At 39.4% G+C, this 59,095-nt stretch overlaps 4 protein-coding genes across 7 annotated transcripts; all 4 read left to right on the forward strand.

The window, feature by feature from the left end:
- The first annotated feature begins 1,895 nt into the window (after positions 1-1,895).
- LOC306995828 (chemerin-like receptor 1) lies at positions 1,896-8,025 on the forward strand. Of its 3 annotated transcripts, none has more exons than XM_079607756.1 (3): positions 1,896-2,132; positions 2,589-2,656; positions 6,193-8,019. In XM_079607756.1, the coding sequence occupies exon 3, from the start codon at positions 6,203-6,205 to the stop codon at positions 7,199-7,201; it is 999 nt and encodes a 332-aa protein (XP_079463882.1). In that variant the 5' UTR covers positions 1,896-2,132; positions 2,589-2,656; positions 6,193-6,202; the 3' UTR covers positions 7,202-8,019. The 3 variants fall into 3 exon arrangements, with proteins under 3 accessions (XP_079463882.1, XP_079463883.1, XP_079463884.1); XM_079607757.1 differs by having other exon boundaries at positions 1,950-2,132; positions 2,445-2,656; positions 6,193-8,025; XM_079607758.1 differs by lacking the exons at positions 1,896-2,132; positions 2,589-2,656 and adding an exon at positions 2,786-3,705 and having other exon boundaries at positions 3,789-8,019.
- Positions 8,026-19,397: 11,372 nt separating this feature from the next.
- LOC306995823 (chemerin-like receptor 1) lies at positions 19,398-23,768 on the forward strand. The gene is made up of 2 exons (XM_079607750.1): positions 19,398-19,537; positions 20,515-23,768. Exon 2 carries the CDS (start codon positions 20,534-20,536, stop codon positions 21,587-21,589), a length of 1,056 nt encoding a protein of 351 aa, XP_079463876.1. The 5' UTR covers positions 19,398-19,537; positions 20,515-20,533; the 3' UTR covers positions 21,590-23,768.
- A 292-nt stretch (positions 23,769-24,060) lies between these two features.
- LOC306995826 (chemerin-like receptor 1) lies at positions 24,061-48,840 on the forward strand. Of its 2 annotated transcripts, XM_079607754.1 has the most exons (3): positions 24,061-24,129; positions 44,529-44,647; positions 47,511-48,840. In XM_079607754.1, the coding sequence occupies exon 3, from the start codon at positions 47,545-47,547 to the stop codon at positions 48,574-48,576; it is 1,032 nt and encodes a 343-aa protein (XP_079463880.1). In that variant the 5' UTR covers positions 24,061-24,129; positions 44,529-44,647; positions 47,511-47,544; the 3' UTR covers positions 48,577-48,840. The 2 variants fall into 2 exon arrangements, with proteins under 2 accessions (XP_079463880.1, XP_079463879.1); XM_079607753.1 differs by lacking the exon at positions 24,061-24,129 and having other exon boundaries at positions 44,498-44,647.
- On the forward strand, positions 40,445-44,291 carry LOC306995822 (chemerin-like receptor 1). Its single transcript, XM_079607749.1, has 2 exons — positions 40,445-40,573; positions 41,557-44,291. Exon 2 carries the CDS (start codon positions 41,576-41,578, stop codon positions 42,632-42,634), a length of 1,059 nt encoding a protein of 352 aa, XP_079463875.1. The 5' UTR covers positions 40,445-40,573; positions 41,557-41,575; the 3' UTR covers positions 42,635-44,291.
- Positions 48,841-59,095: the final 10,255 nt, after the last annotated feature.

Raw genomic sequence — 59,095 nt, forward strand, 5'->3', positions numbered from 1 at the left:
AAAAGAGGTTTACTGACTTAGCCAGCAGCCATATCACTCTGTAGTCCAAGATATAAAGTATAAAGTCCAAATATTAAGCAAAATCAAGAAATTTCATTTTGCATATCAAGCTATATAATATTCGATGATTGTTCGAAAATCGTACCTCTCCCCCCACATGCTCACCGGATGGCGTTCACTCAAATCCCTCTCCGACATAAAATGTATCTTTACTGTAGGCTAATAGGCCTAGTTGTTGCCTTGTCATTAAAGAAAACGATTAATTAAATAAATAATTTTTTTATTTCATCTATGTTGATTGTATGAAAAGTGAAAAGCATGAGTAAGATAAGATGCGCAATCAGGAGACAAATGGAGTGGGCAGACATGATTTTGACCACTTCATTAAGTTTGTTTTTGTAGAAAGCCTTTCTTTAAAGTGAATTTTGTTTTGTATTAATTGTATCTTAATTGTATCTTAATTTTAATCAATGTTTCATCAACCAATTGCCTGGATTTAATAAAGTCAATAAGAAGTAAATATAGCAGGCAATATAATCAGGACTTCTCAGGAGCTCCGCGCCGGCTCGTGAACTGGAGCTCGTCTCATAAATGAACCCAAACTTTTAGCGTAAAAGTATTTTTCTTCTAGTTTTTCAATAGGTAGAGTTCATAGTATAACTTTATGTAGGCCTACACATTTAGGAACAGAAATTGGGTTCTGCCAATAAAAGTAACGTAAAAAGTTACTTTCCAAAGGGGGTAACTAAGTAAAGTAACGGATTACTTTTTTAAGAAGTAACGATTAACGAGCAAACACTACTTTTTAAAAGTAACTTCCCCAACACTGCCCTGTGGCCTGTGTGGGTCCTAACGCCCCAGTATAGTGATGGGGACACTATACTGTCAAAGAGCACCGTCCTTCGGATGAGACGTTAAACCAAGGTCCTGACTCTCTGTGGTCATTAAAAATTGCAGGATGTCCTTCGAAAAAGAGTAGGGGTGTAACCCCGGCATCCTGGCCAAATTTGCCCCTTTGGCCTCTGTCCATCATGACCTCCTAATCATCCCCATTGGCTTCATCACTGTCTCCTCTCCACCAGTAAGCTGGTGTGTGGTGGGCGTTCTGACGCAATATGGCTGCCGTCGCATCATACAGGTGGATGCTAAACACATTGGTGGTGGTTGAGGAGATTCCCCCCTTCCATGTAAAGTGGTTTGAGTACCCAGAAAAGCGTTATATAAATGTAACAAATTATTATTAATGCACCCTCTTCTAATATAGGCTTTATTAGGAGCAAAGTTTCGCAATACCTATCAAATCATTACACTACGTCAAGACTGTTCAGCGTATGCTGCATTAAGAATGTTAGTTTGTGAATATTGTCATGATGCTTATTTTTAGTTAAAATTGTAGTCTTATTTTATCTCGTTCCCTGTCATTGACGGAATTTTACGGCTTTGCATGATTTCATTTTTATACGTAGGAGGCGCTATTACGCAACTTATGAAAGAGGACAGAATATCCAGATTAAAACACAGGCAAAAAAAAGAAAGAAAGAAGGAGAAACAAGCGATAAAAGCATTGCTTATGCACGTTGTAGTCTCTTTTTTTTCTTTTTTTTACGCAATTTTTGTAAAAAATAAATAAAATAATTGATGAACCTTTTTTATGAACCTTACACACATGCAAGTGTTGATAAAAAAAATGCATGAAGCTAGAATAAAACAGGTTTTGCTTAATTTAAGAGGCTATGTTCTTTCTTTTTATGGGCCTATATTGCATGTTCTGATATTCATATAACAAAATATTCTGGGGGCCATTTTGTGAAAATGAACAAAAATGTAGGTGGTGGCTGGCAACCTTTTTAAAAACAATGGCAGAGAAAGAGTTAACTATTTATGAACCCAATGAAGCCATTTCCCACGCATAGGACCTCCAGTATAGAATAGTTTCAGTTTTGTTAGTTACAAAACAAACGCTTAATCATTAACTGCACACAAGTTAACTCAGTGTTATGTTGGTACATCCTGCATGCAGTTGGCATGAAACCTCAACTATTTAGATTTTCTAACTCTTCTGCTTGTCCCTTAGGCTAAACAGTCAGCTCAGTTCCCACATGATCTGGAAGGCGACAGAGTAAAACATAAAGGTAGGTTGCTTTTAATTCATTATCTTTGAGCTAAACTTTTAAGACTTCAGTGTCTAAAGTGCTCTTGAAAATGTAATCCGAGTGAAGCTACTAGAAAGGTTTATCAAAATATTTTTTTCAAGATTAAATCTGGTGGTGCTGTTGCTGTTAACAACATGTGGCAACTTGTTATGAGATTTCAAGTCTCTCTTTTAAACTTAACCACAAAAACCACAACTTTTAGCATAAATGGCATGACATTTTAAATATGGTTACATTAAGAAGAATTCAATTTTTTTCCATATGCGGTTATGTAACAACATAATCCAACAGGGACTGAGTTGTTTGGATTTTTGGACTCAGTCCAAAAACCAAAGAAATCCTGCAGCTCAAATTGCAGCTGACGAAAACAAGCGTGTGCTGCAACCGTCAAAAAGAAACTTAAAGATTCAGTGCACTGTTACTACTCATTTTCAGAGGTCTCTCAGATGGACACAGTCTTCTGATTTTCTTCATTCTGCACTGTTGCTGCCAAACAGCCAAAGGTAAGAATATTTTGCAGAAAGTATGCAGAAAGCAAAGCATTCAAACCAAATAAATAATAATAAAAAAATATAAATAAATATATATAAATAACATGCAGATGTAATTTGATTTCAAAACTGGTGTGCAATAATGCACAATAAGATTTTTATTTTTTTAACATGCATGGAGTGTTGTTTTGCAGATATTGCTGTTTTTGGACTTAACTGGGCAATGATTTTTCTGTTTGTTATGGAAATGCTTTGTAAATGTTTTAATTCATAATATTACATTTTGCTTTTTTTGTGTGTGTGTGTGATATTTGAATTACTACGGTAAGGTTTTACAGTTTTTCTGTTGACTTACTAAGAAGTATCTAATGTTTTTTCCCTGATTATAATATAAGGCATTTAAATGCATTCATCACTGATCAAAGTATAAAGATTTCAGTGCCGTTGACTATAGACATAAGACATTTCTATAATATAAGATGAGGTTTTATCCTTGAAGAAAACATGAGAGCATTCCATGCTTTCATTTACGTGTGCGTCATTTGGACAGAGAAACATGTTTTACTCCTCCTTAAAGGAACAGTTCACTCAAAAACAAAACTTATGTCTGTTCATATTCATCACTTATGTAAAGCTTTTTTTGTCTGAACAATTCTTTTAAGAACACAAAAAAACATGAACAGAACCCGTCCCTTCCAGACAGGGCTGGCCCAAGCCTTTATGTGGCCCTAAGCAGAATTTTATTTGGGGGCCCCTCGGAGTGTGTAGTGTGTAGCCAAGATCGCATGCGATGTAAAGCCAAAGCTCAGGATTTATGTGCTCACACTATGGTCCGAACGTCGAGCTGTGACGTGACTGCGCGCACTACGTGTGAAATATGCGCTACAAACCCCCGTACCGGGTTGCGGCGATCGACTATGACTGTATTCAGATATTGTTACAACAAGCTCTTAATATCAAGACGATTTGGCATTTCCAATTTATGTATTACATTATTATTATAGTATTAGGTCTATTATTACTAGTATTTTATTGTTAGGCTATTATTAGAGTAGGCCTACGTTTATTATTAAATTATAGGCTAATTAATTTGCTGAACACAATCATTTCATAGCGCATCACCCCATAATCGACGAGCTGCGAGGATAATAAAAGATTATATAGAAGCTTACTCCTCATTAAAAATGATTTAAAAACATTTAGGTCGATTATAGGCTACAAGGAATTAGGCCTATAATGAAAATGATTAACAGTCTAGCCTATAATATGTCCGAACACTGCAATAAAATGTCATCAATGAAAATGAAGAGCAGCTTTATTTCAAAACCAACTAGTTTAACACGAAATAGCTAGGGGTGAAGTCAGGAAAATTGGGACACTTTTTTGGTAAACTGTGTATTAAATACAAATTCATATATTCCGCCTACACTATTAATGTTTTAAACAAATGCTCAAAGTCTCTTGTATCTCCAACTACGTTTTTTTTTAAGGAATATGGGTGGGTTTTTAAGATATAGGCCTATACAGAGATTCAATAATGATCAGAACCCATTTTTATTCTACAGACGTTTTTATGTAAATTGAGACAGTGCAATTGACTGTTCGCAAAAGCCACGCCCCTTAGTTATTGTTACTACGCCCGTCAAACAAGTGAGAACCAGAATTGAGAAGTCCGTGCTTTTTCTCTTTTTTTCTCTCTTGTTTGCTGACTGATGAGGGGCAGCAGTGCCGTAGTGAAACGGTGTTTGTACATGTAGCCTATTTTTTAAGTATAGTTGCAAGCAATCATAAAATACAGCAAGTTTTAAGCTCGTGCAGACCTCACTGCCATAGGCGCATCGTTTCACTATCTTGCTGAAATCGGAATGTTTGACGGAGGTCCTTCTCCTTAGTTACAGTTGCTGAGCTAGGATTGGACGAGAACCGTTCGAGGGCGGGGTTTTGCGAACTGTCAATTGGTAAAGTGGGACACACATTTTCAAAAGCTATATTTTGCACATCTCTGCAAAAGAAGCTTCAACATGTTTGCTAGCTTCTTCTCAGACGACTCTTTTTTTTCAAGGGTGTATTTTGGAACACATCATGCCCTGGCAAAATAAAAATGAAACGTAGGTTCCTGGCCTGCCTCCAGTCTTACCCTGTACTCATTGGTTGCCTCTTTTATTCTTTGTTTACTCCACTGATACTTCTCTTGTTTGGCTGACATTTTTTTTCTTCTGCATAGCTTTGTGACATTTTATTTAAAACAAAACTTTTTACATTAAGCAATTTATTATATTTTATTGTATAGGATGTCCCACTTTAGCTGAATGCTACTGTCCCATTTTATCTAACATGTTAAGCTAAAAAAAAAAAAATCCCAAATAATGGAACGAAGAATTTTGCACATCATTGCGTAATCATACGAACAGATGTAATACAAATGTATATTGTATATTAAAATACTGTTTGTATTAGAATTTTAACCTTAACAATTTTATAGACTTAAACTATGTAGCTACAGGCACTTAACATGTGCTTTCTCAGATATTCCAGCACTTGAGTAGTAACCACGCTCGCATCGTTTATATTTGACCAATCAAATGTTGATATTCAAATTATGTACTGTTGTGACAACATTTCAAGACCACCCACCATTATCACAATTTACTTAGAGCACCTCACCAAAAAGCTTATTTTTCCCATTTAGCTGATGTCCCAATTTTGCTGACTTCACCCTACTTCTCTTTTTGATTTAGCCCTATCTCTAGTTGTCTTTGCAGGAATATGTGCCGAAATCTAGTCAGTTTTTACTTTTACTTGTTGGAGACTTCTTCACCGGCATAACTCTCACGCAAAGTTTGCATTGCTTGTGTTGTGTGATATCCACTGACTCGTCTTTATGGTTTAAAACGAAAAGAGTCCAATAGGCTATAGCGACGTAACATTTTTCATAATTGCCAAATGATGGATAATGGTTCACATTTCCTGTGATAATAAAATTAAGTAAATACTAAATAAATGAGTAGGCTAAATAAAGTAAAAGTGAAACAAGTAAATTAATGATAAAGTAAATAAAAGAGGCGCCGGTACACGCTGGCGGCTTGGAAGACGTGGGTAATATGGATTACTCCATTGGATTAAATCCGGATAAATGGATTATTCCATTTTATCCGATTATTCCATTTTGCAACACGAACTGGAGGTAAGCAACAGTTTGCTAAATAGCAGCTAGGCTGACAGCTACAGAACTTAAAGATCTCCCTCTTTTTCGTTTTCTTTCTTGCTGCATTAAAGATGAAATGTTTAACTTCTGTCTTCGCGGATTCGCAGTGAGGAAATCGTAAACTTCGCAGCTCTGAGGGGTGATCAAAATTTCTGACATGCCAGAAATTCATCCGACTGTCCGATTGCCAGTGTTGGTCCGAATTCTGACTCCCTGCCAAATTATCCAAATTCTAAGGCTCAAAATCTTATTCAAATGCTCAAATGTTAGTTCGCTTATGCCTTGTGCTCTGCTTCTAGGGCAGCGTATTCACAGTGAAATAATCCATTTCATTTTGTTTCAGGATTTACAAGATGTCGACAGTAACTACGGTTAATGTAACCAACAGTCCCTGGACCAACATGGACTATGATTATATCATTCAAGAACTTAAAAAAGTTGAAATGAATACAAGCAGTAATCAGTACAAAAATCATATCTGGATGACCTACTTCATTACATATTTTATTGTTCTCATCCTTGCTGTGCCCCTCAACTTCACCGTCATTGTCATCATCTGCCGGAAATACAAGAGTTTTCAGGAGGTTGCCATTTGGATTATGGCGTTGGCTGTAACACATTTAGTCTCCTGTACATCTGTTGTGTTTCAGCTCCTGTATGTTTACAATGAATTTAAATGGAATTACGGAAATGCAAGCTGCAAGCTGTCATCATATGTGACCTACGGCAGTATGTTCTTCACGGCAACCATGCTGAGTCTCTGGAGCATTAAATCTACTTTAAAGAACATGTGCACAAAAAAGATCAAGAATTGTAACATCATTCTGATTTCATTCTCCTGGACTATTGCAGCAGTCTTGGCATGTCCTTCGCTGCTTTCCAGAGAGATCCAATATCTTCAGTGCATTGATGACTATGACTTGGACAAATCCAGAACAACTCAAGACGGCACTGCAAGGCTGAAGGCTGTCGTTGTCATGCGATTTCTCCTCGGGCTAGTGGTGCCAGCTTTGGTAATGTTTCTCAGCTGCTGTGTGACATCTCATAAATTATGTAAATTATGTAGGAAGCAGGCACAAATCATCTGTGCTATAAAGATTGCCTACTTTGTGTGCTGGGCCCCTCAAATCATCTTAACTATGCTTCAGGCCACTGTAAGCGGCAGCCTGGGTGAAAATATGCCGAAATATGGACTTCCAGTTGCTACCGTACTGGCCACAACCCACCTCTTTACTAGCCCACTCATCTATTTGTTACTGGGACGCAGTATTAAAATGAAGTGGATGGAGCATGACCCGGATCACACTGAGAATCGCATTGATAGGGTGCCCTTAGGCAACTTTAATCATTAGAAAATCAAACTCTGAAATGGCAAAACCAAGATTCTCTATGGCCCCCTGTATTGTCCAATTTCATTCTTTGTTATGAACAACATCATGTTGTTAAACAGTATCATACAGTATGTATACACTTTCTCATTCTCTTATTGGTCTCATTCATTCAATAAGAATTGCTACACTATTAACCTAATATATATTTCCTATTGTATATATGAATCAAGTTTATATGGCAACTTTTTTGCCATTGTTTTTCTTATATTCTTTTTTATATTGGTGCTGTATTATAATATTGTTGCTGTGTTTTCATAATACTTTAATGTATCTTATATATACACAGTGTAAATGTAACCATGTATAAACCTGTTTATGGTGTAACGAATATAATACAAATGAATATATGATTATATGTTTGTTTGTTTGTTTGTTTATTTGTTTTTTCAAATTAGAAAGAGAGAATAGACGGTGATCCAAAGTAATAATGAGAACATGTCTGTGTGCATTGGGCCTTATTTAACATGCAGACTGATTTTATGTAAGAGTAGATTTAAATATGATTTACAGAGGATGTCATTCTGCACGCATTGCATGAATGAGGTCCATGATGCAAGATGCTGACAGAGCATGCAGTTGCTCTAAACATGCATGGGAAAAGTGTTTCAAAGCATTCAATAGATGGTGACAATTCATCTGTCAATCATCAGAGCAGCTCAGAGTGCTAGCTTCTTTCAAATATATATTTATCACATGTCTATATGTAACATTTACATTATAGCTGACATTAAATACAATTGCATATGCTGAATAATTGCAAATAAGTAAAGTAATTGCAAAAAGTGAGTTTTGACTGTTGACACCTGCACCATGTACTGTTTGTGTTTCTGCGGTGAGCACAAAATTTCCTGTCAAGGCTGAACTTTTTCACTGCTATTATTAGCTTGTGCATTGGCATTGTGCAAAGTGTAGAAGACAACTCTAGAGTAGTACTTGAGACAACTCAAGACTAAAGGTCATTGCACACTGAGTCCGAAATTTTCGTATGCGTTTTTTCGTATTCGTGATTTGGTGGCTCTGAATTGTCAAAGCACCATTCAAACACCATTCAAACTGAACCCGTTTCGATTTTTTTTATGACGGACGAAAGTTCCGGAGGCAGTGTGCAAGCGTGATTGACATAACGTGAGGTTGTATTTATTTTTTAACGTGCGAAAATTTCGGATGCGAATTTCGGACTCGGTGTGCAATGGCCTTTGTATTTTAAAGAGTTAGTTCACCTAAAATTGAGAATTATCCCAGAATGTACTCACCCTCAAGCCATTTACATGACTTTCTTCTATCAGCCAAACACAATCAGAGTTTTATTTTTTTTAATATCCTGGCTCTTCCAAGCTTTATAATGGGAGTGAATTTTACCATAGATTTTGAAGCCCTAAAAAGTGCATCCATCCATCATAAAAGTTATCCATTCGGTTCCAGGGGGTTATTAAAGGCCGTTTGAAGCAAAGCGATGCGATTTTGTAAAAATATCCATATTTATAATTTTACAAATATTGAATTCCGGTAAAGTCCGTACGCAAGTCTGGTTCCGGCGGAAGAGTGACCTCTGATCACGACGTATGATGTAGAATGTAAGAGCAGCGTAAGCTTAGGTGAGACTGTGAGTGTAGACACTTCTCACGGTTCAAACAAATAGGGCTGGGCAACAAACTCAGCTCTTCAAACTGATCCGACTTATGGTTTTCCTAAAAATGAAGATTAAAGATCATAAAAAGCCCATAGACTTACATTGAGGTGGTCAAAACTTTAATACAATAACTCTAATTTAGTATTTTAGCCACATCCACTACATATCTATCACTGGCAAAGCCTAGAAACTTGCTTAGAACATGTTAGCAATATGCTAATTCATGCTAGCAAAATATTAAATCATGCTAGCAACATGCTAATTAATGCTAGCAGCGTGATAAAATGCTAGTAACATGCTAAATCTTGTTAACAACATGTTAAAACATGCTAATAGGGTAATGTATCCTGGGAGATACAACTGATATAAAAACAATTATTTGGATTTGTTTTATTTAAGTAGATGACTTCAAGTGACATGAAATATTTTTTTTGCTGATAATTTTTCACTCTTGCCTATTTTAGGGTTAAATGAAGAATCAATACAACATCTATCCCATTTATGTCTTGTTTGACATGCTCAGATATACGTCACAATAGGGAAAAAGGAGCGGTCGCTATTTTCATTTCATGTTTATTTATAGAGCAACCTGAGGAGGATGGGATCTTGGTTCTTGGTTCTTCCTGCTTCTGATTTTTTAAGTGGGATTGCATTTGGCTGGTTTACAGAAAGCATTAAAACACAATTTCTCTGCTTTGGAATGGTATATAAAATAAACTTGTGAATTAACTGTCCAGTAATCGGACAGCATAAAGAGTACGCGTATTTGACGGCTTGTCCGAGGAGATGGCGTCAAGCTCTGTATTTTGGCCCGAACCCAGAGGACTTCCCTAGTCTCTCTAGCTGGGATAGGAAACTATAGCCAAGAGTGAGGAGTCGGGGTGGCGGAAGGGATGCAGAAAGCTGTAGAGGAACATATGTGAGTAAGCTATATATATATCTATATAGGCCTCCTCTTGTGCTGATTGGATAGATCACTAGAACGTGTTCTTCCTGTACTTTGTTCATAAAATATAATTTAAATTATAACATAAATGTTTCAAGATTACAGACACAATATTCTATGAAGTAGCTGTTCAACATGTGGTCACTCACGTGTGAAGAGAAATCCTGTGTGAAGAGAAATCCATCAGATCAGAGATGGTAAACTCGAGATCCACTTTCCTGCTGAGTTTAGTGCCAACCATAAACAAAAACATCTTACATGTACTTAAAATATTCCTTACATGAAGCAGACAGGAACAGCAGTGTTTCCAGTCGCACTTTTTGGCGTTCATCACTTTCTTAACCCCAAAACAAACATACAACATGACCTGTGTATTCTGATTCATGAACAAATTACTCTTAAAGGGTCATGAAATGCTAAACTATAATTTCTATTTTAGCTATTTTAGCATAAATTAATTTCATTAGAGAAAAGATAAAACTGTTTAATTTTGTTTTCGGTTAGTAAGAGTTTCTGTGCGGCATAAATTGTCTTCAATATACCCTGAGTCTCATCAATTCTTCCACATCGTGAGTGTAACCGGACTTTAGAGCGCCCAAAGAAGTTCCAAAAGTTATGAAAGATTCCACAGCACATAGACCAGGGGTGCAAAACTCAGTTCCTGGAGGGGCACAGCCCTTTATTTTAGCTGCAATAGTTAAACGCACGCGATCAAGCTAATCAAGTCCTTTCATATTATTGGAAAAATACAGGTATGTGTGCTGGAGCAGGGTTGGAACTAAACTCTGCAAATGCAAGGTGCAAATAGTTTCTGACTGGTCTGTATAAGATTATTTGTGGTAAGGAGTCAGGAACCAGTGAGCGTTTCACAAACTTTACTGAATAAACATAAAAAGGAAAGTAAAAGTGGCAGCTCCACGGATAACTGCCGTACATACATAAAGAAAACAACATAATGTCCAGACTTGGTCCTCACTTGTCCTTCACTGTCACACGAGACCGGTGAAGCGCACAGGTGGCGCTCATCATCAATCACGCCACCGGCCTCGTGCCATTCTTTCATGGCTGTTTCTATGGTAAGTAAAACAAATTATGGTAACACTTTACAATAAGGGTGCACTAATAAGCATTAATTCATGCTTAACTAATGCACAGATAATACTGAATTAATGTATTACTAATAATTATCTAAGCTATTCATTAATGATTGCCTCATTAGCAACTAATGAAGAGTCTGTCTGGTTAATATATTAGTTCATATATGAATTGTTATTCATTAAATATGTAATTGTGGATTAATTCCATAATCACTTATTTTATTAACTAATTGTGTTCATTAATTTGTTAATTACCACAATGAGCCTAATATGCATTAATACATTATTAATTACAGCATTAGTAGAGTGTCAATTACAACAATTACTACATGATGAGTTAATAATGATGTGCCTCAACAAGTAAAGTCACAACATAATGGTTGTTAGCTAATGATTAATTAATCATTAATGACCATCACTAGAGTTTATAAAAGCTGTTTATTAAACACTGGTTTCCAAAAACATTGTAGTAATTCACACACTACTAATGCTGTAATTAATAATGTATTAATGCACATTAGTTTACCTGTATTATCTGGAAGTTGAAATATAAGGCTTTGGCTCATTGTGGTAATTAACACTATTAGTTAATAAAATAAGGTAGTATGGAATTAATACACACTTACATATTTAATTAATAACAATTAATATATGAACTAATATATTAACCAGACAGACTCTTCATTAGTTGCTAATGAGGCAATCATTAATGAATAGATAATCATTAGTAATACATTAATTTAGAATTATCTGTGCATTAGTTAAGCATGAATTAATGCTTATTAGTGCACCCTTATTGTAAAGTGTTACCAAAATTGTATATATATATATATATATATATATATATTTCCTTTTGAGTGATTTATAATCAAAGTATTAATTAATAATCAATATTTTTCTACATATAAAAATTATCTGAATGACTTGTCTGTGCCTCTCACTGAGAGAAAGAACATGTTATCAGGATGTTTTGGGGAAGTTTCCAGCTTGACCAATTTCAACCTTGACGAGGCTGGATCCTGTGTTAGTATTCTTTGTTTTGAGAAAAGTGGTATTGGAAGTGGACAACTGGCACTGTGGAGATTGACTGACTTGTTTTTCCAGACAAGCTGGCATCTAGAAACACAGTTCTGTGACCTGGAAGGCCTAAAACCAGGGTTCGGGTGTCAGCCTGATAATCAATCTGGATATTGTTACAACCAATTGTTTTGTATTCTCTTGTTTTCTTTTCTCTCTTTTGTTTTTGGAAGTGTTTGTGTCCAGGTACGGTGCTGATTGGCTCCTGCAGGCTAATGACTGGCTCATCGGGATTGGTGCATTCGATGGGGCTCGTCCTATTAAATGTATGCCACATTTAGTTACAGGGTATGAAATTGTATATTTGTGTGCTCACTGCTTTTGCAGAATTTTTTCTTCTTGTGTTTGTCTGGTGGTTTTCATCAAGTGAGAAAGAAAGTAGAGGGTTTACTATGACGTTACAATTTTAACTTGATAAATTTACGACTACGCCTAATAAATTTGCGCCTACAGAAGAACAACTTGGGAATTATCGGAAAGATGATTTATGGTTAATTGCAGATTTTTTTTATATTGACGTGCCTCGAAAAGAGCTAAAGATGGATATTAAGGAGGCCTTGCCCAAGGAGTTGGTAAAACAAAGGATCTTACCTGGTGAACCTGAGGTAACGAGTGTTGCTACAAATCCAGTGTTTTCTGACAATTTAGAAGCTTTAGAAACGGAGCTGAAGTCTGAGGAAGACATACGCATAGATCCCGATAGTACCTCTTCACCAAAAGGAAAAATGCTTGCAATCCGACTAAAGGAGTTAGGTGTGGTGTTAGGCTGACAGCAGTACCAGAGTCAACTTTTGCATGTCCGAGCACTTGAGCTTGAGACAAATAGAGACATCCGGCTGAATGAGCTGGAAATTGAGCAAAAGACTGGGCAGACGCTGAATCCCTCTTCTCCTGGATTGCAGGGTAATGCTACTCCTGTGCCGGCTCTTACCTCATCGCCTCTTCCCGCTGCATCGCATATTTAACCGGTGAGTCAAACTGAATTCGATATTTCCAGAGAAATTTCGTTAGTTCCCGCATTTAGAGTAAGTGAAGTTGATACTTATTTCACTGTTTTTTAATGTATCGCTGCTGCTTTGCAATGGCTGAAGAATATTTGGCCTTTACGTTTACAGTGTAAACTCGTGGGTAAAGCGCAGGAAGTATGTTCGACATTGACTTTAGAACAAAGTCTAGACTACGATGTAGTGAAATCCGCTGTGTTACGAGCTTATGAGCTTGTTGCAGAAGCCTATCGGCAAAAATTTAGAAAGCATGTGAAAACCTTCAGCCAAACTTTTGTTGAATTTGTCCGAGAAAAGACTATTCTGTTTGAGAGGTGGTGTGCAGCAAGTAAAATCAGCACATTTGAGCAACTTAATGAGTTAATCCAAGTAGAGGAGTTTAAGAATTGTGTTTTTTTAAAAAGATAGTAGTTAATTTGAATGAGCAAAAGGTGACATCACTCACCGAAGCTGCCATCTTTGCTGATGAATTTGTGCTTACCCACAAAGTTGTATTTTCCCCTTTAAGTTTTTCTCATTGTATCGCGGAACGTAGTCACGACCCTAAAACTGTGATTGTCCAGTATGATGAGCAGGGTGCTGATTCTCATGAGTGCTTTTACTGTCGTGAGAAGGGTCATCTGATTGCAGTATGTCCTGTATTACAACGTAAGAATCAGAGGAAAGCACAGAATACACATAAAAGTGTTGCATTTGTGCGTACTCACTCTTCAGAGTCTATGCTTTCGATTGATCCCACTTTTGAACCATTTGTGTGTGATGGTACAGTCTCCTTTTCTGAATTAGACACCGAGCATAAACATGTACGCATTTTGAGAGATACGGGCGCGGCCCAATGGTTTATCTTGGTAGATGTACTTCCTTTTTCAACAAAGTCCAGCTGTGGCTCAGATGTCCTAGTTCAAGGAATTGAACTTGTGGTAGTCAGGGTTCCCCTTCACACGGTATATTTACGTTCCTCTCTTGTGACTGGGTTAGCTAAAATAGCCGTACAGTCTCAGCTGCCACTGAAAGGCATTTTTCTAATCCTTAGGACTGATTTATTCGGAAGCAAGGTGTCTTGTCTTCCTGAAGTAGTTGATATACTGTACCATGTATGTCAGAAACTAATCCTGTATGGACTAAACCAAACGTATTTCAGTCCTGTGTGCCCAGGCCAAGCGAGCCCAGGCTCGTAAGTTTGAAGAAGAACTTGATCTCTCGGTCTCATTCATGTGCTCAGATCTGCCAGATGTGAAAACTGGTTTAGACATGAAGATACAAAATTTGAGCTTTGGACCAGATATTGACTTTCCTTTTGACAGGAAGCACCTAATCAAAGCACAATAATCTGATGGTACCTTGACTTCTTGTTTTACTGCTGTGGTGGATAAAACAGTGTTACATGATCATGTATTTGATTATTTTCTAGATGACGGAGTACTTATGGGTAGGAGTCCTGAAGCAAAACGTGACTGGAACTCTGTTTTCCAGGTAGTTGTGCCGAATTCTTACAGATAGTATGTTCTATGTGTTGCTCATGATAATGAATTGTCTGGACATTTAGGTATCAAGAAAACTTATGTTACGGTCCCCCTCTCTGCAGTCTAGGGGATTTAAAGGGGAATGTAACAATAATAAAGAAATAAAGAAATAAACGTGAGAAATCTCCTTTTCTTCTATCCCAGCTCTGTCTTTCTCCCAGTTATGTTCAAAAGATTTACACAACACCTTTGATTTACACCTTGCCACAAAAGGAAACTGAAAGAGTTTACTTAAATAGTTATTTTCTTTATTAAAGATTTAACCAATATATTTATAAAACAATCTGAAGATCAGATAGGTAAAGAAATTAGTTTAGTAACCAAATCGTCAGGAGAGGGCCAGGCCAAAATAACAAACAAAACAGGGGCTTCCTGAAGTTTAAACCCAGTTAAATTCCCTAACAAAAAGAAATCAAAATTAAAGACAGTTATCTTACCTCTCTTCCTGACTAACGAAAACTATAAACAGGAGAAAAAGTTAAGGAGTGGATACTCCAAACAAATTGGCACCCAACTCCTTACACGGTTTAAACTCACACAGTTTAAATTGTGGTTGTACTCAGACAACATAATTTACAGATAAAGTTTAGTTCACAGCAGATAACACCAACAACATCTGGAATAGCTGAAGAGGGATTCCTCCTTTACACTGCTTCTTTACTGCTTTATACACGCTGCCAAACTCCTGCTAATTAACATCAGCTGTGGATGGTTTGGAGTGCTGCATGAGAGAGAGAGAGAGAGAGAGAGAGAGAGAGAGAGAGAGAGAGAGAGAGAGAGAGAGAGAGAGAGAGAGAGAGAGAGAGAGAGAGAGAGAGAGAGAGAGAGAGAGAGAGAGAGAGAGAGAGAGAGAGACAGAAGGAGGGGAGAAGGATTACGTCATGGGACGTAATATGACACTTATAACAATCTGTTAAAACACTTCTTCTGGCCTGGCATGAAAGCTAGTGTAACTCAATATTGTCGATCATGCCATGCTTGTCAGGTTGCTGGAAAGCCCAACCAGGTTGTTGCTCCAGCTCCAATGAAGCATGTTCCAGTAATGAGTGAACCTTTCAAGAAGCTGGTAATAGATTGTGTTGGACCCTTGCCGAGAACTGAGAAAGTCAGGCCACTCCTATTTGTTAACCTTAATGTGTTCTGCTACCAGGTTTCCTGAGGTGATTCTGCTATGCACCTTGAAAACTCCTGCAATTGTGAAGGCCATCGTCAAATTCTGCACAACGTTTGGTTTGCCAAACATAATTCAGTCAGATCAGGGATCCAATTTTATGTCCCGTGTGTTCCGTAAGGTACAAGGTGCTGATTGGCTCCTGCAGGCTAATGACTGGCTCATCGGGATTGGTGCTTTCGATTCCAGGCACACCTTAAAAAGTCCTGATGTCACTTCCTTTGAGGGGCACATTGTGTTGTTGTGACGAGAGAGCTGTTGGTTTTGGTGGCTGTGTAAGCGTGATTAGATGAATTTTGACTTAAGAGCGATCATTGTTTGTTCTCTAAAAGAATTACAGATTGTAAGTAGGAAACTGTTTGGTATTTCGACCATATTAACTGTTACTGACACTAATTTGGACTACCCTTTCAAAACTGTTTGCTTGAGCTTAATAACATTTTGTATATCATTGTGAAGTTTGAGGGTTTGGGAAAGTAGAGTTTGACGCCATTATTGTTTATTGTAAACCCTTTGATCTCTGTTTTTGGTTAGAGAGTTAGGTTAATACATTGTACTTTTATTTTATTTTTCTTTGGTTAGGTTTTAGGAAAGAGGTCAAAGGAAGAAAGTTTTGTTTGTTGTTTTGGCAGGGTCAACTCCTGAAGAAAACTTCCCTATTTATTTTGATGTTACTTTTTGTTTGATTTCAATAAACACACAAGAGATTCCCCGGTTCCACTCTCTCATGTCATGTTGTGTCCTTTACCCCTAGACGGGGCGTAACAATATGTGAGGAAATGTACTATGTTTATCTATTTCTTAGCCAATCAGAATCATTCAACCTGAAGTAAAGACGAGACCTTGGTGCTTAGACCTTGGTAAAGGGTTAGACCTTCCTGAAGGGTTTAGGAAGTCCTTGTAAGTCTTAAAGCTGGCTTCTGTTGATGAAACTGCAAACAATTCTTCAGTAACGGTTTCTACAATTTATTATAATTCTGTCAGGTCTTCATTCATCATATCTGGTTCTTGTAAATTCCCCAACAAAGTCATTTCATACTTGTAATGTATGTATGTCTGTATGATATTGCATCTGCATGTAATGGACTGACTTATGGTGCTTTTGGCTGCTAAGGTATGTATAATTTACATTTGAGTATTTGGTGTTTTTCTGAAATTTATAAATTGAGTTTTTATAAATTTGAAGGTACGTATCTGAGGTTGTGGTCAGTGAAATGGGTCTTAAGATCTGCTTTGCATATTCAGAGCAAGAGATTGCATGAACTGAATACATAAAAAAAAAAAAAAAACTGACCAATGAATATTGAATAGTATGGTTTTGCAGTCATTTATGGAAGGATTTCTATAAAAATGGTAATAAATATGCTCTGGTTAAGCTCAGAAACATGTAGGCATGTAAATGAACAGGATGCCAAACAGGTTGAAGCCTAACTGTCACGGTTCATGAATTCACTGCTTTTTCCTTGTCTCGTGTGATTGTTGTGTGTATCATTAGTGTGGGCGTGTCCTCTGATCACCACTGATCATTAGCGCCAGCTGATGCTTATCCACTCACCTATATATTCTCTGTGACTGGTGTCTCTTGTTGTCAGAGCGTTGTGGTGTTACCGGTGTTGTTCCTGTCCTGTTTTGGCTGTGTCCTGTGATCTTCGTTCTTTCATTCAAACGGCGGATTGTTCGTCGTGTCTTCGTCTCCGCTGATGTTGGTCACTCATCTGGATTCGGACTCTCGATTCATCCACCCGCCACCAGCCCGGTTGCCCGTTGAAGTCCCTGCGTCACTCTCCGTGTGATATACTTGAATAACATGAGGAGACGTCCGTAACCTTGTGAACCTTTACTGAACAAGGCAACATAGAACATGCATCTCGTTCGGCAAACACCAGTCAAACCTCTGGTCAAAAACACATATCTCCCGGAACAGCCACGCCCTCCCCAGGCTCTTAGCCTCTTAAAGGAACCTCACTATTGCAATAGTCAGTCAATACATTACACCCCTTTTCCCCAAAAGGGCCTGCAAAGTCAATATGCAGCTGGGACCATCTTTTTGTTATCCACTCCCTAGGGTGCACTTTCGCCTTAGGAGGTGCATCACGTGACATCTGACAGGTTTCACATGCTTTGACTGTCTCCTCAATGTCTCGGTCCATGCCCGCCCGGCCACCACACGTAACTCCTTGCGAGTCCCTTCATGCGTACAATGCCCGGGTGCGTGTCATGCAACATAGCCAGTATTTCTCTCCTCGCCAAGCAAGGAACGACCACACGGCTTCCCCATAGCAAACAGTTCTTATGTGCAGAGAGTTCATGGCGGTGCAAAAGGAAGGGACGTAAAGCAAAAGGAAATGGGCGGGCCTTAAAGAAACGTGGGGTAACTGTGGAATCAATGTCAATAGAGATCAGGGGGGTCCGGCAAACCCCAATGTCCTGAAAAACCTCGGAGTATTCAGTCAGTATTTTCTCTATGGACTGCAGCTGTGCCCTGTGTACTCCTTCCACTGATATTCCCAGGGCATCAAACCAGTCCCGTCCCAACAGACTAGTGCCCTGGCCCTGGATGACGAACAAGGGCAGTGTGTTTTGTGTTCCTTTGTACCTTACCTCCACAAATATTTTTCCTTTCACTTCCAAGGTTGCTTGTGACCACTGCTTAAGTATTCCATTGTTTGCATGTATTTCAGGAGGTTTGGAGGGCCACAATAAGTGATAAATATGCTCACTAATCAAGGAACAGGCCGCTCCTGAATCCACTTCCATTGTGTGTGCTTGTTCAGTAGAACAGTGGCCAGATATGGCCTCTGCCCCCCTCTTTCTGATTTAGTAGTGGTGCTGTAAACAGAGTAATCATTATTTTCTTTGCGAGTTATAATGTTTGTGTAACATTCTTCTGAGCTGGCTGTTAAACACACACAAGCAATGTGTCCTCTTTTTTTTACAGTAATGGCATACAGCAGTGGAAAACCTACAGGCTCGTGGGGTGTGCTGACCACCACATCTGAAGCATGGCTTGTCACGTTTAGGATTTTCATTTGAAGCTGCTGTCTTACTGTATGTACTGATGCATGCGCATGGGCTGCATAATAAACATCGTCCTCCAGCCGTGATTCATTTTGATGCTGATGTTATGATAGTTGTACATGGTGAAATTAATAAGATTAATCAATCAACCTATACACAAAGCATCACAGAATTCATTAAAAATCCATATTTACTGATACTTACTATGTGCTGTTGTTTTCTCACCAAAATGATGGCACTTCCTGGAAGATGAGTGAGTTTAGTCAAATTTAAGGGGATAGTTAAGTTTTTATAAAAATGTTAAGCGTTACATATTGAATACAAGAAAACCCTATAAATAATTGCCTATTAGACAATACTATAAAAATAAAATTAAAACACCTGGGATTTTTCTATGTAAATTACTTTAAATGATCCTTTAATTATTTTATTGAGATAAAATAAAACTTCTATTATGACAATAGAGCCATGAGGCAATTTAAATTATTATTAATGTCTTTACGGGCTGTAACCTTCTCTTACTCAGGCTGATCTCATCACTGAATTGCGTCATTTCACTGTAGATGGCCAAAGCTTTTTTTATTTTTATTATTTTTATTGTTTCTCCAAAACTAGAAGAACAAAATCAAGAAGTGAAAGTAGGGGATCTTGTTGATGAGGAAAACAAAAACAGTTTGAGAAGTGTTTTGTGGAAGTACAGCATGTGCAGTCATGCACAAAATTGCTCAAGAGAAGGATAGGACTTTATAAATGCAAAAGCGACACAGTTGTCAGATGTCAAGTGGGTGCTGGTGAGGTAATGCTGGAGACACTGTTTCTCGGCTGAAACAGGTGAGAGACTGTTGGTTATTTATAAGACTTTTGAAAATTTACTCCAAACCACATTGAAGTGTTTACCTTTGAACGTTTCTGTGCACAGAGGTACTTCACTGTAAAAAAATTCTAACCTCCCCAACTAAAATATTTCTAGTGACTGGTTACATCTAAAGTTTTCAGTTGGCCCAAGTGAAATTCTGCACATTTTATTTTATTAATTTAATGAATTTCACTTGGGCCAATTGAAAAATTTAGATGTGACCAGTCACTAGAAGAGTCTAGAATGTTTTACAGTGTTGTAATTATTATAATATTTATATATTATATAATATTGAATCTATTTTGATTTACAAATGACAAGATTTTCTGAATTTTATTTATTCAGTTAAAATTTTCTCTCAAATCATTTGTTTCTAATCTAACTTATATTTATTTTTTACAAGTTGACAAAATTACTTTTGAAATGAATAATGTAATATGATTTACTAAGGTTTGCGGTAGTCAATTTGTGAAAATTGCCAGTCTCATGCTAATTTACCCTGTTTAGTAAATCTGGTCCTATATATTTTGTATTTAGTTTTGCACTGTACAAAAAAAGAAATCGTAATTTTCTGCCATGATCCGTTAAGTTAATGGATATTTCATTTAATCAAATTCAGAAAGAGCTTTATTGCCAAGTATGTTTGCCCACACAAGGACTTTGTTTTGGTGACAGAAGAAGCTTCCAGTAAACAGAGACAACAACATATAGATATAAAATGAAAAATAAAGATATGTCTATGTGCTTTATTCAAATTGAATAGAATTAACAGGGAATGTAATAAGAAAAATTAAATATTTGAAATTAAATTAAATTTAATTACATTGAACTTTTAGGTTGAAATGACATTGCTGATCAATATTAATATGGGAACAGTGACTGTGATATTACTGATCTTAATACTTAAATAACAATTTACCTAACAAAATATCTTTTTGTTGTCTGCTTTCAGGGAATCAACGTAAATTACAATGGATTCAACAGATTTTCAATTTAACTATGATTCAATTGATTATGAAAATTACACAGATTATAACTACAGTATAACTTATGATGGAGTTCCTTCCCACACGACAGTCCACACCAAATGTTTCACTCAAGTTCTTTGCCTGTTGTTGCTGGTGATCAATGTGATCATCTGTTTGCTGGGCCTTGGAGGAAATGCGGTGGTTATCTGGATTGCAGGGTTTGGCATGAAGAAGTCGGTCAATACTACCTGGTACTTGAGCCTGGCTCTATCTGACTTCATATTCTGTGCCTGTTTGCCTTTTAACATCGCCTACAGTGTCACCGCGGACTGGATCTTTGGCCTCTTCATGTGCAAGTTCACGTCCTTTGTCATGTTCCTTAACATGTTCAGCAGCATCTTCCTCCTCGTCATCATCAGCATGGATCGCTGCATCGCCGTCATGTTTCCTGTTTGGGCACAGAATCATCGCACTATCGGAAAAGCCTCTGTGTTAATTGTACTCGCATGGATCATCTCTGCAGCTTTAAGTATCCCATCTATTGTATTCCGTGATGTCCAGAATCACCTAGGCACAAACCGATGCATGAACAACTACACGTCCAGCCAGTATAGTCACAAAATCATTGCAACAAGCCGCTTTGTTTTTGGATTTGTGATGCCTTTCATCCTCATTATCTTTTGTTATACTGTCATCATCCTGAGACTGAGAGCCACCCAGATGGCAAAGTCCAACAAACCGTTTAAAATTATGACGGCTCTCATTCTGACCTTCTTCCTGTGCTGGCTGCCGTACCACACATTTGTGCTAATCGAACAAAACGAAACCTTCAACACTGAGGTGATTACTCTCGGACTGACCATTGGCACAACTGTTGCTGCTGCTAACAGCTTCTTAAACCCTGTTTTGTACGTCTTCATGGGCAATGACTTCAGGAAGAAGTTCCGGAGCTCCATCTTATCAAAGATCGAGAATGCTATTGGAGAAGATGGCCGAACGATCAGTCGCTACCTCTCTCGCTCTAGCTCGGTGGATGCCAGGGCATCTACTCATATCTGAAGGATAAACTGGAAGTACTTCATTTTGCATTAGAGCTGTCGATTTAATGCAGGGGTGTCAAACTTAATTCCTGGAGGGCCACTGTCCTGCAGAGTTTAGTTCCAGCCATAATTAAATGCACCAACTAATCAAGGTCTTTAGGATTACTAGAAACTTTTAGTCAGGTGTTTTGGAGCTTGACATTTGATTAATGCATTTATTTAGTATGATTAATTGTAAAAAAAAAAAAAAAAAAAACCTATAAGGGCCAGATTTTCTAACAGCTCGTGCCAGCCATTAACTACAGTACTTTAGCGATGAAAAGGCATGGACACAGTTATTTTTGCTGCTGACCTTATTGCATATGCATTTGTAAGAATTTCTCCTTCAGACGCAAAATTTATGGAAGGAGAGTTTTTAAATGAATAATGCAATATGATTTACTAAGGTTTGCGGTAGTCAATTTGTGAAAATTGCCAGTCTCATGCTAATTTACCCTGTTTAGTAAATCTGTTCCTATATATTTTGTATTTAGTTTTGCACTGTACAAAAAAAGAAATCGTAATTTTCTGCCATGACACTATCCGTTAAGTTTATGGATATTTCATTTAATCAAATTCAGAAAGAGCTTTATTGCCAAGTATGTTTGCCCACACAAGGACTTTGTTTTGGTGACAGAAGAAGCTTCCAGTAAACAGAGACAACAACATATAGATATAAAATGAAAAATAAAGATATGTCTATGTGCTTTATTCAAATTGAATAGAATTAACAGGAAATGTAATAAGAAGAATTAAATACTTGAAATAAGAAATAGATATAAGTGATATTGCACATATTATCATTGCACAGTGGGGAGAACATGTAACTGTCCATGAGGTAGAAGAAACTTTTCTTCCCTGGGGGAAAACACTTTTCTCTTGCCTGGTTTTTCTGGTGCTCTGTAGCGCTGGCCAGAAGGCAAATGTTCAAAGAGAATGTGGCTTGGGTGTGAGAGATCCAGGGTGATTTTCTGACCCTTTTCCTCACTCTGCATGTATACAGTTCACTTTAGGTCCTGAGAGATGATTTAACCCTAACAACAAAACATAATGCAATGCATAATTTTGAATTCAGCTAAAACATCTGTGAAGAATCAACATGGGAAATGTAACAGTATTTTATTTAACAACGGCTTTGACACTTCATCTTAAAATGTGCTGCAACAACAAAAAATATCTGGCCAAAGTCATTTGTATAGACGGAATGTAATAACCATTCCTGTGCGAACTAAGCATAAGGACAGACCAACATAATTTTAGGCCAGTGTTATGGAAATTTTACTTTTTAATGAGTTCTTTTACTTTTAGATGGGTACAACTTTTATTAACATTGAAGATGTATTGTTTACTCATAAGAATTTAAAGGAAAATAATCATATAAGCAAAAAGCACATTATTAAAGATATAAAACCAAGCTTTTAGAAAAGTATAAAGTTAGGACAAACTTTCAGGAACGAAATGTTCTCTGTGTCATGTGAAGGCTGACAATATGTGTGTGCGCAGTTTCGATCAGCAGTTGAGATCTGTAGCTAAAAGCAGGAAACTTTTTGCTGACATGACATTGTTCTGTCTGGATAGAATTTGTTTTAGACATGAGATCATGAGCTAAGACGTCTCCCTTTAAGGTAACAAAGTTTTTTTTACACAGGATGTGTTAGGGTATATAACATTGGCGAAAGGGACTAGCCTTCGCCTTCTCATGTCAGATGCTCTCTGCGTGAGAATGCCATGGGCCTTCTCATATCAGACGCTGTCTGTGTGAGAACGTCTTATTTCATGCATGAAATAAAATACTTTGTTTAATCTTTTGAGAATCGACTTTGTCTCCTTCATCCAGGTTTTAATATTGATAATTTCCACAACAGCCAGTCATATGCCTATTGTACATTACATGGAAATAAACAATATACTGACCTCTGACACCACTTTATATTTACATGTTTGCCACAATAATGTAATGTCTTTGAAATTAGCTTCATTTGAGTTCATTTGATTTACAGTCCTAATTTTCAGTGAATTATAGTAAGTAAATCAAACCATCACATGCACAATACAAATGGATTCCTGATGTAAGCAAGTATTCTTTAATCTTCATAACCACTTGTATAATGACTTAACTGAACTTTTCTGTTGTGACTAATAAAGACCCTTGTTTGACTGCAATTAATGTGCTGCATGTGAGCTTCACAACATACCCCACTTCAGCATCCTCCCACAATGTTAAAGACGGCTGAGTTTGTCTCGTGTTGGCCTGTTCACTGAAATGATGCTACATTCTCGAGGTTTAACCTCAAGCCAGCCTATCGCTAACTATCAGATAAACAGTGACGTTTTGAATAGGGTACTGGTGTGGCCGTCAATAGTCTCAGTTCTCAGAAAATTTGGCATCTTACAGAGGAACTTGATGTTAAGATATTTGGCCAGTAGGTCTGTCTGCACTTGTCGGATGAGAAAACAACCCAGCAGCAGAAGTACATATCTGAAGTATTGCAAACTGCATTGTGAGGCTTTCTTTGTGAGGTAAGTTATTTTTTGTCATATGAGCCAGTGCATCAAACAGAAGTAAGATACACTTCACTATCTGTATTTGGTCATGCAATGAACACTTGTTTTCTGTACTATTTTAAAGAAAGAGAGCCGTAAAGGAATTAAGATGCATGTGACTAATTCTATGCTGCAACAGAACTTACTTAAAAAATTCAGGATCGCAGCATCTTTACAGGTTGTAGATATCAGATATGATACAAAAAAAGAAACATTACATCCTTCTCACTTAAAGATACGATATTGAATCTGCAAGTAATGGACTGACTAATGGTGCTTTTGGCTGCTAAGGTATGTCAAATAATTTACACTTTAGTTTTTATAAATTTAAAGGCATGTATCTGAGGTTGTGGTTAGAGAAATGGCTCCAAATATCTGCTTTGCATATTCAGAGCAAGAGATTGCATGAACTGAATACATTTAAAAAAGAAAAAATTGAACAATTAATAGTTGTCACAGATAGTTCCCCCACCCTCATTATGAGAGGTTTTGATGAAGTGGCTTAAAAAAAGGCTGATTCAATTTTTTTGTGGATGGAGCTTAACTGCCATCAGTTTAAAGAATATCTTTTGCCTTTTAACCATGATAGGAAAGAATGAAAAAAAAAAAAAAAAAAAAAAAAACCGATGACCCGGGACCTGTCGTCAAAATCCCAAAAGTATGAACCCCCCCCCCCCCCCCCCCCCCCCCCCAAAAAAAAACTATGACCCGGGACTTGACCTCTGGTCGTCAAAATCCCAAAAGTGTTAAATATCAGTGCTTAGACCACTAGGCTATAGGGGACAAGTGAAAACAAAAGATTGTTGAGTATTTGAACCTCACTGCTAAGAAAAATGAGAGGGGGGGGGGACAGAATCCGACGGCGAAAAAACAGCTGTCGGAATCCGTTCCCCCACCCTCAATATGAGAGGTTTTGATGAAGTGGCTTAAAAAAAGGCTGATTCAATTTTTTTGTGGATGGAGCTTAACTGCCATCAGTTTAAAGAATATATTTTGCCTTTTAACCATGATAGGAAAGAATGAAAAAAAAAAAAATGGAAAAAAAAAAAGATGACCCGGGACCTGTCGTCAAAATCCCAAAAGTATGAAAACCCCCCCCCCAAAAAAACGATGACCCGGGACTTGAACTCTGCATGGTCGTCAAAATCCCAAAAGTGTTAAATGTCAGTGCTTAGACCACTAGGCTATAGGGGACAAGTGCAAAACAAAAGTTTGTTGAGTATTTGAACCTCACTGCTAAGAAAAATGAGAGGGGGGGGGAGCAGAATCCGACGGCAAAAAAACAGCTGTCGGAATCCGTTCCCCCACCCTCATTATGAGAGGTTTTGATGAAGTGGCTTAAAAAAAGGCTGATTCAATTTTTTTGTGGATGGAGCTTAACTGCCATCAGTTTAAAGAATATCTTTTGCCTTTTAACCATGATAGGAAAGTATGAAAAAAAAAAAACGAAAAAAAAAAAAAACGATGACCCGGGACCTGTCGTCAAAATCCCAAAAGTATGAAAAAACAAACAAAAAAAACGATGACCCGGGACTTGAACTCTGGTCGTCAAAATCCCAAAAGTGTTAGAGGTCAGTGCTTAGACCACTAGGCTATGGGGGACAAGTGCAATACAAAAGTTTGTTAAGTATTTGAACCTCACTGCTAAGAAAAATGAGAGGGGGGGAACAGAATCCGTCGGCAAAAAAACAGCTGTCGGAATCCGTTCCCCCACCCTCATTATGAGAGGTTTTGATGAAGTGGCTTAAAAAAAGGCTGATTCAATTTTTTTGTGGATGGAGCTTAACTGCCACCAGTTTAAAGAATATATTTTGCCTTTTAACCATGATAGGAAAGTATGAAAAAAAAAAAAAAAAAAAAAAAAAAAACGATGACCCGGGACCTGTCGTCAAAATCCCAAAAGTATGAAAAAATAAAAAAACAAAACGATGACCCGGGACTTGAACTCTGGTCGACAAAATCCCAAAAGTGTTAGAGGTCAGTGCTTAGACCACTAGGCTATAGGGGACAAGTGATAACAAAAGTTTGTTGAGTATTTGAACCTCACTGCTAAGAAAAATGAGAGAGGGGGAACAGAATCCGACGGCAAAAAAACAGCTGTCGGAATCCGTTCCCCCACCCTCATTATGAGAGGTTTTGATGAAGTGGCTTAAAAAAAGGCTGATTCAATTTTTTTGTGGATGGAGCTTAACTGCCATCAGTTTAAAGAATATCTTTTGCCTTTTAACCATGATAGGAAAGTATGAAAAAAAAAAAAAAAAAAAAAACGATGACCCGGGACCTGTTGTCAAAATCCCAAAAGTATGAAAAAAACAACAACAAAAAAACGATGACCCAGGACTTGACCTCTGGTCATCAAAATCCCAAAAGTGTTAAATGACAGTGCTTAGACCACTAGGCTATAGGGGACAAGTGCAAAACAAAAGTGTGTTGAGTATTTGAACCTCACTGCTAAGAAAAATGAGAGGGGGGGAACAGAATCCGACGGCAAAAAAACAGCTGTCGGAATCCTTTCCCCCACCCTCATTATGAGAGGTTTTGATGAAGTGGCTTAAAAAAAGGCTGATTCAATTTTTTTGTGGATGGAGCTTAACTGCCACCAGTTTAAAGAATATATTTTGCCTTTTAACCATGATAGGAAAGAATGAAAAAAAAAAAAAAAAAAAAAAAAACCGATGACCCGGGACCTGTCGTCAAAATCCCAAAAGTATGAAACCCCCCCCCCCCTGACTAATGTCAGTGCTTAGACCACTAGGCTATAGGGGACAAGTGCAAAACAAAAGTTTGTTGAGTATTTGAACCTCACTGCTAAGAAAAATGAGAGAGGGGGAACAGAATCCGACGGCAAAAAAACAGCTGTCGGAATCCGTTCCCCCACCCTCATTATGAGAGGTTTTGATGAAGTGGCTTAAAAAAAGGCTGATTCAATTTTTTTGTGGATGGAGCTTAACTGCCATCAGTTTAAAGAATATATTTTGCCTTTTAACCATGATAGGAAAGACTGAAAAAAAAATGAAAAAAAAAAAACGATGACCCGGGACCTGTTGTCAAAATCCCAAAAGTATGAAAAAAACAACAACAAAAAAACGATGACCCAGGACTTGACCTCTGGTCATCAAAATCCCAAAAGTGTTAAATGACAGTGCTTAGACCACTAGGCTATAGGGGACAAGTGCAAAACAAAAGTGTGTTGAGTATTTGAACCTCACTGCTAAGAAAAATGAGAGGGGGGGAACAGAATCCGACGGCAAAAAAACAGCTGTCGGAATCCGTTCCCCCACCCTCATTATGGGAGGTTTTGATGAAGTGGCTTAAAAAAAGGCTGATTCAATTTTTTTGTGGATGGAGCTTAACTGCCATCAGTTTAAAGAATATCTTTTGCCTTTTAACCATGATAGGAAAGTAAGAAAAAAAAAAAAATGAAAAAAAAAAAAACGATGACCCGGGACCTGTCGTCAAAATGCCAAAAGTATGAAAAAATGAAAAAACAAAACGATGACCCGGGACTTGAACTCTGGTCGTCAAAATCCCAAAAGTGTTAAATGTCAGTGCTTAGACCACTAGGCTATAGGGGACAACTAGAAAACAAAAGTTTGTTGAGTATTTGAACCTCACTGCTAAGAAAAATGAGAGGGGGGGGGAGCAGAATCCGACGGCAAAAAAACAGCTGTCGGAATCCGTTCCCCCACCCTCATTATGAGAGGTTTTGATGAAGTGGCTTAAAAAAAGGCTGATTCAATTTTTTTGTGGATGGAGCTTAACTGCCATCAGTTTAAAGAATATCTTTTGCCTTTTAACCATGATAGGAAAGTATGAAAAAAAAAAAACGAAAAAAAAAAAAACAATGACCCGGGACCTGTCGTCAAAATCAAAAAAGTATGAAAAAACAAACAAAAAAAACGATGACCCGGGACTTGAACTCTGGTCGTCAAAATCCCAAAAGTGTTAAATGTCAGTGCTTAGACCACTAGGCTATGGGGGACAAGTGCAATACAAAAGTTTGTTAAGTATTTGAACCTCACTGCTAAGAAAAATGAGAGGGGGGGAACAGAATCCGTCGGCAAAAAAACAGCTGTCGGAATCCGTTCCCCCACCCTCATTATGAGAGGTTTTGATGAAGTGGCTTATAAAAAGGCTGATTCAATTTTTTTGTGGATGGAGCTTAACTGCCACCAGTTTAAAGAATATATTTTGCCTTTTAACCATGATAGGAAAGTATGAAAAAAAAAACAAAAAAAAAAAAAAAACGATGACCCGGGACATGTCGTCAAAATCCCAAAAGTATGAAAAAATAAAAAAACAAAACGATGACCCGGGACTTGAACTCTGGTCGACAAAATCCCAAAAGTGTTAGAGGTCAGTGCTTAGACCACTAGGCTATAGGGGACAAGTGATAACAAAAGTTTGTTGAGTATTTGAACCTCACTGCTAAGAAAAATGAGAGGGGGGGAACAGAATCCGACGGCAAAAAAACAGCTGTCGGAATCCGTTCCCCCACCCTCATTATGAGAGGTTTTGATGAAGTGGCTTAAAAAAAGGCTGATTCAATTTTTTTGTGGATGGAGCTTAACTGCCATCAGTTTAAAGAATATCTTTTGCCTTTTAACCATGATAGGAAAGTATGAAAAAAAAAAAAAAAAAAAAAACGATGACCCGGGACCTGTTGTCAAAATCCCAAAAGTATGAAAAAAACAACAACAAAAAAACGATGACCCAGGACTTGACCTCTGGTCATCAAAATCCCAAAAGTGTTAAATGACAGTGCTTAGACCACTAGGCTATAGGGGACAAGTGCAAAACAAAAGTGTGTTGAGTATTTGAACCTCACTGCTAAGAAAAATGAGAGGGGGGGAACAGAATCCGACGGCAAAAAAACAGCTGTCGGAATCCGTTCCCCCACCCTCATTATGAGAGGTTTTGATGAAGTGGCTTAAAAAAAGGCTGATTCAATTTTTTTGTGGATGGAGCTTAACTGCCATCAGTTTAAAGAATATCTTTTGCCTTTTAACCATGATAGGAAAGTAAGAAAAAAAAAAAAATGAAAAAAAAAAACCCGATGACCCGGGACCTGTCGTCAAAATGCCAAAAGTATGAAAAAAATAAAATAAAAAAACGATGACCCGGGACTTGAACTCTGGTCGTCAAAATCCCAAAAGTGTTAAATCTCAGAGCTTAGACCACTAAGCTATAGGAGACAAGTGCAAAACAAAAGTTTGTTGAGTATTTGAACCTCACTGCTAAGAAAAATGAGAGGGGGGGGGAGCAGAATCCGACGGCAAAAAAACAGCTGTCGGAATCCGTTCCCCCACCCTCATTATGAGAGGTTTTGATGAAGTGGCTTAAAAAAAGGCTGATTCAATTTTTTTGTGGATGGAGCTTAACTGCCATCAGTTTAAAGAATATCTTTTGCCTTTTAACCATGATAGGAAAGTATGAAAAAAAAAAAATGAAAAAAAAAAACGATGACCCGGGACCTGTCGTCAAAATGCCAAAAGTATGAAAAAATGAAAAAACAAAACGATGACCCGGGACTTGAACTCTGGTCGTCAAAATCCCAAAAGTGTTAAATCTCAGTGCTTAGACCACTAGGCTATGGGGGACAACTAGAAAACAAAAGTTTGTTGAGTATTTGAACCTCACTGCTAAGAAAAATGAGAGGGGGGGAACAGAATCCGACGGCAAAAAAACAGCTGTCGGAATCCGTTCCCCCACCCTCATTATGAGAGGTTTTGATGAAGTGGCTTAAAAAAAGGCTGATTCAATTTTTTTGTGGATGGAGCTTAACTGCCATCAGTTTAAAGAATATCTTTTGCCTTTTAACCATGATAGGAAAGTATGAAAAAAAAAAAAAAGACCCGGGACCTGTCGTCAAAATGCCAAAAGTATGAAAAAATAAAAAAACAAAACGATGATCCGGGACTTGAACTCTGGTCGTCAAATTCCCAAAAGTGTTAAATGTCAGTGCTTAGACCACTAGGCTATAGGAGACAAGTGCAAAACAAAAGTTTGTTGAGTATTTGAACCTCACTGCTAAGAAAAATGAGAGGGGGGAACAGAATCCGACGGCAAAAAAACAGCTGTCGGAATCCGTTCCCCCACCCTCATTATGAGAGGTTTTGATGAAGTGGCTTAAAAAAAGGCTGATTCAATTTTTTTTGTGGATGGAGCTTAACTGCCATCAGTTTAAAGAATATCTTTTGCCTTTTAACCATGATAGGAAAGTATAAAAAAAAAAAAAAAAAAAAAAACGATGACCCGGGACCTGTTGTCAAAATCCCAAAAGTATGAAAAAAACAACAACAAAAAAACGATGACCCAGGACTTGACCTCTGGTCATCAAAATCCCAAAAGTGTTAAATGACAGTGCTTAGACCACTAGGCTATAGGGGACAAGTGCAAAACAAAAGTGTGTTGAGTATTTGAACCTCACTGCTAAGAAAAATGAGAGGGGGGGAACAGAATCCGACGGCAAAAAAACAGCTGTCGGAATCCGTTCCCCCACCCTCATTATGAGAGGTTTTGATGAAGTGGCTTAAAAAAAGGCTGATTAAATTTTTTTGTGGATGGAGCTTAACTGCCATCAGTTTAAAGAATATCTTTTGCCTTTTAACCATGATAGGAAAGTAAGAAAAAAAAAAAATGAAAAAAAAAACCCCGATGACCCGGGACCTGTCGTCAAAATGCCAAAAGTATGAAAAAAAAAAAAAAAAAAAACGATGACCCGGGACTTGAACTCTGGTCGTCAAAATCCCAAAAGTGTTAAATCTCAGTGCTTAGACCACTAAGCTATAGGAGACAAGTGCAAAACAAAAGTTTGTTGAGTATTTGAACCTCACTGCCTTTTAACCATGATAGGAAAGTATGAAAAAAAAAAAATGAAAAAAAAAAAACGATGACCCGGGACCTGTCGTCAAAATGCCAAAAGTATGAAAAAATGAAAAAACAAAACGATGACCCGGGACTTGAACTCTGGTCGTCAAAATCCCAAAAGTGTTAAATGTCAGTGCTTAGACCACTAGGCTATGGGGGACAACTAGAAAACAAAAGTTTGTTGAGTATTTGAACCTCACTGCTAAGAAAAATGAGAGGGGGGGAACAGAATCCGACGGCAAAAAAACAGCTGTCGGAATCCGTTCCCCCACCCTCATTATGAGAGGTTTTGATGAAGTGGCTTAAAAAAAGGCTGATTCAATTTTTTTGTGGATGGAGCTTAACTGCCATCAGTTTAAAGAATATCTTTTGCCTTTTAACCATGATAGGAAAGTATGAAAAAAAAAAAAAAGACCCGGGACCTGTCGTCAAAATCCCCAAAGTATGAAAAAATAAAAAAACAAAACGATGATCCGGGACTTGAACTCTGGTCGTCAAATTCCCAAAAGTGTTAAATGTCAGTGCTTAGACCACTAGGCTATGGGAGACAAGTTCAAAGCAAAAGTTTGTTGAGTATTTGAACCTCACTGCTAAGAAAAATGAGAGGGGGGAACAGAATCCGTCGGCAAAAAAACAGCTGTCGGAATCCGTTCCCCCACCCTCATTATGAGAGGTTTTGATGAAGTGGCTTAAAAAAAGGCTGATTCAATTTTTTTGTGGATGGAGCTTAACTGCCATCAGTTTAAAGAATATCTTTTGCCTTTTAACCATGATAGGAAAGTATGAAAAAAAAAAAAAAAAAAAAAAAAAGACCCGGGACCTGTCGTCAAAATCCCCAAAGTATGAAAAAATAAAAAAACAAAACGATGATTCGGGAGTTGAACTCTGGTCGTCAAAATCCCAAAAGTGTTAAATTTCAGTGCTTAGACCACTAGGCTATAGGGGACAAGTGCAAAACAAAAGTGTGTTGAGTATTTGAACCTCACTGCTAAGAAAAATGAGAGGGGGGGGGGAACAGAATCCGACGGCAAAAAAACAGCTGTCGGAATCCTTTCCCCCACCCTCATTATGAGAGGTTTTGATGAAGTGGCTTAAAAAAAGGCTGATTCAATTTTTTTGTGGATGGAGCTTAACTGCCATCAGTTTAAAGAATATTTTTTGCCTTTTAACCATGATAGGAAAGTATGAAAAAAAAAAAATGAAAAAAAAAAAACCGATGACCCGGGACCTGTCGTCAAAATCCCAAAAGTATGAAAAAACAAACAAAAAAAACGATGACCCGGGACTTGAACTCTGGTCGTCAAAATCCCAAAAGTGTTAAATGTCAGTGCTTAGACCACTAGGCTATAGGGGACAAGTGCAATACAAAAGTTTGTTAAGTATTTGAACCTCACTGCTAAGAAAAATGAGAGGGGGGGGGAGCAGAATCCGACGGCAAAAAAACAGCTGTCGGAATCCGTTCCCCCACCCTCATTATGAAAGGTTTTGATGAAGTGGCTTAAAAAAAGGCTGATTCAATTTTTTTGTGGATGGAGCTTAACTGCCATCAGTTTAAAGAATATCTTTTGCCTTTTAACCATGATAGGAAAGTATGAAGAAAAAAAAAAAAGACCCGGGACCTGTCGTCAAAATCCCCAAAGTATGAAAAAATAAAAAAACAAAACGATGATCCGGGACTTGAACTCTGGTCGTCAAATTCCCAAAAGTGTTAAATGTCAGTGCTTAGACCACTAGGCTATGGGAGACAAGTGCAAAACAAAAGTTTGTTGAGTATTTGAACCTCACTGCTAAGAAAAATGAGAGGGGGGAACAGAATCCGACGGCAAAAAAACAGCTGTCGGAATCCGTTCCCCCACCCTCATTATGAGAGGTTTTGATGAAGTGGCTTAAAAAAAGGCTGATTCAATTTTTTTGTGGATGGAGCTTAACTGCCACCAGTTTAAAGAATATATTTTGCCTTTTAACCATGATAGGAAAGTATGAAAAAAAAAACCGATGACCCGGGACCTGTCGTCAAAATCCCCAAAGTATGAAAAAATAAAAAAACAAAACGATGACCCGGGACTTGAAACTCTCGTCGTCAAAATCCCAAAAGTGTTAGAGGTCAGTGCTTAGACCACTAGGCTATAGGGGACAAGTGAAAACAAAAGTTTGTTGAGTATTTGAACCTCACTGCTAAGAAAAATGAGAGGGGGGGAACAGAATCCGACGGCAAAAAAACAGCTGTCGGAATCCGTTCCCCCACCCTCATTATGAGAGGTTTTGATGAAGTGGCTTAAAAAAAGGCTGATTCAATTTTTTTGTGGATGGAGCTTAACTGCCATCAGTTTAAATAATATCTTTTGCCTTTTAACCATGATAGGAAAGTATGAAAAAAAAAAAATGAAAAAAAAAACCGATGACCCGGGACCTGTCGTCAAAATCCCCAAAGTATGAAAAAATAAAAAAACAAAACGATGATCCGGGACTTGAACTCTGGTCGTCAAATTCCCAAAAGTGTTAAATTTCAGTGCTTAGACCACTAGGCTATAAGGGACAAGTGGAAAACAAAAGTTTGTTGAGTATTTGAACCTCACTGCTAAGAAAAATGAGAGAGGGGGAACAGAATCCGACGGCAAAAAAACAGCTGTCGGAATCCGTTCCCCCACCCTCATTATGAAAGGTTTTGATGAAGTGGCTTAAAAAAAGGCTGATTCAATTTTTTTGTGGATGGAGCTTAACTGCCATCAGTTTAAAGAATATCTTTTGCCTTTTAACCATGATAGGAAAGTATGAAAAAAACAAACAAAAAAAAACCGATGACCCGGGACCTGTTGTCAAAATCCCAAAAGTATGAAAAAAACAACAACAAAAAAACGATGACCCAGGACTTGACCTCTGGTCATCAAAATCCCAAAAGTGTTAAATGACAGTGCTTAGACCACTAGGCTATAGGGGACAAGTGCAAAACAAAAGTTTGTTGAGCATTTGAACCTCACTGCTAAGAAAAATGAGAGGGGGGGGGGAGCAGAATCCGACGGCAAAAAAACAGCTGTCGGAATCCGTTCCCCCACCCTCATTATGAGAGGTTTTGATGAAGTGGCTTAAAAAAAGGCTGATTCAATTTTTTTGTGGATGGAGCTTAACTGCCATCAGTTTAAAGAATATCTTTTGCCTTTTAACCATGATAGGAAAGAATGAAAAAAAAAAAAAAAAAAAAAACCGATGACCCGGGACCTGTCGTCAAAATCCCAAAAGTATGAAAAAAAACCCCCCAAAAAAACGATGACCCGGGACTTGAACTCTGGTCGTCAAAATCCCAAAAGTGTTAAATGTCAGTGATTAGACCACTAGGCTATAGGGGACAACTAGAAAAAAAAAGTTTGTTGAGTATTTGAACCTCACTGCTAAGAAAAATGAGAGGGGGGGAACAGAATCCGTCGGCAAAAAAACAGCTGTCGGAATCCGTTCCCCCACCCTCATTATGAGAGGTTTTGATGAAGTGGCTTAAAAAAAGGCTGATTCAATTTTTTTGTGGATGGAGCTTAACTGCCATCAGTTTAAAGAATATCTTTTGCCTTTTAACCATGATAGGAAAGTATGAAAAAAACAAAAAAAAAACAATGACCCGGGACCTGTCGTCAAAATCCCAAAATTATGAAAAAAAAAAAAAAAAAAAAAAAACGATAACCCGGGACTTGAACTCTAGTCGTCAAAATCCCAAAAGTGTTAAATATCAGTGATTAGACCACTAGGCTATAGGGGACAAGTGCAAAACAAAAGTTTGTTGAGTATTTGAACCTCACTGCTAAGAAAAATGAGAGGGGGGGGGAGCAGAATCCGACGGCAAAAAAACAGCTGTCGGAATCCGTTCCCCCACCCTCATTATGAGAGGTTTTGATGAAGTGGCTTAAAAAAAGGCTGATTCAATTTTTTTGTGGATGGAGCTTAACTGCCATCAGTTTAAAGAATATCTTTTGCCTTTTAACCATGATAGGAAAGAATGAAAAAAAAAAAAAAAAAAAAAACCGATGACCCGGGACCTGTCGTCAAAATCCCAAAAGTATGAAAAAAAACCCCCCAAAAAAACGATGACCCGGGACTTGAACTCTGGTCGTCAAAATCCCAAAAGTGTTAAATGTCAGTGATTAGACCACTAGGCTATAGGGGACAACTAGAAAAAAAAAGTTTGTTGAGTATTTGAACCTCACTGCTAAGAAAAATGAGAGGGGGGGAACAGAATCCGTCGGCAAAAAAACAGCTGTCGGAATCCGTTCCCCCACCCTCATTATGAGAGGTTTTGATGAAGTGGCTTAAAAAAAGGCTGATTCAATTTTTTTGTGGATGGAGCTTAACTGCCATCAGTTTAAAGAATATCTTTTGCCTTTTAACCATGATAGGAAAGTATGAAAAAAACAAAAAAAAAACAATGACCCGGGACCTGTCGTCAAAATCCCAAAATTATGAAAAAAAAAAAAAAAAAAAAAAACGATAACCCGGGACTTGAACTCTAGTCGTCAAAATCCCAAAAGTGTTAAATATCAGTGATTAGACCACTAGGCTATAGGGGACAAGTGCAAAACAAAAGTGTGTTGAGTATTTGAACCTCACTGCTAAGAAAAATGAGAGGGGGGGGGAACAGAATCCGACGGCAAAAAAACAGCTGTCGGAATCCGTTCCCCCACCCTCATTATGAGAGGTTTTGATGAAGTGGCTTAAAAAAAGGCTGATTCAATTTTTTTGTGGATGGAGCTTAACTGCCATCAGTTTAAAGAATACATTTTGCCTTTTAACCATGATAAAGAATGAAAAAAAAAAAAAAAAAAAAAACGATGACCCGGGACCTGTCGTCAAAATCCCAAAAGTATGAAAAAAACAAACCAAAAAAACGATGACCCGGGACTTGAACTCTGGTCGTCAAAATCCCAAAAGTGTTAAATATCAGTGCTTAGACCACTAGGGTATAGGGGACAACTAGAAAACAAAAGTTTGTTGAGTATTTGAACCTCACTGCTAAGAAAAATGAGAGGGGGGGGGAACAGAATCCGACGGCAAAAAAACAGCTGTCGGAATCCGTTCCCCCACCCTCATTATGAGAGGTTTTGATGAAGTGGCTTAAAAAAAGGCTGATTAAATTTTTTTGTGGATGGAGCTTAACTGCCATCAGTTTAAAGAATATCTTTTGCCTTTTAACCATGATAGGAAAGTATGAAAAAAAAAAAAAAAAAAACAATGACCCGGGACCTGTCGTCAAAATCCCAAAAGTATGAAAAAATAAAAAAACTAAGGTCTTTCGGGCGGCCATGGTGGAGACGACCAGGGCGAAGACGACCACTTGGGCGACCACGGCAGAAGAACAGAACCCGGCTCAGGAACAGCAACAGACACCGGCTCAGGAACAGCAACAGACACCGGCTCAGGAACAGCAACAGACACCGGCTCAAGAACAGCAACAGACCCCACCGGCTCAGGAACAGCAACAGACCCCACCGGCTCAGGAACAGCAACAGACACCACCGGCTCAGGAACAGCAACAGACACCACCGGCTCAAGAACTGGAACAGATACCACCGGCTCAGGAACTGGAACAGACACCACCGGCTCAGGAACTGGAACAGACACCACCGGCTCAGGAACTGGAACAGACACCACCGGCTCAGGAACTGGAACAGACTCAGGCTCGGCAGATGTGACGTGAAGCTCAGGCTCGGCAGACGTGACGTGAAGCTCAGGCTCGGCAGACGTGACGTAAAGCTCAGGCTCAGCAGACGTGACGTGAAGCTCAGGCTCGGCAGACGTGACGTGAAGCTCAGGCTCGGCAGACGTGACGTGAAGCTCAGGCTCGGCAGACGTGACGTGAAGCTCAGGCTCGGCAGACGTGACGTGAAGCTCAGGCTCGGCAGACGTGACGTGAAGCTCAGGCTCGGCAGACGTGACGTGAAGCTCAGGCTCGGCAGACGTGACGTGAAGCTCAGGCTCGGCAGACGTGACGTAAAGCTCAGGCTCAGCAGACGTGACGTGAAGCTCAGGCTCGGCAGACGTGACGTGAAGCTCAGGCTCGGCAGACGTGACGTGAAGCTCAGGCTCGGCAGACGTGACGTGAAGCTCAGGCTCGGCAGACGTGACGTGAAGCTCAGGCTCGGCAGACGTGACGTGAAGCTCAGGCTCGGCAGACGTGACGTGAAGCTCAGGCTCGGCAGACGTGATGTGAACAGTCTCTGGATCGGCCGATGTGAACTGAACAGTCTCTGGATCCGAAAATTGCCTGTTGAATATCATAGGTTGTATTTTTAAACAGTTTGAATATTTTGGAAGTGAAATATGAAAGGTGAATATGGATTATTGAACTTTGAATAATGAAAATGTGTTTGAAATGTTTTGAATTGAAATATTCACAGCTTAAATATTCAACCATGTTGAATTTGAGCCAATAAAAAAATGCAAGTCCTAAAAATACAATGCATTAAAATGCAAGCATGGTTAATGCAATGCATATTTTTTTCCAAGTAGTGCAATTCAACAGGCTTTTTGTTTCAAAAACATTTGTCATTAATTTACTTCCATACTGGAAGGCGTCCTTAAGCCGTTGAAAGGATTCAGAAGCTTTGTAGGTAAAGGACAGAGACTTGGGCCGGCCTTTGAGGGAGGAAGTCATGGGTGAACTGATGAGACTGTAGTTGTGAATGAATCTGCGGTAAAGCCCTTATGTGCTGTTAGGGATGTTTTCATCCACTATGGGGTATTTTTGAGTCTTAATTTGGCCATAACAGCAAATGGAATGATTTTTTGTGACAAATCTTATTTTGACACATATTTTGGGGAAATGCTTTGAAATTTTTCAAAAACTCAACAGTACACTGTGGGCAAATTCACTACCCTTTCGTTATGTTCGTGGCTGAAAACAGCCACTACTTTAAACTGCTGTAAAAATGTATCAGATAAAAAATAAATCCTTTTTTTTTTTTTTTTTGCATTAATCAACCTCAGTCCTGATCAAAACTACTAAAATAAAAAAAATAAAAATCAGGATTTTAACTCTTTAATTGCCAAATTCATAAATGTCACTGATTTGGAGGGGAAAAAACACGAAATGACTTATTTTCAATATAAAATGTGATTGTGGCCGGAATTTTTTATTTAACCTTTTATCAGAGTCTTGGACATGTCAAAGATTAGAAACAACATTGGTTTTGATGCATTGTTAGTTTTTGTGCAGCATCAGATTAACCTTTTCTCCCTCATTTACTGTCCATGGCTGTTTTTGCCCAATTCACTTCCATTATAACCACATTTTTTTATTTCAAAGCCATGACACCATATATAATCATGCATTTTTGATTGTTGGTGGTTTTCCCTTTTGGGAAGAGGTAAAATTTTTAATTTTTACTGTTGATAACCAGGTGGCACCATTAACCCTTTAGATAGGCCTGTGCAAAAAAATAAGCTAGTTTCTGGCTAAAATTATAGGCGCTACGCAGGTCCAACATCGAGAAGATACGGGCTCCTTTTAGTTGTTCCAGAGCAGCGGGGACCAGAGGTAGGGGATAGCCGAACTTGACAGTCTGTGATTTGAGGTGGTGGTAGTCAATGCACGGCCTCGAACCCCGTCCTTCTTGGCAACGAAGAAGAAGCTGGAAGCGGCAGGGGACGTGGATGGACGAATAAACTGTTGTTGAAGAACTTCCTCTGCATACTCCTCCATGGCCTTCTGCTCCGGGATGGACAAGGGATATACCCTACCCTTAGGTAAGGTGGCCCCAGGTAGCAGGTCGATAGCACAGTACCATGGCCGATGAGGTGGTAATTTGGTAGCCAGTTTTTTACTGAAGACATCCTGGAACGCCCGGTAAACTGACGGAATTTCAACCTTGTGAGTGATTTCTGGACTTTCCACGGGACAGATGTTGATAACATGACCTTCTTTACCACAGTACAGGCATAAACGATGTTGGATTCTGCTTTGACGCTCCGTTTGGGTCAGGTGATAACTGTCGATTTGCATAGGTTCTGGTGGAGGAATGACAGACGGTGTTGTGGGCGGAGGACATACAGCGGAGGAAGAGCTGATGCAGGCGGTTAGGCATTGAGAGATGCGGATGGTCTTCTGTATGAAACTCTCCAATCCCATTGAGTCACCTCCCCGTTGAATGTCGCTAGTCGGGCCATGGGACTGGCAGAGGCAGCGGACGGTACGGGTGATGCCAGAAGAAGAGATGGATGAGCAGCGTGATGAACAGTATGTTGCGCATGATCATAGGTAACTAAACCTATGCGTGTGAACTCGACAATCGACTACTTTGGACTTCGACTGAAAACAGGAAGTAAATACAGGTATGTGCGCTGGCTGATATAACATCATTTTTATTAATATCTTTCACATCTACTGCAGTCAGATTCACTCGTGTTCACTCTGAAGGAATCACTCAACATGGCTGGGCACTTGTATGACACATCAAGGATGATAAGAGAAATAAAAGCAGGTTTAAAATTAGACCCCATTGAAGTCAATAGGGTGCAAATTTTAAAAAGAGGATAACTCAGATTTTTGTCGTTGTTCTCTGTATTGACAGCACTCCAAATTTACAAAAAATTGAGCTCAATGTTAAAATTGACCGGAGTTCTCCTTTAAGCTCAGAAACATGTAGGCATGTAAATGAACAGGATGCAAACAGGTTGAAGCCTAACATGATGTAATTAAAGAGCTAAAGTTAAGCCAATCTTCAGGGAGAGATTAAAAGGTATCTTACATGATGGTGTCAACAGTTATCTTTGGCCATTTTAATCTTTTGAACTTGGATTTTTGTAATACAGTTCCTATAATTTTATGATAGTTGTACATGGTGAAATTAATAAGATAAATCAATCAACCTATACACAAAGCATCACAGAATTCATTAAATCCATACTTACTGATACTTACTATGTGCTGTTGTTTTCTCACCAAAATGATGGCACTTCCTGGAGGATGATGTCACTGAGGAATTCGATTTTTTAAAAGTTTTTATAAAAATGTTAAGCTTTACATTTTATAAGTGATATTGAATACAAGAAAACCCTATAAAATAATTGCATATTAGACAATACTCAAAAGAATATTCAAGAATGATTTGAAAAATAAAAGTAAAACACCTGGGATTTTTCTATGTAAATTACTTTAAATTATCCTTTAATTATTTTATTGAGATAAAAGAAAACTTTTATTATTGTCATGAGGCTATTTAATTTAAATGATTATTAATGTCTTTACGGGCTGTAACCTTCTCTTACTCAGGCTGATCTCATCACTGAATTACGTCATTTCACTGTAGATGGCCAAATCTTTTTTTTATTTATGAATCTGTTTCTCCAAAACTAGAAGAACAAAATCAAGAAGTGAAAGTAGGGGATCTTGTTGATGAGGAAAACAAAAACAGTTTGAGAAGTGTTTTGTGGAAGTACAGCATGTGCAGTCATGCACAAAATTGCTCAAGAGAAGGATAGGACTTTATAAATGCAAAAGCGACACAGTTGTCAGATGTCAAGTGGGTGCTGGTGAGGTAATGCTGGAGACACTGTTTCTCGGCTGAAACAGGTGAGAGACTGCTGGTTATTTATAAGACTTTTGAAAATTTACTCCAAACCACATTGAAGTGTTTACCTTTGAACGTTTCTGTGCACAGAGGTACTTCACTGTAAAAAAAATTCTAACCTCCCCAACTAAAAATTTTCTAGTGACTGGTTACATCTAAATTTTTCAGTTGGCCCAAGTGAAATTCTGCACATTTTATTTTATCAATTTGCAGAATTTCACTTGGGCCAATTGAAAAATTTAGATGTGACCAGTCACTAGAAGAGTCTAGAATGTTTTACAGTGTTGTAATTATTATAATATTTATATATTATATAATATTGAATCTATTTTGATTTACAAATGACAAGATTTTCTGAATTGTATTTATTCAGTTAAAATTTTCTCTCAAATAATTTTTTGCTAATCTAATTTATATTTATTTTTTACAAGTTGACAAAATTAATTTTGAAATGAATAATGCAATATGATTTACTAAGGTTTGCGGTAGTCAATTTGTGAAAATTGCCAGTCTCATGCTAATTTACCCTGTTTAGTAAATCTGGTCCTATATATTTTGTATTTAGTTTTGCACTGTACAAAAAAAGAAATCGTAATTTTCTGCCGTGACACTATCCGTTAAGTTTATGGATATTTAATTTAATCAAATTCAGAAAGAGCTTTATTGCCAAGTATGTTTGCCTACACAAGGACTTTGTTTTGGTGACAGAAGAAGCTTCCAGTAAACAGAGACAACAACATATAGATATAAAATGAAAAATAAAGATATGTCTATGTGCTTTATTCAAATTGAATAGAATTAACAGGGAATGTAATAAGAAAAATTAAATATTTGAAATTAAATTTAATTAAATTACATTGAACTTTTAGGTTGAAATGACATTGCTGATCAATATTAATATGGGAACAGTGACTGTGATATTACTGATCTTAATACTTAAATAACAATTTAACTAACAAAATATCTTTTTGTTGTCTGCTTTCAGGGAATCAACGTAAATTACAATGGATTCAACAGATTTTCAATTTAACTATGATTCAATTGATTATGAAAATTACACAGATCATAACTACAGTAATATAAATTATGATGGAGTTCCTTCCCACACGACAGTCCACACCAAATGTTTCACTCAAGTTCTTTGCCTGTTGTTGCTGGTGATCAATGTGATCATCTGTTTGCTGGGCCTTGGAGGAAATGCGGTGGTTATCTGGATTGCAGGGTTTGGCATGAAGAAGTCGGTCAATACTACCTGGTACTTGAGCCTGGCTCTATCTGACTTCATATTCTGTGCCTGTTTGCCTTTTAACATTGCCTACAGTGTCACCGCGGACTGGATCTTTGGCCTCTTCATGTGCAAGTTCACGTCCTTTGTCATGTTCCTCAACATGTTCAGCAGCATCTTCCTCCTCGTCATCATCAGCATGGATCGCTGCATCGCCGTCATGTTTCCTGTTTGGGCACAGAATCATCGCACTATCGGAAAAGCCTCTGTGTTAATTGTACTCGCATGGATCATCTCTGCAGCTTTAAGTATCCCATCTATTGTATTCCGTGATGTCCAGAATCACCTAGGCACAAACCGATGCATGAACAACTACACGTCCAGCCAGTATAGTCACAAAATCATTGCAACAAGCCGCTTTGTTTTTGGATTTGTGATGCCTTTCATCCTCATTATCTTTTGTTATACTGTCATCATCCTGAGACTGAGAGCCACCCAGATGGCAAAGTCCAACAAACCGTTTAAAATTATGACGGCTCTCATTCTGACCTTCTTCCTGTGCTGGCTGCCGTACCACACATTTGTGCTAATCGAACAAAACGAAACCTTCAACACTGAGGTGATTACTCTCGGACTGACCATTGGCACAACTGTTGCTGCTGCTAACAGCTTCTTAAACCCTGTTTTGTACGTCTTCATGGGCAATGACTTCAGGAAGAAGTTCCGGAGCTCCATCTTATCAAAGATCGAGAATGCTATTGGAGAAGATGGCCGAACGATCAGTCGCTACCTCTCTCGCTCTAGCTCGGTGGATGCCAGGGCATCTACTCATATCTGAAGAATAAACTGGAAGTACTTTATTTTGCATTAGAGCTGTCGATTTAATGCAGGGGTGTCAAACTTAATTCCTGGAGGGCCACTGTCCTGCAGAGTTTAGTTCCAGCCATAATTAAATGCACCAACTAATCAAGGTCTTTAGGATTACTAGAAACTTTTAGTCAGGTGTTTTGGAGCTTGACATTTGATTAATGCATTTATTTAGTATGATTAATTGTAAAAACAAAAACAAAAAAAACTATAAGGGCCAGATTCTCTAACAGCTCGTGCCAGCCCTTAACTACAGTACTTTAGCGATGAAAAGGCATGGACACAGTTATTTTTGCTGCTGACCTTATTGCATATGCATTTGTAAGAATTTCTCCTTCAAAAACTATGGATTGAGAGTTTTTAAATGAATAATGCAATATGATTTACTAAGGTTTGCGGTAGTCAATTTGTGAAAATTGCCAGTCTCATGCTAATTTACCCTGTTTAGTAAATCTGTTCCTATATATTTTGTATTTAGTTTTGCACTGTACAAAAAAAGAAATCGTAATTTTCTGCCATGACACTATCCGTTAAGTTTATGGATATTTCATTTAATCAAATTCAGAAAGAGCTTTATTGCCAAGTATGTTTGCCCACACAAGGACTTTGTTTTGGTGACAGAAGAAGCTTCCAGTAAACAGAGACAACAACATATAGATATAAAATGAAAAATAAAGATATGTCTATGTGCTTTATTCAAATTGAATAGAGTTAACAGGAAATGTAATAAGAAGAATTAAATACTTGAAATAAGAAATAGATATAAGTGATATTGCACATATTATCATTGCACAGTGGGGAGAACATGTAACTGTCCATGAGGTAGAAGAAACTTTTCTTCCCTGGGGGAAAACACTTTTCTCTTGCCTGGTTTTTCTGGTGCTCTTTAGCGCTGGCCAGAAGGCAAATGTTCAAAGAGAATGTGGCTTGGGTGTGAGAGATCCAGGGTGATTTTCTGACCCTTTTTCTCACTCTGCATGTATACAGTTCTTGGAGGGTGGGCAGGGGAGCACCAATAATCCTCTCTGTAGTCTTCTTATGACGGATTTTGTAGTTGAGCAAAACTAGACAGTTAATGAAGTACTGCATCAGCAGCGCCTGTGAGCAAGTTGAACTTCCTGAGCTGGCAAAGGAAGTACAACCTCTACTGGGCTTTTTTTTTTTTCACTATGGAGTCAATGTGATTGTCACACTGAAGGTCCTGAGAGATGATTTAACCCTAACAACAAAATATAATGCTATGCATAATTTTGAATTCAGCTAAAACATATGTGAAGAATCAACATGGGAAATGTAACAGTATTTTATTTAACAACTGCTTTGGTCAGATATTTTTTGTTGTTGCAGCACATTTTAAGATGAAGTGTCAAAGTCATTTGTATAGACGGAATGTAATAACCATTCCTGTGTGAACGAAGCATAAGGACAGACCAACATAATTTTAGGCCAGTCATATGCCTATTGTACATTACACGGAAATAAACAATATACTGACTTCTGACACCACCATCACATGCACAATACAAATGGATTCCTGATGTAAGCAAGTATTCTTTAATCTTTATAACCACTTGTATAATGACTTAACTGAACTTTTCTGTGACTAATAAAGACCCTTGTTTGACTGCAATTAATGTGCTGCATGTGCGCTTCACAACATACCCCACTTCAGCATCCTCCCACAATGTTAAAGACAGCTGAGTTTGTCTCGTGTTGGCCTGTTCACTGAAATGATGCTACATTCTCGAGGTTTAACCTCAAGCCAGCCTATCGCTAACTATCAGATAAACAGTGACGTTTTGAATAGGGTACTGGTGTGGCCGTCAGTAGTCTCAGTTCTCAGAATTTTTTTTTGCATCTTACAGAGGAACTTGGTGTTAAGATATTTGGCCGGTAGTCTTTCTCATCAGATGAGAAAACAACCCAGCAGCAGAAGTACATATCTGAAGCATTGCAAACGGCATTGTGAGGCTTTCTTTGTGAGGTAAGTTATTTTTTGTCATATGAGCCAGTGCACAAGGCCGCCTTAATGCACGGGCTTACCTGGGCTGAAGCCCAGGGGCCTCGCAAGTTTAGGGGCCTCCGATGGTCGGTGTTTTTTTTTTTTTTTTTTTTTTTCTCTTTTTTTTTTTCTTTTTTTTTTTCTCGTGTTCAAGGCTCTAAAGCTATTATCTGAATGTCTATAGTTGCTTACAATGTTAGTCAGACTGACAGCTCCCCCGTGACAGGTGAAGTGACAGCTCACCACCAGGGGTGGTCTCCCTTCCTGCGCTACTGGGTGTGTCCGTGTCATTAATTTAGTCGGAAGTTTGAGAGCGGTGATCAGAAAAGAAAAAATGAGTCGGAAGTTTGAGAGCGGTGCCCAGAAAAGAAAACTCCTTATTAAGGAGTTGCGCGAAAAATGTCTGCTAAAGAGCATCCCAAAGCTCACCGGATTTTTTAAACCAGCTTCTAGTGCTAGTGAAGATGCATCCAGCACCAGAGAAACATCGCTTCACACACCGGAGGGAGCGGAGGAGGTGCAGGCCGCGCCCGCCGCGCAGGTGGACGAGGAACAGCAGGGGACTGCCAGCAGCATCAATAGAGGGGAGGAGGAGCGGGGTGCGGGTGAGTCTCAGAGAGAGGACCAGGCCGCAAACCAGTCAGATGATATAACAGTGACCCGGGCCGCTGGGGAAATAATATTGACCCACAAGTGCGGGCTTATTGGGCGAAAATGGGACCGAAGGTCTGTCAAAATAAAAATGCAGACGTGTCAGCATCGGAACGCAAATATAAACAGCAGAGAAGATTTTTCTCAAAAATGCATTTCAAACGCAAACTCAGTAATGGAGAGTTTGTGCCCAGAGAATGGCTCTGTTATTCACCATCAGTAGGTAGTGTGTTTTGTTTTGCATGCAAACTATTTGGCCAGAACACGGAGAAATCAGCATTTGTGAGTGGGGGTTATTTTGACTGGAAACATGCAAATGATCGTTATCAGTTATCAGTTATTAATGTTTGTGCAGACACTTCTAAAAGTACGAAAACACTTCTATTAGAAGTACGAAAGCACTTCTAAAAAGGTAAGAAAGTACTGTATTTATAGCTTGTGCTGTTGTGCAGGTTTTAAATTGTTGTGGTTGTGCATTGTTTTAAGAGAAATTAACATTTATACTGCAAACCTTCTATAAATGTTGCTCAGTTTTTATCTTCTTGATACCTGGCCAAAAGTGGTTTGGCCGTGTTGGTGTTGCTATCCACGGTGCTGAAATGAGTGTGTTTGTGTCTGTGCAGGTGCATGTCCAACGCATTCTCATCCTTGGGCGTCATATACTGTCTACATCCAACGCACATGGCACCCTTTAGCGTCAATATGACACGCACAGAGCTTTGTTCGGTTATGGTTGGTTTTAGGTCTGGGGTAGGGTTAGGGTTAGACCGCTAGGAGGCGCCTTCTGGCCCATATCTATCTGCGTCTCATATTAAAGGGTGCCATGTGCGTTGGATGTAGACGATATGTCAAAAGCGTCAGTATATGACCAAAAGGCCCGCTGAGGTCAGAGAAGAGGCTCCTACATTTATCTGTTGCTGTTATCAGTTATATCAGTTCAGACAGGTTGAGTATGTTTGTGCAGACAGGTGATGGTTGGTGATGATGTTTTTCATAATAGTGTTTAAAATCACACATTTTGGTTTTCGTCAACGTAAGTTGCTTTGTTGATAAATAAAGTGTCTTGTGTTTATGCTCAAGAGGGCTCAGTGATATTTTAATAACAACATTATGGTGTTTTCTGGCTCAAAGAAGGAAAACTCACTGTTGTTGCCAGGTCTTGAAAGAAACTAATGCATTTTATGATGTAGATTACACCATTTTAAAACGAGACTAAATTGAGTGGATGGCGGGGGGATTTGGGGGGCCTACAAAACCTCTCAGCCCCAGGGCCTCCCATTAGGTTAAGGCGGCCTTGCCAGTGCATCAAACAGAAGTAAGATACACTTCACTATCTGTATTTGGTCATGCAATGAACACTTGTTTTCTGTACTATTCTAAAAAAAGAGAGCCGTAAAAGAATTAATATGACTAATTCTATGCTGCAACAGAACTTACTTTAAAAATTCAGGATCGCAGCATCTTTACAGGTTGTAGATATAAGATATGATACAAAAAAAGAAACATTACATCCTTCTCACTTAACAAAGATATTAATATTTTTATACATTAAATATACATATATATACATAAAGATATACATAATTTTTACATGTTGAAGTTTCAAAGTGAGTTGCATTTAAAATTCAAATGCGAATAACATGCCTCTTGTGTAAATTGTGGTTCTGTGTGGTTTAAACATTGAAATAGCTTTTTAAGTAATTTTAAATTATGCTTTTTTTTATTTTAAATAATAAAAAATTAAGCAATTTCCTTCATACAAATAACCCTTCGGAGGTCATTTAAAGTCACAAGGATAAACAGAAAAGTGTAAGAAGTTTACATGAAAAAAAATAAGGGAAGTGATGAAAATTCTGGAGGCGATGTGCTTTTTATTGGCCTGCAGTTTTGCCTGTCAGAAAAGGACTGATTAAAAATAACCCAGTCTCTGTAATATCCCCCCCAAGTAACCTGATAGAGGTGTAAAGTCCTGGTTCAGAAAGTAAGTCCTTCTCAGTATTTTGTTCCAATCATTATTAACACAGTTTTTCAGCCAGGAGGTAGAATAGTGAAATCAGCTGGCAGTTCATGGGTGGAATAAACATATGGCAGGACTTTTACTTTCTGACCCGTGGACTTACTGTATGCAAAATTAAATGCAAAATGGCTTTAATTTAAATATATTTGGATAAATTGCCTGTTGTTCTCATTGCAGAATTCTACTTCCTATTCAGTTCTAACAAGGCATAATGAATTCAACTCCAACTCCAGAACCAGAAACCTATGACTACGGTGATCATTTGCATGAGATCAAAAATCACTCAAAAAAACTTTCTGTGGATTTAGATGCTGGATACTGCAGGGAAGCAGCATGTGTAATCACAGTTATTTTTAATGTGATCATATTCCTGCTTGGCATCGTTGGAAATGGTGCTGTGATCTGGATTACTGGTTTTAAGATGAAGAAGTCTGTGAACACCACCTGGTACCTGAGTCTGGCTTTGTCTGACTTCATTTTCTGCGCTACTCTCCCTTTCCTCATTAGCTATATAGTTACTGACAGCTGGATTTTTGGGCTCTTCATGTGCAAGTTCACCTCTTTTGTCATGACCCTCAATATGTACAGCAGCATTTTCATCCTGGTCATCATTAGTGTGGATCGCTGCATCACAGTCAAGTTTCCTGTCTGGGCCCAAAATCAACGCACTGCAAAGAAAGCTTCTTTAGTTGTTGTGATGGCTTGGTTCGTGTCTGTTTTGCTTAGCATTCCATCTGTCAAATTCAGAGATATTGTAAACAAATCATCAACAGTCAAATGTTATAGCAACTATGAGCATCACCACAGAACCGTTGTGTTCATGCGCTTTACTTTTGGGTTTTTAATTCCATTCCTGACCATTTCCGCCTGTTACATCATCCTGATCTGTAAACTTAGAGCAAACCAAATGTCCAAATCCACCAAGCCCTACAAGATCATGACATTACTGATTACAACTTTTTTTATCTGTTGGTTGCCATTTCACATTGTATCTATTATAGAGTTGGACAAATCTGAGTTTGATCATGTCTTTCACACAGCCCAACAAATATCTGCAACTCTTGCCACTGCAAACAGCTTTATAAACCCATTCCTCTATGCGTTCATGGCCAAGGATTTGAAGAAGAAATGCTATTCCTTTCTGTCAAAGATTGAGAGCGCTATTGATGAGGAGACCCGAAGCGCTTTCCAAAGAACTTCCATTACCAATTCTGTGGATAACAGACTTTCCACTGCTATCTGAAATTTGAAAAACAATTCTTGGACAAAATATATTTCTCTTTATTCTCTTCCATTCTCTTCTGACTGCATGCTGGCCTGTAGAAAAGACTGAACATTAACACGTTTTACAATTGTTTGTCTGTTGCATGTTGGAGTTCAGAAATAAGTAACACAGCTGAAAGGTCAAGAATAATTTAAGTTTCTACAAAAGTTTTGTATATTAAAATGCCATTTTGCTTAATGATTTTGCAGAATTCTATTCTAACAATTAAATCTTTACTGTTTTTATCTTATCGTTTGTGGTGCATGTGTCATGCAGATAGCACATTACATTAACAACAACCACAGAGAACTGAACACAACCAGGATTATAAATACACAGGAGGTAAAAAGAGAGATCCATTAGACATGGGTGGCGATAATCAGTAACTAAGGGTATGTTTACACAACAATGATGTAGCTACTAAAAATGCATTTTTGCATTTTTCATGTTCGAACGAAAACGTTGTCAAAATGATCCCAGTTCTCACGGATCCGTGAAAATGCCCTAGTGAAATTTTTTTTTATTAATTTTTCTTGTATTTGAAATATATTCCCTTTTTTAATAGTACATTGCAAATATTCTAACATGGTACTATTTTAAAATATCTATAATTATTAGCATCATGCTTGTACCTATTTTCACAATACAACTTTTAACACACTTTAAAATAATTGCACTTTAATATATTTTCTACAAATATATTTAAAAATATATACTTTAAGGAAAATTCTGTTTATTTTTTAAAATTGTATTTATTTGCACTTTATTAAAAATATATTTTAGGTATATTTTAACTGTATGCTGGAAATGATCATTGTTACAATGCATTGACAGAATACTTTCAAAATACATAGTATACAGTATTTTTGTACAAAGTATATAAATACACTTAAAGTTATGCTTTACTACAATTTAATTACAACTAAAATATAGTACAAAATTAGTTGTTTCAAAATAGCACACTTCAAGTCTACTGATAATTAGTCTGGCTGCAAGTATACTTAGATTTTTTTTTTCACTAGAGAAAAAAACTCTTATTCTGCTGCCAGGCCAGTAGTTTGCGATGTCACTTTGTAAATAAACATTATGGGCCCTATCTTGCACCCAGCGCAATTGACTTTGAACACCGACGCATGTATCATTCCTATTTTGCACCCGCGCACAGCGGACTTTTCCCTCCACAGACGCACGTCGGTAAATTAGGGAATGAACTTGCGCTCGCGGGGGCAGTTCAGCGCAAAGAGAAGGCGTGTTCCGGCGCAAAACTTCAATGGTGCTATTTTCCAGTTTTAGAAAGCAATTGCGCCATTGACCAAGAAAAAAACAGTCTAAAGACAGTGGCGCGTTGCGCGTTAGTGATGTGGTATTTTAAGGGCGCGTGCTTGGCCATAATGTTAACGCGCATCCACTTTGATTCTCTAATATAAACAGATGCAGCAGTTTTCATTTTTGCAAATCATACATTATTACAAGGAAAAATATTAACACACGAGGGAAATCATTGGTATGTCCGTGAAGATGTGAAAAAGATCTATCTAGATAAAAAAAATAAAAAAATCTAGATTAGGCTACACATTTACCCAAATTATACGCCTGTTTAACCTAATTTGTGGGTTTCTCCCATCATCCCCAATGTCACTTCTCTGTGTTTTACGGCCCTGACGAGAACGTCGGTTTCCTCGGCTGTGAACCGCTCCTGCGTGCGCCGGCAAATCCGCCGTTATAATAGCGATCCGCCGTGGAACAAGCGCGCCTGCTCTTAAAGGGAATGTGAGAGGACGCTCTGATTGGTTTATTTCACGTTACGCCCAAACCACACCTATGAATAATGAAGCTACTTCAGACCAACCCCTTTTAGATTTGCGTCGGGCGCAAGAGTCATTTATCCCGCCGGGAAAATAGCAACAGCGCCGGGATCCGCCCACAAAGTTACTTGCGCTTTGCACTTTGACACTTGCGTTTCAGATCGTTAAAATAGGGCCCTAAGTGTCTATAGACTGAACATGTAATGAGCATGAGCACCGTCTTCACAAATTCACGTTTTTGTTGTTTGAACGGAGATTAACTGTAGCGTTGTCAAAAGCTTGCACTTTGAAACCTGTATTTTTGGGTTTCTAAAAAAAAAAAAACGTTTTCAGGCTCCCAAAACGCTGTTGCTGTGTAAATGAATGGCCAAAATGCATAAAAAGTTTTTATTTGAAAAGGGTGGTGTAAACGGCCCCTAACTAAGGGAACAAACTGACACACACTAAAAAAACTAGGTCAGCTTACAATCACAGCTATATATAGGGCACACAGTCAAAAGGGAAAACAGAACCAAAACACAATAAAATAAAACCAAAACAGGGCATACTGTACATCTAACAACATGGATGTTACTGATCAATGAATATACATTCATATATAGAGTGGGGTATCAAAGAATTTGGGGTTTTACATTTATTGATGATTAAATGCGTTGAGCATCATTTGGTCAAAATCAACAGTCATGATCCGCATCTCACTCTATTTTGCTAAAATATAGGCCTACATAAAAATCTTGTGCTAACCATTCTGTTTCCTTTAAGTGCCGGCATTGACAGGTCGATAAGTAATTCAATACACAACACATTCAGAAAGACTTTATTTCATTTTTATATGGTAACCATTATGTGATACTTCCTGTCTTTCAATACTTCCTGCTTATAAGCTTTACAAAAATGTATTTGCTTGTATCTAAGAGGATTTTCTTGGACACTCTTTAACATGTTGCTACATTTACCCTTATTATTGTTACATTTAGTATTTATAAACGCTTTTCCTAACACTAAATTAACTAGGGGTGCAGGGCTGCTGACTGCTACACAAATGGTTGCAATGTGACAAAATACAAAAATCTAAGACAATCATTTAAAATCAAGTCGCATCCAAATGCTGTTTCATCATCATTAGTCAAAATAACAAGTCAGAAAATATGTATAATTTGCTTCAGATTGCAGCTAGAAATGGTCTAATTATTGGGAAATACCAACCAAGGCCTGCAGCACTACCATTGAAGAAACCATTGAAGACATTATATACGTGACATCATTGAATTTCTGTGAGAATTGTGTGACATTCAATCACTCTTTGTGGAAAGACTCCGTTCAGAGTCTTTGTCCAGTGAGACAGTAACAATTACAACACGTCCCGAATCTCCATGCCAGAGTGACAAATGCGGATTGATCAAGTTCTGAGTGCCTGGCCTAGAGGCTGAAGACATAGCCTACAGACCCATTTGCTTCAAGGTTAAACTCTGGAGGGCAAAGCTTCACTTCAAGGTACCTTCGTTGTTCCAGATTGTTAGGGCCTTCTCCACCTATTCAGGACCTCATCGGAGTGTTCCAGATTTTAGGACACTTTTGGTGCTCCAGGAGATCAGCGTCCCACAGAGTGTCACGGATTGGCCAGGTTCTTCCACCACTATCACCCAGCGATCACAGTCACCTGAGTTTTAACAAGACACACCTGCACCCCATCAATCACCACTGCTTCATAAGCACACCTCACGCACCTCTCATTGTCCGGGCTCGTTCATTCGAAACGGACTCATAGTGCTTCTCTCTGCGAGTTTCACTTCTAAACTTACCTGTGTTTACTTACCAGTTCTCTACGACGATTCCAGTCTACCCCTGTCCGTCCAGATCTCATCTCGAGTGGTGTGCGAGCCGTAAGCCTGTCTGTCCCATCCAGTGGTGCGTGAGTGTGAGCTGTCAGCCGGTCATCCTCTTCATACGAAGATCATATACATTCTAAAGTCTCATCCCGCCATTCCTGCAAAAGAATCTACCATTATTCATTCACGTATTGCACTCAAGAACTCTGCACCTCTGAACTCTGAAACTCACCTTATACTGCTCGTTGAATCATCTTCACATTCTGCTGTTATAAATAAACATTACATCACTGCTTACCTGGTTGTCCGTCTGCTTCCGTAACAGTTAGCCCGGACCAAAAGACAGCGACAGCATGAGTGTTCCAGATCCCTTTCAAGAGCTGGTGGATTCATTGAAGAGGGTATTATTAACATCTTCTCCTGCCATCGCGACTTCCGCACCACCGGCGCCGTCGCCGCCGCCACCGGGCGTTTCTTCGGCCGCCGCGTCTTCCAGTCCCATGGCCCGACCAGCGCCCTACTCTGGCGGGGCGGAGGAGTGCAACGGATTTTTGCTTCAATGCTCTCTCATATTCACCATGCAGCCCACCTTATATCCCACTGACCAGTCTAAAATGGCATTCATTACATCTCTTCTCACCGGCCCAGCTCTCCAATGGGCTGAAACGATTTGGAAGCAAGCTGGTCCTGCCATTAGTTCTATTCAAGCCTTTGTTTCCCACTTCAAAGAAGTATTCGACCGAACCGATGGAGAGATATCTGCCGGTGAGCAACTCTATCATTTGTCTCAAGGAAAGATGTCTACTCATGAATATGCCCTTCGCTTTCGCACTCTAGCGGCAGCCAGTGGATGGAACGAGCGGTCTTTACTGACCACCTACCGGCTTGGTCTCACACCTCAACTCCGTCTACAGCTGGCCGCCTTGGATGATAATATGGGGCTCGAAAAGTTCATTCTACAATCCATCAGGTGCTCAGACCGTATACAGTCTTATCAGTCCCATTCTAACTCTACTGCACTGTTTCGTCCATCTGAAACCGCCAGTCTTCCAGAACCAGAGCCCATGATAATAGAGTCTGGTAAACTTACCGCTGCTGAGCGACAGAGGAGGCTGACCCGGGGTCTCCGCATGTATTGTGGAGCCAGTGGGCATGTTCGGTTGAACTGTCCAACCCGTCCCATACGAACATCGGTGAGTGTATTCCATATTAATGAAGAAAGAATGCATCCACTCACCTCTTGTGTCCAGTTAACCACCCAAACATCCTCTGTTTCAGTTTCCGCTCTCATCGACTCCGGGTCAGCAGGAAATTTCATCTCGGGGACCCTCTGTCGCCAGCTCCAGCTCCGTACCGAAGCCTCGTCCAATGTTTACCAGATCCAACCCATAACCAAGTTCATCACTGCACGCCCACGTATTCACCGGAAATGTGAACCCATTACACTTCAAGTCGGAGCACTACACCAAGAGGATATCCAGCTGCTGGTTCTGGAGGGGGCCAATGCGGATATTATACTGGGGCGGCCGTGGCTGGTGAAGCATGATCCCATCATCTCTTGGGGCTCCGGGGAAGTGATGAAGTGGGGCAAGGACTGCTCACCAAGATGTTTTCCAGTTCTTCCACGTCCTGTTCTGAATCCTGTTCCAGTCTATGTCACATCAGTCGAAAGTCCACTCGAGAAACAGTCCACGAAGATTCCTGATATCTACTCATCTTTCCAAGACATCTTCTGCCCCAAGAGAGCTTCCCAGCTACCACCTCATCGGCCATGGGACTGCGCCATAGACCTGATTCATGATGCTCCTTTGCCCAGAGGTAAGATCTACCCGTTGTCACTTCCTGAGACCAAGGCCATGGAGGAGTACATTCAAGAAGCTCTCGACCAAGGGTACATTCGGCATTCTACATCTCCCGCAGCATCCAGCTTCTTCTTTGTGGCCAAGAAGGATGGAGGGCTGCGGCCATGCATTGATTACCGGACCCTAAACCAAGGTACCGTCAAATTCAAATATCCCCTTCCTCTCGTCCCTGCGGCTCTCGAACAACTCCGTTCAGCAAACATCTTCACGAAGTTGGACCTCCGCAGCGCTTACAACCTGGTGAGAATACGAGAAGGGGATGAATGGAAGACCGCTTTTGTGACCCCTACTGGCCACTATGAATATCTGGTTATGCCCTATGGTCTGGTCAACGCCCCTTCCGTGTTTCAAAACTTCATTCATGAGGTCCTCCGGGAGTTCTTGCATCGCTTCGTGGTCGTCTATATAGATGACATCCTCATCTACTCCCGGAGTGAAGTCGAACATCGCCACCATGTTGCGGAGGTCCTTCACACACTCAGAGCTCATCATCTCTTCCTGAAGGCCGAGAAATGTTCTTTTCATCTCCCATCAGTTCAGTTCCTAGGATACCTCATTGACCGTCAGGGGGTCCGCATGGATGAGAGGAAGGTCACAGCTGTAACCACCTGGCCAGAACCCACCACGATCAAAGAACTCCAGAGATTCCTTGGTTTTGCCAACTTTTACAGACGTTTCATACGAGGTTACAGCATCATCACCACTCCACTCACCAACTTGCTCAAAGGTAAACCCAAAAGTCTCCTCTGGACTCCTGAAGCGGCCGCAGCCTTCCAATCCCTCAAATCTGCCTTCACACAAGCACCTCTCCTGACGCACCCAGATCCTGAGCTTCCTTTCGTCGTGGAGGTGGACGCCTCAACCTCCGGAGTAGGAGCCGTCCTTTCTCAACTTCATGGGACACCGAAATTACTTCATCCATGTGCCTACTTCTCTCGGAAGCTCAGCCCGGCGGAGAGGAATTACGACATCGGCAACCGTGAACTCCTGGCCATCAAGCTTGCCCTGGAGGAGTGGCGACATTGGCTGGAGGGTGCCATCCACCCATTCCAAGTCATCACAGACCATAAAAACCTCCAGTACCTCCGTGATGCAAAACGTCTTTGTCCCCGTCAGGCCAGATGGTCATTATTCTTCTCGAGATTCCACTTCACCATTACCTACCGTCCTGGTCCTAAGAATGTTCGTGCCGATGCTTTGTCCAGACTACATGAATCTCCAGAGACTCCCGAGTTATCCACCAACATTCTACCCGAAGATATCGTCATTAGTCCCATTGAATGGTCTGCTCCTTCAGCCGTCGCCACTCCTGATCCTCGCTCCCCGCCGGGCTGTCCACCTGATCGACAGTTCATCCCTAGGACACAACGGGTAGATCTCATTCACACCATTCATACCTCTCTGGGCACTGGACATCCCGGGGCCAACAACACTCTCTCGCTGCTATCCGAGCGCTTCTGGTGGCCAGGTATGGCAAGGGATGTGAAAAGGTATGTTCAAGGCTGTAAGGAGTGTGCCATGTCCAAAAGTCCCAGACATCTTCCTGCAGGAAAGCTCCATCCCTTGCCAATTCCTAACCGCCCCTGGTCACACCTAGGAGTTGACTTCATGACCGATCTACCGTCATCGGATGGAAACACCTGTATCTTCGTCATCGTAGATCGATTCTCTAAGTTCTGCAGACTATTACCATTAAGAGGTCTTCCCACTGCCCTGGAAACCGCCGAACTTCTCTTCAATCATGTCTTTCGATATTATGGGATCCCAGAAGACATTGTGTCAGACAGGGGACCCCAGTTCATTTCCCGAGTATGGAAATCGTTTTTCAAGCTCCTAGGTGTGACAGTCAGCCTCTCCTCTGGCTACCACCCTCAGACCAACGGCCAGACGGAGAGGAAGATCCAGGAAGTGGGGCGGTTCCTCAGGACCTTCTGCAACGGCCACCAGAACTCCTGGAACCAGTTTCTGGGCTTGGCGGAGTATGCCCAAAATTCACTGCGGCAACCCACGACAGGCCCTCACACCATTCCAGTGTGTTCTCGGATTCCAACCTCCTCTATTTCCCTGGGATGGTGAACCATCTGAGGTCCCCGCAGTGGATTACTGGTTCCGGGAGAGCGAGAGAGTTTGGGACGAAGCTCACCATCATCTGCAGAGGGCAGTTCGCAGATCCAAAACAGTCGCTGACCGGAGGAGGATTTCAGGTCCAGTCTACGTTCCAGGAGACAAGGTTTGGCTATCAACTCGCGATATTCGTATGCGACTGCCCTCCAAAAAACTGAGTCCCAGGTTTGTTGGCCCCTTTACCATCCTGGAACAGGTCAATCCCGTCACTTTCAAACTCCAACTACCACCACAGTACAGAATTCATCCCACATTTCACGTCTCCTTACTCAAACCCTTTCACGAACCTCTTGTTCCCTCCACAGAACCTGGCCAAGAAGAGGAACCTCCTCCCCCTTTGATGCTGGAAGAAGGGTCCATCTACTCCGTTCGTGAAATCCTGCAGTCCCGACGTCGTGGTGGTCAACTGGAATATCTCGTCGATTGGGAAGGATACGGACCAGAGGAGAGATCATGGATCCCAAGAGTCGACATCCTAGATCCCACGCTCATGGAAGAGTTCCATTCCAGTCATCCTCAGTACCCTGGACCTCGTGGACGAGGAAGACCACCACGACGTCGGAGACTTCGGAGGAGGACCCCTGTCCGTCCAGATCTCATCTCGAGTGGTGTGCGAGCCGTAAGCCTGTCTGTCCCATCCAGTGGTGCGTGAGTGTGAGCTGTCAGCCGGTCATCCTCTTCATACGAAGATCATATACATTCTAAAGTCTCATCCCGCCATTCCTGCAAAAGAATCTACCATTATTCATTCACGTATTGCACTCAAGAACTCTGCACCTCTGAACTCTGAAACTCACCTTATACTGCTCGTTGAATCATCTATGGGGGTGGTGATGGCGCAATGGATAAGACACATGCCTTTGGTGTGAGAGACCCGGGTTCGAATCCACTGTGAGACACCACTGTGTCCCTGAGCAAGACACTTAACCCCTAGTTGCTCCAGAGGCGTGCGACCTCTGACATATATAGCAACTGTAAGTCGCTTTGGATAAAAGCGTCAGCTAAATGAATAAATGTAAATGTAAAATGTAAAATCTTCACACTCTGCTGTTATAAATAAACATTACATCACTGCTTACCTGGTTGTCCGTCTGCTTCCGTAACACAGAGCTTCGTGTTCAAGGCTGTTTAAACAGATTTAGGCTCCTTCCTCACTGCATTGTTACCCAGCACAACCAATAGATGATGTCACCCTCATCGGACTGCTCACTCAACCACGTAAAACGTAAATATCTCTTTCCAGAGACCTTTGCATTTTTGTATATTACGTTAGAAGTATGAATGACTTTTCATTTGCAGCAAGAGATACTGAGGCAGCTTTTTTTGTGTCAGACATCTGTCACTTTGCCACAGCTGATTGGTCCAGTTTTGGTTTGAGATTTCTTACCTAGAACATAACCTGCCCCAGAGCAGGTTAGCCGTTGAGCTTAAGTTATTATGGCGATGAACACAGCTAAAAGCTGAGTCACTTTCATGGTGCCTAAAACCCAGGGTTGGCACAAACTACATTGAAACATACCTGGCTATCCAGCTAAACCGGCTTCAAGGTATAGCTTAAAGGATAATGTCGTGTTTTATTCGTCATTTTGTAAAATCCCATTGAATTCTGTTGAAGGACTGAGTGCTCGAAAATGACGAATAAAACACGACAGAAACTGTATTTCGCAACACTTTTTGTTTCTGGAACATCAACTAACATCACTAATCACTCGGTGAGTTGCACAGTTTTGAAAACTAATGTTAAAGGTTGTTTTAATGACATTTTCGGACATGCCCATTGACTTCAATGTTAAATGGGTCCATGGCCAATTCTTTTATAGTCAAAAACTCGAGAGAGGAACCATTGTCAAAATGTTGTCCACCACTCTTGTTCATCCAAAACAAACTACAATATAGACTCAAGGTGTTAAATACCGGAATTATCCTTTAAAAAATCATAAAAAAATAAAAATTTAAGTTTTTTGGCTTCTAGTATAGTCTTACTGTTAGCTATAAGATAGTGTGCTCCAAAACAATGACAAAATTCGCATTTAGAAGATATCAGCATTCAAAACGTAGCCTACAGTCTCTCACTTCCGCCAATATGGATAAGTGATTTTGGCGAAAATAGGTCACTTGTTCACACATTTGCTGTTTTCTGCATTGTTAATTACAGATAGCCTAGTGCACTATATAGGGGTGCAATTCAGACAGTGTAAATATTCTTTCCGTTGAAGTCTAGTTTCACGTTAGTGTGACGCGAACTGCCGCAGCGCATTCTGCTCCGGTCCATAGACACGATAGCACAGAGTGGATCATATGCGCGAGTCGGCGAACAACAGAAAATGAAAAGTGGTATGAGGAGGAGAAAGGTTTAGAGATTAGAAGGAATCGGCTTTACTTAGCTCTGGCCGAGCTGTGATATAACAGAACACTAGGCCTATTGTTTTGTTTTTTAAAGGGGTGGAACCATTTGATTTGTCCCACCCTATATTCCGGTTTAAATAGAAATTACGTCAACACATTGAATAATGCTGCGTGTTTCAAGGCACTTCAGTGGGCATTTAACTGCTCTGTAATTTCTCTTGCAGACAGGAGCTAGTGGTAGTGAGCATGCGTCAACCATACGCGTAGGTCAAATGGAGTATAGTTTAAAACAGTGGTTTCCATTTTTTTGGTCACATCCTTTTAACCTTTAAAAAATCTGGCAATGCCCAAATAAATCTGCAGCGGTATGGTGGCACAGTGGTCATGTGGTACAAGTCAGAGCTCTCAGAAAATTCTGAGTTTACAAGTTATAAGTTCTACGGGGATTTGAATGCTTTTTACAAGTCAAAATCGCGTAATTATGGTAATTCCGACATGGAGTGAACGCATCATATTACTCTTTTTCTATCTG

This window comes from Phoxinus phoxinus, assembly GCF_949152265.1.
Source record: "Phoxinus phoxinus genome assembly, chromosome: 3".
Lineage (NCBI taxonomy): Eukaryota > Metazoa > Chordata > Actinopteri > Cypriniformes > Leuciscidae > Phoxinus > Phoxinus phoxinus.

Coding starts and splice junctions, on each gene's coding strand:
- LOC306995823 (XM_079607750.1), top strand. CDS start 20,534: ATGGATTCAACAGATTTTCAATTTAACTATGATTCAATTGATTATGAA.
- LOC306995826 (XM_079607754.1), top strand. CDS start 47,545: ATGAATTCAACTCCAACTCCAGAACCAGAAACCTATGACTACGGTGAT.
- LOC306995822 (XM_079607749.1), top strand. CDS start 41,576: ATGGATTCAACAGATTTTCAATTTAACTATGATTCAATTGATTATGAA.
- LOC306995828 (XM_079607756.1), top strand. CDS start 6,203: ATGTCGACAGTAACTACGGTTAATGTAACCAACAGTCCCTGGACCAAC.